Source organism: Fundulus heteroclitus, unplaced genomic scaffold (genome assembly GCF_011125445.2).
Source record: "Fundulus heteroclitus isolate FHET01 unplaced genomic scaffold, MU-UCD_Fhet_4.1 scaffold_49, whole genome shotgun sequence".
Lineage (NCBI taxonomy): Eukaryota > Metazoa > Chordata > Actinopteri > Cyprinodontiformes > Fundulidae > Fundulus > Fundulus heteroclitus.
This window is the reverse complement of record NW_023396912.1, coordinates 1171993-1244081: the sequence shown is the minus strand read 5'-3', so window position 1 is coordinate 1244081 and position 72089 is coordinate 1171993. Positions and strand designations below refer to the sequence as shown.

The 72089-nt window shown below is 42.5% G+C and overlaps 2 protein-coding genes and 1 pseudogene across 2 annotated transcripts in view; 1 reads left to right on the top strand and 2 right to left on the bottom strand.

Moving 5' to 3' along the window:
* Positions 1-19774: 19774 nt before the first annotated feature.
* LOC118560808 lies at positions 19775-23206 on the bottom strand. Its single transcript, XM_036132339.1, has 3 exons — positions 22990-23206; positions 21260-21598; positions 19775-21073 (listed from the first exon to the last, which is right to left on the bottom strand). The coding sequence occupies exons 1-3, from the start codon at positions 23099-23101 to the stop codon at positions 20751-20753; spliced, it is 774 nt and encodes a 257-aa protein (XP_035988232.1). The 5' UTR covers positions 23102-23206; the 3' UTR covers positions 19775-20750.
* A 7936-nt stretch (positions 23207-31142) lies between these two features.
* On the top strand, positions 31143-32099 carry LOC118560790 (annotated as a pseudogene).
* A 38114-nt stretch (positions 32100-70213) lies between these two features.
* The window catches only part of LOC105923553, a 3424-nt gene continuing 1548 nt past the window's right edge, over positions 70214-72089 (bottom strand). Inside the window, exons 2-3 of the mRNA XM_036132338.1 lie at positions 71699-72037; positions 70214-71512 (exon numbers count right to left, since the gene is read on the bottom strand). Coding sequence (XP_035988231.1) covers positions 71190-71512; positions 71699-72037 — 662 coding nt within the window. The 3' untranslated portion in view covers positions 70214-71189. The remainder of the gene's footprint in view (positions 71513-71698; positions 72038-72089) is intronic.

Here is a 72089-nt window from a genome sequence, read left to right as displayed (position 1 = left end):
TTAGGACACGTTAAGTCCTCCAGTTCTCCAAACACCGGGTCAGTCTCTGTTCTGGTTAGGGTGAGTTGAAGCAGGAGGCCTACCTTGGGTCTAGCTGTGTTTATGCTACAGAACCAGAACCGGTCCAGCCAGAGTCCGGTCTAATAGTGCTGATGTCTGCACGAACCCAGCAGGCTGTTTGTTGTTTCCTCTTCTTTGTAGAGTTTCAGCAACAGAAACCTTTGTGGACGCCTCTCTGAAGGGAACCTCCACTTCCTTTAGGCTGGTTTACTTTAGAAGCTGAGAGCAGTTTATGACTCTGGAAATATTGGCCATAATAAATCACTATTATCTCCAGTCCTGCAGACCAACAGGACTCTAACAGCTTCAGTCCCTGTAGATTATGGGTACATTATTATGCAGAAACCTCCTAGCTCCCTGTTCTGTCTCTGATTCACATGAATCATCAGCATAATCAGCATTTTCACTTATAAATAACTATTAAATAGATTCTACTTAAACAGAAGGAAAATATGTCCTGTCAAACCAACATATGGAAACATAAAACATTTTAGCTGCTCTGTGTGTGTGTGTGTGTGTGTGTGTGTGTGTGTGTGTGTGTGTGTGTGTGTGTGTGTGTGTGTGTGTGTGTGTGTGTGTATCTCAGGGGATTGGTACATTTATCTATGCAAAGGAACCAACATGTAAATTCATCACCACTTTCTCTGCATCGCTGCTCTCTTGTGTTTTAAGGCAGGTTATTTGCACATATTTTCCTACTGAGGATAAAACACAGAGCATTTATGCGTGAAAAACTCCTCCAACCTCCATGATATTCTTGTAGTGAAGTAAAACCTTCATTTTCTGGTCAAACCTTCATGTTGAAATGTTGCATGAAGGTTTTCAGACTGTAGCTCTAACCTGCAGCCAATCAGCAGTCAGCTGTATTATTATGTCAGCTTTCCAGCAGCTCCATGTTCCACCTGCTGTAAATGTGGATTGTTAAAAGTCCGTCCGTTTGTTTAGCACTACATTACCCAGAATGCATCTGTTCTTTTGTAGTTCTCACTTCACGGAGCTAAGCGAGCTGTTGTGTTGTTCTCCGTGCTTTGGGCGGTTCTGTGAGATAAAATTAGCCTCCACCGTTAATCCAACCCAATCCTGTGTGTATAAACCTGTGTGCGTTCTTTGTCATATAACCACACACACTCACATGCAACCATACATACAGATACATCTCCAATGTACCCATCTTCATTTCAATAATACACCTTTTGAGCTGCACCGGTGGAGTTAAGCTGTTCCTTCTGACCGAGGAAGATTCAATTGATTAACAATCGGGAATTAGCGTGTCCTGAACGCACACAGTCTGATACATGGATATTCTAAACATCTTCTGGTCAAAGCACAAATCATCTGGCCTTAATTATTGACATTTATTTCTTCTCACCAACGTTTGTTTTGATCTTTCTACACAATGAAGAGAATGTAGGTGGTTCCTGGTATGAAAAAAATTAAATATAACGTCTGACTGATAGCTAACGTAAAACACAGGGTGCGGTTAAACTGGTTTAACCTGTTACTAAGAACCTTGTTTACTGGTAATGACCCTGTAGGTAACAGAGGAGGCTTTTCTTTGTCTCTCTTCCTGCAGAGCTGCTCCCATCTGCTCTAACCAGACTGCTGTCCTCATCTTCAGCAGAGACCAGAACCAGGCAGAAAACAGAGATTACACTGAATTCATCCTGATGCTTCTGCCTCACAACAAAGTGCAGCATAAAAACTAAGAAAACATGTTCTGATCATCAGTGTTGATTTAATATGTTTGACTTTCATTGTATAACTCGTCTCATAGCCAGCGGCTGGTAAAGAAGCCGCCATGGCAGACCTGTTTTCCATCAACATTTGAAATTCAAAACACGAGGATCAAATTACAGATCCTGTAATCTGCAACTTAGGTTAGATGGTAAAATGCGGTTTTTTTACCTTGTAACACGATCTTGAGGCAGAAACTACAACCTTCTGCTTTTAGCCATTGTTACGTCCCCAAAACCGTCTAGGGGTGTTAGAGGGGGGAGGGACTGTAACAATAGATAAACCAGGAAAAAAGACAAACCAAGAGGGTAACGTTCAAAGTTTGTGCAGGACCAGTAACACATCACCATCAAGCTGCAGCACACATGCTGCCCAATTGGCGAACTCTGCTAATCAATAGGCCGAGTAAAACCAGCTGGGACTACTTAGCCTGTGGAGCTCAGCAGCAACCTGAAATTGGGGGAAATCCCACATGCAGCCACCACTGCATGTAACATCCATGATTCACACCTACATCATGGAAATGAATACTTCTGAGCTGAGTGAGTGTCTGAATGAAGTGATGTGAAGAGAATGCTGGGTATTTACACCGTCTGCTCTTAGTCAGAGTTCTTTCTTTATTCTATATAATACAATGACTAAATGGGAACTATTACTACTGGTCAGGTGGAGGGGACTAACGATCTATGTCAAACTGAGAAGTACACAATGGTTGTTTGTGTTGAACAGGAAGAGCTTTTTTCTGATCTGGTTCAGTGATTAACAATAAAGAGGAGGAAGAAAAAACTTCCCTCTTCTCCCCTCTTGGTTCTGATCCACTCAAGCAAACCAGGTTTATATTTTTGATCAGCTCAGAAAATAGTGATATTTTGTTCTTTCTTCTATAGAAATAGATTGAACAACAACCTGTAGACGCTTGTTCTTGTTTTATATAAGACTGACTCTTGGCTTCATATTTCAAACGTGCAAAGTGTGAGGGCGGGGAATTTTCCACCAGCTGCCACTGAGCCAAGAGGGATTTACTGACATCAAATAAGCAAACAGAGCAGTTAAGTCTTTGCACGCACAGGACCCACCTGTTCCTATAAACGAGGTTACTGAGGAATGAAAGCTATCTTTATTGAAGGTTGTTTGTTTGATCCTCCCCTTTGAGTTCAAAATGCAAACATCACCAAAGCTGTAAAAGCAGAGAGAAGCTGATAACCTCCATAATATTAACTCTGGCTGAGCTCTTTAGGATCCATTTCTCTGGTGTTCAGGAAGGAAAGCTGAGGTGAGACGATGAATCTAAGCCAAAGTCAGAGTCTCTGTTAGAGGAAGTAAAACTGTCTGCAGAGTCTGACTAACAACTGGAAGCTGCTGGTCACATTATTACAGCTCCTGTCCCTGAGGGACAACATGTCCTCCCCTCATCATGGAGGAGTTTGTCTCTCTGCAGAAACCACCGTTTGCTCTTCATGGGATGTTTCCTTTACTGTTGAACACAAAGCAGAAGCTCAGAGGGACTTTTATTCAGCTGTAGATGATTAAACCACCAGACTCTGTCCTTCAGACCTTCATCAGATCTCTATCTGACCCTTTTATCACCAGGATGTTTATCTTTAAATTCTCAAAGAGTTTTGCTTTCTGTTTTTCTGTTCTGAGTTACTGGGAAAGGGAGGAGTTTTCTGGCTCCTGTCGTACATTCCTCCCTCTGACTGAACATGAAACTTAATCAAAGAATCTCTGACGTTCCTTTTTTGCTAAACAAATCTGATCTTGCAGAGCCAACAGCACCACTATTTTCATAAAGTCCATGTGTGCATGTGAACCATGGGACTGTTTGGATAATAAATAAGTCATGTGCAAAGTTTCCACAAAGTTTTCATGCTGGCCCAGCACCTACACTAAAGGAGGGACAATAAGCATTTTAAACAACGACAACAACACCAAACAGGAAATTATCTTGGACTTGATTATCACTAAAGGTCTAAACATTTGCAGCATGTGACCATGTTTCTGTTTTCTTTGAAAGTATGGCGTAAGGAAGCTGTCAATCAGATGTGTGCAGATTCTAACAACTGGCATTGGTAGTTTTATGTCAGAAAGATACTGTCCACTAAATTCTGATGTCATATCGGTGAGTCTAAAAATGTTGTGGGTTAGGATTGTTTGTATCAACGTATGAACCTGAAAGCTGTGACTCCAAAGTCTCGTGAATACGACTCTAATTTCTACAAAGTCTTCACTGCTGTGGACACGAATCCCAGCAGAAAGTACCAATGTATCTGTTTCCAATTCAAACATAAAACACAGCATCTAATTTATAGAACTGGCCTGATGGGGGCAGCAGTGTGCGAGATGCTGCTAGTCTCTCTTAAATGGATTCAGCAGAAGAAGAAACACTGAGCACTAACTTTTCAATATTGGGTTACGTTCCTTACCAGCAGACAACAAAAACATATTTTTTTGAGTAAAGGGAAGAAGCTAAACTTAAACCGTGTTATTTTAAAGAGAAATATAAAAGAAGCGATGGTAAGTTTTGCAGCCTTGGTTTAAAAATGGATTAAAATATTACCACACCTGAGTTACTTCTTTTATTGTCTTGAACTGTTTTTTACAGATTAATTCAAGGATTTCCAGCTTTTTCAAATGTTTTAAATGTCTCCAAAATATTCTCTGCTCCGCTATTTGAAATCACGGCTCCCAGTCTCCACTTTTCAACTAACACAATGATATCTAAATCTTTGTGTCACATCCAGTCCTGTTAAATTAACAATTATACACCTGTATAAATGCAAATAGAACACAGCAAGAGTGAGAGTGCATTTATATCTGATGTTGATGAAAAGTGCAGAATTTATTCATTTATTGTAACCAGTGGATTTTGACAGAGAAAAATGTGTCATTCGTTCATATCTCCATCCATCCATTTTCAGACAGGCTTATCCCTCATGGGGTCATGAGGGATGCTGGTGCCTATCTTCAATTCAAGTGGTTGTGATCAAGGGCTATGAGCCTGTAATGGTTACACTAACAATTGGTTCATTAATTAGGATTCATGAACTTATTTATACCTGAAAAGTGTTTAACCAGTTGTTGAATGGTAACTGAAAACTTTAATTAAAATTGCAATTGGAGTTTTAATCTTTACTCCTTTACCGCAAGCCAATGAAAATGTCCCAGTTGATTCAGTTATTAACTCAAAAGGAGACAATTCGATAGCTCTTAGAGACCATTCAATTTCTAGACCAAAATAATCACAAACACCTACAATTTCACAAGTTATTATTTATCAAACTAACAATTATCTGTTACAGCAAATATTCTACTTAATAAAACACTAGGAAACACTTATGAAGTTAATGCTACTCAATAGAACATGCAAAAAGAAATAAATGAAAATAAATTAAATTAAAATAAATTAATTGAGAGGTAGCAATGTTTAAATCGATTCACATTTGGTAGGGAATCTCATTCACAATCAACATGTCAGCTCTTTGAGGTCGCACCATTGAAAAGACATGGGCTAAATAGCTCTGAGTTAGCAAACTGGAGCACCAAAACAGACCTGAAGCCAACATGCTTCTTGCATAACATAAATTGGGGCACAGGAGGCTTTTGTAGTCGTCTCCATGGTAACCAGATAAGATCTGGTATCGGAACGACTGTGTTGCATGCTGGGAGCTGCAGTCTGTCACCTCATAATGTAATAACAGAAGACACCAAGTTAGATGTTCAACAACCCATAATAAATAAATAAATCAAACAGAATAATTAAAACGCTTTCTTAATGTCCATTGTTGTTAGGAAAGTGATATATGTACTTTTCTAATGTTTTCAGCTGAATGATGCACAACTGTGCAGGCCTTTTAGTTTGAAGCATCTATGAAATTCCATTAGTATCAAATTATCAATAGGTTAAAAAAAGCCATTTGGATTGTTTGCGTATGTGCATCCTTCTTCAAAGACTCAAACAGGACCTACTCACTACAGAAGAAGAGTCTATGCCTAAAGGAATGAGGAATTTAAGTATACATTTACGTTATATTCTTCATTTCACTAAAATGTGAAATTTCTTTTCAACTGACCACAGGTGGAAAAAAATCTAATATCCATGGTTAGAAGTGAAAAGTGAGTGTTGAAAAGCTGAACACAGGTGGAGAAAGGCTAAACTCCAGGTTCACTATAAGATATGATAAGATAGAACTTTATTGATCTCACAATGAAGAGATTCACTTGTGACATCAGCTCTGATAAGCATCAGAGGGTGCACAAAGGAGGAAAAGATGCATAAGGTTTATACAATACATCCAGATATATACAGTGGATGGGGGAAAAAATATCTAAATATCAAATATTGCACAGGTTATTGCTCAGGTATTGCAGTGTTATTACACCAGGGTATAGTACAGTGGCATTGTAAAGTATTTGTAAAGTCTGTGAGAAGTGGCCTTCCTCACCAGCTTATTCAGCCTCTTCCTGTCCCGCTCTGCGCTGCCAGGAGCCCAGCAGACGACAGCGTAGAGGAGGGCTGAGGCCACCACAGAGTCTTAGAAGGTCTTTAGCAGAGGCCGGCTCACTCCAAAGGACCTCAGCCTCCTCAGGAGGTGGAGGCGGCTCTGGCCCTTCTTATACAGAGCATTAGTGTTATGAGTCCAGTCCAGTTTATTGTCGACGTGAACACCCAGGTATTTGAAACTCTTCACAGTTTCTATGTCCTGCCCCTGGATGTTCACAGGTGAGTGAGGTGAGGGTCTTCTCCTGAGGTCCATCACCATCTCCTTGGTCTTACTGGAGTTTAAGCACAGATGGTTCTTCTCACACCAGTGTGAGGGGAATCAAACCAGGTGAAGAACCAGTTTAACTCATCTGCAAACCAGGTGTCAGCCCTGCTGGTCCTCTGCCCAAAGCTGGATATGTTTTTGAGATCTCTCCACACATCCCTGACATTGTTCTGTGCCAGCTGCTCCTCCATCATCCTCCCATAGTCCTTCTTTGCCGCACCTGATCCCACATTGGAGTTCCCACAGAACTCTACGCTGCTCCTCTCTGTCTTCTCAGTTGAAAGCCCTCCTCTTCTGGTTCAGGAGGACTTTCAGCTAAGGAGTCATCCAGGGTTTTTTGTTTTTTTATAACTTACAACTTAAAAATGCAAGAAAATCTTTCTTCTCTGAGATCATCAGCATACATGTTAATATTACTCGTGTCTTATTTTCCACAGTCACCAGGTTAACAAATCCTCCTGTGTCCGTGGCTTCAGAACTCCACTCCACCAGGGTCTGCAATGAATTTGCTAACTTCTTTACTGAGAAAATCCTAAAAGTTAGAGGATCACTTTGTACTACCATATCAACTCCAGAACCAAAGCTGTATCCAACTAGAATTGATCTTGACAAAATGTCCCAATTCAGCTAAATTTGTTCCAAGGTAGTAGGCAATGTTAATCTATCAACCTGTTCCCTGTCTCCCCTGGTTCTTTTATTGGGTAATGTGGTTCTTTTAGACTTTTTTAGTAATAAAAATACTTCTCAAACCATAACTATATTTTACCGTATTTAATCTAAAAGGCAGAGGGATGTTTACAGTTTTAGTACTGGGTTCTCATAACAACACAATGCAACCGGTACCTGAGAACCCCGTTTTTCCTTTCAGACAGATATTTTCCACCCATTTAGATGTGAGCACAGTATCACATCAGCGTTCCGTTCATCACATTGATGGAGAAGATCATGCTGTAATACAGATGTGTCCTTGCTGACACATAACAGTCATTCTGTCCAGTATAAGTATGTCACTTTGCCTTCAGATTCTGTTTATCTGTTCCATGGTAACCAACTTGGCAGTTCAGTCTGTAATTTCATAATGTCCAACAGCAACTTATTTTTGGTGGCTATTTTATATTTTTAACTGTTAACACATGTGACATCCAGAGTGGGTGTTTTGTTTTTGTCAATATGTTCTCGATATGTCCCATATTTAGATAATTAGGCAGGTATTAAATATTGTATTATTAAATTAGTATTTCATGGTAACAAATTAATATTTCATGCACACTCCAATTTTCCCCATTTCAGTTCTCGGGCACCGTAAATAGGACATTGGTCACCAGCTAAGTTCCTCCTCCTGCTGTCTTGATGTTCTACCCACTGCTTTCTTTAAAAAAGTTCTACCTGTCATAGCGTCTGATTTGACCCAGATAATAAACACGTCCCTTCTGTCAGGTGTTTTCCCCCAGTCCCTAAAAACAGCAATTATCAAACCACTGCTGAAAAAGAACAATTTAGACAAACTACTACTCCAGAACTACAGGCCCATCTCAAACCTCCCCTTTATCAGTAAGATCATTGAAAAAGCTGAGTTTCAACAATTAAACACCTTCTTAACTACGACCAGCCGATTTGACGTTTTCCAGTCAGGTTTCCTCACCACAGTACAGAGACCGCCCTTATCAAGGTGTTTAATGACATCCATATAAATACAGACTGTGGAAGAACCACCGTGCTGGTACTATTGGACCTCAGTGCAGCATTTGATACTGTTGATCACTCCATTCTGTTAAAACGCCTGGAGAACTGGGTCGGCCTCTCTGCTATAGCTCTCCACTGGTTTAAATCCTACTTAAAGGACTTTTAGTGTCAGTAGGTAACTTTACATCAGAGACGACAAAAATGTGGGGTTCCCCAAGGGTCCATCCTGGGTTCCTCTTTTTGAATATCTACATTCTCCCCCTAGCTCAGATAATAAACAACAACATCAGCTACCATAACTATGCAGACGACACACAGCTCTACATCACCATGTCACCAGGAGACTATGAACCAGTTCAGGCACTGAGTAAATGCCTAGAAGAAATCAATGCAGGATGAGAAAACATTTTCTACACTTGCAATAAAATAAAAAACAAATCCAAATCCAATTTTCTATGAAGCACATTTAATAAGCAGAAGTTTACCCAAAGTGCTGTTCAAATATAAGATATAATAAAAGATAAAAATCAAGACATAAGACAGACATGAAAACACTTATAACACAGTTACAATAAAAAGTAAATCAGCTCTCAATGTGTTGAATGCTACTTGAAATAAATGCGTTTTTAAAAGAGACTCAAAAACAGGACGTTAAGATGTGTCTAATATTTATAGGCAATGAGTCTGGGAGCCAAACCGAAAAGACTCAATGCCCTCTAAGTTTCATCCACACTTTTGGGACAACTAAAAGCAGATGTTTGCTGATCTAAGGGCTCACAAAGTTAAATAAGACTTGAGTAATTCAGAGAGGTAATGCAGAGCAAGACCATATAGGCATTTATATGCTAACATTAAGGTTTTAAAATGATTTATTTGGTGCAGAAACATCTGTTCAGAATACCAACTGGAGACCCCCAGGTCAAAATGGGAGAATGACACAGCTGAGATCCTGTGGGACTTCCAGATACAGCAGTACCAGAAAAACTGGTAACGGCCAACTAACCAGACATTGTGATCATTGATAAGCAGCAGAGGACAGCTGATGTGATTGATGTGGCCATCAGGAGTGATGGAAACATCAGGAAAACAGAGCATGAAAAACTGGAGAAATACCAAGGGCTCAGGGAGGAACTAGAAAGAGTCTGGAAGGTGAAGACAACAGTGGTGGACGTGGTCAATGGAGCCATTTAAACTACCCCCACTCTGGAGAAGTAGCTCCAACATGTTTGGAGAAACATCAGACATCTCAGTCCAGAAGAGGCAATCATAGGAACAGCTAAGATCCATAGAAGAACCCTTTAAGCTCCCAGGTCTCTGGTAGAGGAGCCGAGATTGAGAAATGTAGAACCCTCCACCTGCTCAGGAGTACGAGGGGAGGGTGAGAGAGCAGATTTTTATATATAAAGTGTGATAATACTATGTCTGTGGTATCACAGTAACACATGGTGACAATGAAGATTCTTGATGGTATCTTTTTTTGTTAGTGTCCTGTCTGGCAATGTGACAATAACAATTGTCTTAATGCTAAAAAGAGCCCACAGATTTTACTTTCACAAGTGGAGCCTTACTGCTTTAGTGCTCTGCTTGATTTGTACACGCAAGAAGCTTTATTATCATTTATGCAGGGAATATTTCATGTTATATGGACAGTGAAACAAGAAGGTAGAAGAGCGTGGTAGGAAAGTGAAACTATAACTGACCTCCAACACTTATTGAATGAGGAAACAGTGAAGTGGTCAAGTTTCAGCACTTTATTTGAGAAACAGAGCAGAGATTACAAAGAAGGAAGTAATGACACCCATCGGTCCTGCTGCAGCTTCTTCAGACATGTGAGCTCTGGAGACACGAGAACTGCACATCTGCTCTACTATCAGCTCATTGCCAAGGTCAATGTTGACGTATTTGCTGTGGGGGATAATGAACAGGATATTACTGTCTTTGTTTGGTCTCACAGCAGTGATGTGTGGTCAGGTATTAGTGAAAGGTGAAACAGAGGAAAGACAGAGACAGGGCAGACAGGCTGCAGCCAGACCGTTGGGTGTGATTACTTTCATCTATCTAATCTCTGCTCGGTTTCTCAATTTGGTGAACTTGACCACTTCACCATTTCCCTATTCAATTAGTCTTGGAGGTCAGTTATTGTTTGACTTTCCTACCAGAAATAGGGGGGGGGGGGGAGAAAAGGTGAAAAAGAAATAGGAGAGGAAAGGGAGAGAGCTATATTGCTCTGCTTGATTTATACTTGCTGCACAACAGCCAGCTATGCCAGAGCGGACCCCCGCTGGCGCCCTGACCATGACAAGTCTTGATAGTATCAACCCTCCAGACCACTCAGGTCTTCTGGCTCCAGCCTGCTCTGCAGAACCAGAACCAGAACCAGACATGGAGAAGCAGCATTTAGTTCCTATGCTCCACTGATCTGGAACAAACTCCCAGAAAACTGTAAAAGTGCTGAAAGCCTGAGTTCCTTTAAATCAAGATTAAAACACATTTGTTTAGGATTTGCTTTTAAATGTTAATTGTGAAGTGTGTAGTCACACTTGACTTTTATCTTGACCTGCTGCTACTGTTCCTCTGTAATGTACTTCCTCTCTGATGTTTTATTTTCTTATGGTCTGTTCCTGAAAAGCACTTTGAATTGTCTTGTTACTGAAATGTGCTGCAAAGAAAGCTGACTGGCCTTTCTTTCTTACTGATGTGGAGGTGCTGAGCTCTACTTAGACCTCTGTACTTTGTCTTGTTTCCTGTCATGCAGAGAATTAAAAATGGCGGCTACCTGAAATTGGTAAGCTGGAAGTCCTTGACCTTTTTTTATTAACGCTGCAGCAAACACTGTGACATATTTGTTCGAGAAGAAGATTGAAGGTTGGTGATGGTCTTCTCTAGCCCTAAGTTGGTTGTGGCAGATTGGTTTTCTTGAATTGGTTTTCTTGAATAAAACAATGTTTTAACAATTTGCATAATGAACAGATGTTACCTTTGTTTTTATTACCCGAACAAAATTGAACCCTAACTTTAAATGTGATTTGATAGTTTATATATTTCTGTGTGTAATTTGGACCAACTGCTTGAACAAGAGATTTGTTGTGAATCTGTAAAATATAAACGAGCTAAACTGAAATGGAAATGTATTATACCTTTACCTTCTTTGCTGTTTTTACCCCCATCCAGAGTCTGAAAACAGCTCCAGTGAAACTTCCCCGTGTTGGTCTTCTTTTGTTGTCTACACAAAGCAGGAGCATCAGATACTGGTTGTCCCCTAACCTGCTGCAGGAGCAACACAAAGAGAGCTGTATGAAGAACTGCCATGTTTTAACCCAGCACAGTGTTAGTCAGTGTTTTTGTCACTGGAGGTCTCATCTTTACAACTGCAGCTCATTCTAACTCACATCATTCTTACTCACAGAGATTAGATCTCCAATGACGAGAGTTGCAGTCAGTAAGGAAGGAGGTAAAAATGACAAAAAGTTTGTTTTTGTCTAAAAATTTGGAATAGGAGCTAGGACCTGTTATTAAGGGGATTCATATGGAGTCAGAGCCTGACTTTACAGGAAAGAAGCTGATATGAAATAAAAAGCTGTTCTTTGAGTTAAAAACAGCTTCTGGTACAGACAGAGATGAAACCATAGCAGCTTCAGCTCGTCTCTATTTAAAGTTCCTCATTTTACAGTTAAGGTTTTATTCTTCTAGATTAAGGTTTAGAGAGATGGAGAGAACGTTGTGAGACTGATGAAAACATTTTCTGTCAGTCAGTTCTCTCTCATAAAGAGCAACAATAACTTAGTTTACAATCAGGCCCAGAAGTCCTGGAACAAAGGCCTCTGGCAGGGTTTCTAACCAGACTGGTTCTGATGTGTGAACGGTTGAAGGTTTCATTAAATCTACTGCAGACATGTCTGAACAAGAAACACATCAGTTAATGACTGCTGTCAGAGAAATGAAGACATGAAACCTACAGTAACCCTTTCATGTGGCCACATGTGGCTCAGTAACTTTAAACCCAAACATCTCTGAAGCTGATAAAGAAATTGGTCATAAAATATGAACTAATGTTACTTCAGGCTTTCCTTTATTGTGTAACAAGCTGAATTTAAGCCTTGTCTGCAGCACAGTCTCCTTATTATCAGATTTGCAGGCAGGAACAGCTGAATGGATCATTTATAGGCGACACAGGAGAGAAGACTCTGGTGTTTCACCTGGACCCTCTGGTCTGCAGGTAAACAACAAACCTTAGACTGTTTAAACAGCTAATAATACACAGCAGTGGAGTCCATGCTCTGCAGAAATCAGCTTCACATACTGAGGATGAAGCTGAACCATAAAAAACTCAGCGGGAAAACCAGTGCTGCCCTCATATTTCCAACACTCTGACTGAAACATCTGCATGGTGGTCACATCTGCACCCAGAAGCAAAAACAGTAGGAGAACTCAGTAGAGTGAGATAAATGGACCCTGATGTCCTCCAGCAGCCTAAGCCTATAGCAGCATAACTATAGAGGTAGCTCAGGGTAACATGAGCCACTCTGACTAGAAGCTTTATTCTTTTCCACCCAACCAGAGTCTGAAAGCAGCTGCAGGTAAACTGCCCCATTGGTACCTTCTTCCTGTGTCACTTACCCAAAGCAGGAGCATCAGATTACTGATTCCTTCTAATCAGAATCAGAAATACTTTCATAATCCCAGAGGGAAATTATGCACCACATACCCAGAGCGCCACAGGAATGGTTTCCTGTGGCGCTCTGTGGTGCATCTGGGTGAGAGGAGTCTTCTGCTGAAGGAGCTCCTCTGCTGGGTCAGTGTGTCGTGGAGAGGGTGTGAGACATTGTCTAAGATGGACTGGAGCCTGGACAGCATCCTCTCTGCCACGGTCGTCAGAGTTTCCAGCTCCCCCCCCCCCCCACAACATCACCAACCCTCCTGATCACTTTGTTCAGTCTGTTGTTGTCAGCAACCCTCAGCCCACTGCCCCAGCATGTGACAGCAAAGAAGAGCGTGCCGGCAACAACAGACTCATAAAAGACCACCGGGTCTCCAGGTGGGTGAGAGTATTTTATTTTATTCGTTGCAATCAGCAGCTCTTCTGGAACCACAGTTCCTCAGTATCCCTTCTGGCCTGGATCTTGAGGGTTCTTTGACTTCTCCAGCGCTTTCAACACCATCAGACCAGTGCTGCTGAGGGAGAAGCTGGAGGACGCTGGGGTGGACAAACATCTAGCTGACTGGACCATAGACTACCTCACTAACCATAGACTACCTAACTGACCATGGACTACCTCACTGACCATAGACTACCTAACTGACCATAGACTACCTCACTGACCATCGACTACCTAACTGACCATCAACTACCACACTGACCATGGACTACCTCACTGACCATCGACTACCTCACTGACCATGGACTACCTCACTGACCATGGACTACCTCACTAACCATAGACTACCTCACTGACCATGGACTACCTCACCGACCATGGACTACCTCACCGACCATAGACTACCTCACTGACCGTCGACTACCTCACTAACCATAGACTACCTCACCGACCATAGACTACCTCACTAACCATAGACTACCTCACTGACCATCGACTACCTCACTAACCATAGACTACCTCACTGACCATAGACTACCTCACTGACCGTCGACTACCTCACTGACCATCGACTACCTCACTAACCATAGACTACCTCACCGACCATAGACTACCTCACTGACCGTCGACTACCTCACTAACCATAGACTACCTCACTGACCGTCGACTACCTCACTAACCATAGACTACCTCACTAACCATCAACTACCTCCATCGACTACCTCACTGACAATGGACTACCTCACTGACCACCCTCAGCACGTGCAGCTGCACGGCTGTCAGTCAGAGGTGGCACTCTGCAGCACCGGGGCCCCCCAGGGCACCGTTCTGTCTCCGTTTCTCTTCACCCTCTACACCTCGGACTTTACTTACAACACGGACAGCTGCCACCTTCAGAAGTTCTCTGATGACTCGGCCATTGTGGGCTGTGTGTCTGAGGGGAACGAGCTGGAGTACCGGTCGGTCATCATGGACTTTGTGGGCTGGTGTGAGAAGAACCATCTGTGCTTAAACACCAACAAGACCAAGGAGATGGTGATGGACTTCAGGTGAAGACCCCCACCTCACTCACCTGTGAACATCCAGGGGCAGGACATAGAAACTGTGGAGAGTTTCAAATACCTGGGTGTTCACGTCAATAATAAGCTGGACTGGACTCATAACACTAATGCTCTGTACAAGAAGGGCCAGAGCCGGCTCCACCTCCTGAGGAGGCTGAGGTCCTTTGGTGTGAGCAGACCTCTGCTAAAGACCTTCTATGACTCTGTGGTGGCCTCAGCCCTCCTCTATGTTGTCGTCTGCTGGGCTCCTGGCAGCGCAGAGCGGGATAGAAAGAGGCTGAACAAGCTGGTGAGGAAGGCCACTTCTGTCCTGGGCTGCTCTCTGGACTCTGTGGAGGAAGTAGCTGAGAGGAGGGTGTTGTCCAAGCTCACATCCATCATGGACAACACCTTCCACCCCCTGCACCAGACTGTAGAGGAACTGAGCAGCTCCTTTAGTGCCAGACTTAGACATCCTGTCTGTAAAAAGGAGCGCTACCGCAGGTCATTCATTCCCGCTGCTAGCAGACTTTACAATGCTGCACTATAACCTGGTGTAATAAGACTGTAATAACTCTGCAATAACTGTTTGATATTTTGATATTATTTTTCCTCATCCACTGTATATATCTGGATGTACCGTATATACTTCATGCATCTTTTCCTCCTTTGTGAACTTTCTGTTTCTTATAAGAGCCAATGTCACAAGTAAATCTCTCCATTATGAGACCAATAACGTTCTATCTTATCTTATTTTATCTAATGAAGAGCTGCCATGTTTGCTCCCAGCAGAGTTAATTAGTTTCTTAGTCACTTTTATAACTTCAGCTCATTTTAGGCCAGCACCCAGAAGCTAGAACTGACCCAGACTCAGAGGTTCTAAGGGTCTGAGCTAAAAACAAGATTATGTTCCTGCAAACATCAGATTTCTCCTGAGACCAGCTGCAGTGACTTTCTGTGAGACTCAGAATGAAAAACAACAAGACACACAATCTATAAAACAGAACTCTTTATTTTCTGAACAGACATCAACTTTTATCTAAAATAAAGGACAACCCTTTCAGATTAAATAACCAGGCCTGGTTTTAACATTATTGTTAGCATCAATAAGAACTCAGAGTCTTAAAGCAACATCATAAATGTTTCTAACTTTAATTACACATTGATTTGTGGCTTCTAGCATCTCAACTGCACCAACCTGTGTATTTTTTTAATTGCTTTAGTCAGACCCCCATCCACTGGCTGAAGGCTCTCAGAGGAGACTCTGAACCAAAGCAGCCAGGATCTGGAGGTCCCTCAAGCCCCTCTACCACGACAAGGTAGCAATTCTCAGAGGAGTCACATGATCAGTGCAGTGGAGACCACCAGCTCTGGATCTGATGAGATCAACTAAGGAACAAGATACATAAATGATCTCCTGTTTCCTCTCTAGATGACTGATCTGATTCATTTTTCCACATCCATAGGTAAGCAAGAAGATTTTATGGCTAATAATTTCTAGTTCTTATTGAATAAGGACAATGTTGATTGACGCTCTGCTGTGGTTGATGCTTTTACAGGAACATTAAGTTCCTCTTAGGCTGACCGGGTCTTAAACCTGTTCTGGTTAGGGTGAGTTGAAGCAGGAGGCCTACCTTGGGTCTAGCTGTGTTTATGCTACAGAACCAGAACCGGGCCAGCCAGAGTGCAGTCTAACAGTGCTGATGTCTGCATGAACACAGCAGACTGAACTGTCTGTTTTTAAGTTGTTTCCTGTTTGTTTGTTTTTGCAGAGTTTGAGCAACAGAAACCTTTGTGGATGCCTCTCTGAAGGGAACTCATGGAAAACCTCCACTTGCTTTGGACCTTTTTACTTTAGAGGCTGATTGTAGTTTATGACTCAGTAATCAGATACCCCAGCAGGGTATCTGATTACTGAGAAGCGGTTGATTACCAGGACCTTGTTCTTCCCATTGAGCTGACTTGTCAGAACTTGCCTTAATCATTCCAGATATTTGGCTGATTTCCTTGTGGACTCTTCGTGGTTGTGGTACTCCAAGGTACATCTAGCTCTCTTCAACATCTACTATTCTTTCTTGTGGGAGAGCAACCCCCTCACTGTGGATTACCTTCCCTCTCTTCGTCCCCATCCGGCCACATTTCTCCAGCCAGAATGACCTTCTGATGTCCTTGCTGTAGACCCTGGTGGTGTGGATCAGAGAGTCAATGTCTCACTCTTAGCGTACAGCTTCATGTCCTCCATGTACAGGAGGAGGCTGATAGTGGCTCCATTTCTGAGTCAGTATCCATAGCCAGAAATTATCTGGCTGAGGAGTTTGGGCCTACACAGAACAGCAGGGGGTCAGAGTATCTCCTGGAAGTTGGCCTAAAGGGGGGGTTTCTACAGCCTCATGGAGTTACCAGTGAAGGCTCTCAGAGGGCTGTTGACAGCTTCATGCAGTCCAGGATCCATGCATGGCATTAAATAATCGGCTTTCAATGCAATCAATCCATGCAGTGCAATCAATCACCTTACTGCTATTGCCTATTTACACAGTCTTCTCTCAGGAATATCCAACGATACATTTCTGGAAGTGAAGCCTCATAATCACTGAAGGAAGACTAATGTAACATGTTTCATACCACTGGCTAAGGGACTGAAAGCAGAGACCACAAACAAGACAAACTGTTTTTTATTTCCATCTTCTTCATGCTCTGATGTGAAGATAAACTCTGTAACACATTGTTATTATCTGTAGTGTTTATTGCGTGTTGTGTGTACCCTTAGTCAGAGGATGTATGTAAAACAATGTCACCACAGTAACATGAGATGACAATAAATAATCTTCAATCTAGTGAAGTTAAAGCTTCATTTTCTGGTCAGACCTTCATGTTTAAATGTTGCTTAAAGGTTTTCAGACTGTAGCTCTAACCTGCAGCCAATCAGCAGTCAGCTCTATGATGATGTCAGCTTTCCAGCAGCCTCATCTTCCACCTGCTGTAAATGTAGATCTTCTTGATGTATACAGCAGAAACCTGGAGGATTAGGTCTGAATTATTGACATTTATTTCTTCTCACTTCTTCTAGAAACCTTGATGACCGGTAATGACCCCATAGGTAACAGAGGAGGCTTTTCTTTGTGTCTCTCTTCCTGCAGAGCTGCTCCCATCTGCTCTAACCAGACTGCTGTCCTCAGCTTCAGCAGAGACCAGAACCAGGCAGAAAACAGAGATTACACTGAATTCATCCTGATGCTTCTGCCTCACAACAAAGTGCAGCATAAAAACTAAGAAAACATGTTCTGTTCATTGATCACTGTTGACTCAGCATGTTTGACTTTGGTTGTATAACTTGGCTCATTGACAGCAGCTGGTAAAGAAGGCGCCATGGTGACACCCGCCCTGTTTTTATTGTATAACCTGTCACCAGACACCACCTGCTCTGTTTTCTATCTCAACATTTGAAATTCAAAGCATGAGGATATGATTACAGATCTAGATCTGCTGCAGCGCTGCAGACAGGGTGGAGATGGTAAAATATAAGTTTAGCCACCTTCAGTCAGAAATAACCTGCTTTTAGCCTGGATTCAGACCTAAATTATAGTAAAGATACACTGCTGAGATGAGAGAGTGTCTAAAGGAGGATGTAAGAACAGCATTCTGGGTATTTACACCCTCTGCTCTGTCAGAGTTCTTTCCTCTTTCTCCAGAGTATAACTGAGTCTATCTTTATAATGCAATAACTAAATAGAGACCATTATTTGAAGAATGAGGAAGGATAAATTCCCTGTATGTGTGTGTGTGTGGGGGGGGGGGGGGGTGTAGCTGCTGCAGACAGAGTCATGCATAAAGACAAACTGGGAGGAACAACCGTTGTTTGTGTTGAACAAGAAGAGCTGTGGTCTCAGTTGGCTTATCGGTTAACAATAGAGAGGAAGAAGAAGAATAAACAGTTTATGTGTTTAATTCTCTTGGTTCTGATCCACTTGACGAAGAGATGAAAAGCAGGAGGAGTTTCAGGTGAGACTGAGTCATGGGTTTGTATTCAAAACACGAACAGAAGGGAAGGGCTGGAAATGTTCCACCAGCACCTGGAACTGAGCCCAGAGCTTAATGCTCTGTTGACACACGATTCTTTGTAGAAACAGGACCTGCCTGTTTCCAGAAACTCAGAGATTACTGATAAATGAAGGCTACCTTTAGTGACGGCCGTTAACCCTTCGCTTTCAGTTCAAACTGCAAGTTTTTCTGAAGCTGTAAAAGTAGAGAGAACCTGATAACCTCCATAATTAGGGCTGGACGATATAGAAAAAAAGCTTATTGATAAAAAAAAAATGCATATTGATTGATATTGATAATTATCAAAATGATGTAAAACCGTAACAGCTTATAATGCTTATCAACAAAACAATTAGGCAAGGCAAGGCAAATTTATTTATATAGCACAATTCAGTACAAGACAATACAAAGTGCTTTACATGATTAAGATATAGCAAAATAATAAAATGTAGGTAGAAAATAGAATAAAAGCAAGTAGGGATAGAATGTAGAAACAAAAAAGAACATTAAAAACAGTAAAACTGTTTAACTAGAACAGTCAAAGGCAATTTTAAACAGATGTGTTTTTAATCTAGATTTAAAGGAACTCAGGCTTTCCGCACTTTTACAGTTTTCTGGAAGTTTGTTCCAGATAAGTGGAGCATAGGAACTAAATGCTGCTTCTCCATGTTTGGTTTGGTTCTGGTTCTAGGTATTAGACGATCATATTGTTTTTCTGACTTGCATAGCTTACATTTCACTCAAAAATACTTTGGTTTGCAGGAGATGCTGAGTCGAAACAATGTCTGCCAGGAGTGCAGGTCCTGTGGCTACAAAAAAAAAAAACTTGAACCAATAGCCATCAGCTGCTCTACTTAACAGTTAGTTTGATGCATTTGTACTGATACGTTAGGGCCTCTCCCAACATAGGGCCGTGAAGACGGCTTAAATCGGAGGAAAAGGGACTTTCGCTCGGTTTTTCTGAAAAAACACTCTAACAGCTATCCCGGAGTCTTTGTCATTTCTGGCGGTTCGCTTATGAGCAATCAATAGCTGGAGCGCTGCTGTTTTTAAGCGCATCCATCCTCCTAGGTGCATTCCAAATCAGATGCAAGTTAACGACCCACTGTCACTCGCCTGGGTCATTAGAGGCTATTGCTTGGTGCGAGTGGAGTGCTTGCTCACCTCAATCATGATGAGACTGCTTATCTAATCTCTTGGGAATTAGTTGCAGGACCCAGTTGTGAACTCTGTTCGATGTTGACTTTTCTCTTTTAACCAAGATGGCTTCCTCAACCCCTTTTTCAATCCGTCTGTTCTCTCTGTCCAAAATCTGGACATTACTGCTGTCAAAAGTGTGTCAAAAAGCAAACACAACTAGAGCAATTGATACATATTTATTGTGATAAACAATCAACATTTTGAAATTAATATCTCATATTATATGTCTTTTTATTGACCTGAACATGATTAAACTACCAGACTCTGTCCTTCAGACTTTCATCTTTTGTGTGGTAGGATGTCTAAATTCTCTCAGCATTTTACTTTCTGTCCTTGTTCCTCCTTCCTCCAGCTCCAGATGTGACTGAACTACAAACTATTTCCTCTCAGAGTCTCTGATGATCTTTTTATGCTTCACAGAACCAGCAGAACCAACCCAAGTCTTTACCAAAGTCCAGGTGTAAAACCAGACTGTCCAGATGATAAATAAGACGGGTCTAAAGTTTCCACAATGTTCTCTGCTGGTACAAAGACACAAAGAGGAAGAAGCAGAGAGGAACTCCTGCAGGAAACCATTGAACCAGTCCAAACCCAGACCTGGTCCAGACTGTGGGTCAGTACACCTGAACCGGACCTTCCTCAGACTTCATGGTCAGCCATAGCAAAGCTCTGACTGCTGCTCTATCTGGCTGTTTCTGGTTCAGAAGAAGAAGAGGAGAGAGGATGAGATGAAGATCAGGCTGAGACAACATGTGTTGCTACTTTGATCCAAGAGGTTAATGACCAGACTGCAGGAAACCGGTCCAAACGAGGACAGCAGAACCTGTTCACCAGTCCTCCTGACTCCACAGCAGATCTCCTTTCTTCTCTCCTGTTTCATGTGAAAAAGATCTGCAGAAACTCCCCTGTTCTAGTCTGGAACATCCCATGATTCTGCTGGTTCTGCTCTGGTTTAGATGAACCACAGTTACAGACCTACTGACCACCAGATTAACCCGTGAACTTATTATTCAACAGAGGTTCTTTGGTAATTTAGTGAAGTAAAATCTGTCAGAGACAAAAGTTGTTTACATGGGGAGAGTCTTTGGCTTGGAAGTGGTTCAACTCAGTAATAATGAAAGTATGATGTTATTTTATTTTTGGTGAAATAATGTTTCTGTAACTTCATTAGTTGAATGTCCTTCCTCACACATGACCCTCCCCATTTCTCCGGGCTTGGGACCGGCATCAGCAGGATGTGGGTTCCTGATGGCTGGATTACATTCATCTAAGAAAGGTGAAGAATCAGAGGTTGGTGAGCTGTCATCTTCAACATTTAGACGGACCTCAGCAGTCTCTACGGCTTCACTGTAAGAAGAAGGAGGATGAAATGAACTCTTCTTCCAGGCAAACACAGCAGCCAGAACAACCAGAACAGCCAGAGGAACACCCACTGACACTCCAAGGTGTCCTCCACCTGCAGAACAGAAGCAGGTGTTAGTCTGATCCATCAGGTAGGAGAAGACTGAAGAACATCATCTACTGATCTCAGATCAGCTGCTTCCTCCAGATTCTCATCAACATCTGCAGGAACCTCCTGATCTGAGGAGGTTCTCACATCCAGAACCAGGAAGCTGCTGGAGGTTCTCATCCAGAGACTCACCTGGAGCTACTTTCAGGTGGACGGTGCTGATTGGTTGAAGCTTGGCTCTCTTCCTGCGTCTTCCTTCTCTCAGAACATAACACTGATACGTTCCTCCATCTTCATCCCTCACGTTCTTCAGAACCAAAGACATGTCTCCTTTCCCACTGTCCTTCAGCTCTACTCGACCCTCATAGCTTTTTTTCGGGACTTCTAGATCTGGGTTTTGAGTTTTGAAAATGAGAACAAACTCTGTGTCTGTACCAGGTCTGCTCCACTCCACCACCTCCAGAGGCTGGAATCTCTGAGCATTACAGGGCAGAATAGCTTCATCTCCAACCACAGCAGAGATTGTCCTGTCTGCAGGAGAGAACACCACAGATCAGAGATGTTGAACAGAAATGTGATTCATGAGTTAACAGCAGGGGCGGTTCTAGAAAGGGGCCAACAGGGGCCTGTGCCCCTGTACTAAAAACATGATATTAAATTTCTTAGGATGATAAATGCTGACAAAGATACCGTGACTGACTGGTCATTTGGATCAGTTGTATTTTTTCCGTTTATGTTTTTACCCAATAATAAAATAACAAAATAATAAAAAAATAAATATAATAATAATAATTAAAAATTAAGCTGTTTCACGTTAAGCTCCCGCTGTATTGAGAAAAGATCAGGGGTCTGCAACCTGCAGTTCCAGAGCCACAATTGGCTCTTTGGTTTACTTAATATATTAAACGATAAAATGTTGACCTGTTAAGTTCTCCCCCCCCCCAATCTTTTGTTCTGTGCCCCTGTGAAAAAACACTGGCCCCACCCTGACCCCCCTGCTAAATTTGGTCTAGAACCACCACTGGTTAACAGTCCAGTCTGGCTGAGGACTTTAGTGTCCCTAAACTTTAAGCATCAACCTGAGGAGAGACTTAAACTGATAGACTGAACTGTCTGCAACAGAAAGAAAAGTGTCTTTGAAAAATGATTAAAGCAAAGATACATGTATTATGTATATGTATGTATATACATATGCATAATATTATCATTTAGACATATTCAAGGGGCTAAGTGAAGTATGAACTTAGATGCCCCACCTCTATACTAATGATATAATTACTTTGGTCAGTTTCCAGGTAATGATAAAAACATTTTATTAACTGAACAGTTTCTGCATATTCTACAATTTATATGTTATAGATTCACATATCAGCAACTATGCTTTTAGTGGAACTACGCAACCCATCAAGCCACAGTCACTTTTATTATAATAATTTCATTTTTGTCTAATTGACCTATTTTCAGGAATACAAGGCAGATAAATATTAGTTCTAGCTTTCACCACAGTCCGAAAACAAACCTCAACTTTTCAGTTTTAATAATTTTTCAGAAACAGCCTTTTGTTTCTGTTGGAGAGAGTTCAGTTTATCTCTAAGGTGGCTGCTCTCCACAGGATGACAACGAGCTTAATTTGCTTATATTTTATTGTTTCTTCCTGTACTGTACCATTACATATTCAAAATAAATATATACAAAAACAAACCATATATTTCATTTAAATAGCATTTATTTCTTTGGTACAGCAAATTACTGTTCCATCAAGCGGTGATCAATGATATAACAAAATGAAAAATGGTAGTGATTCATTTTCATTGCTTCCAAAACGGAAATAAATAAAACTACCAGCTTGTAAAGCAATGCTTTGATTCAGGTGCTGCAGCTCTATCGGTAATTATAGTTTTCCAGAGGAGGCTTCAGCTCACCTGCTGCAGAGGCAGAGTCAGCAGCTGCCAGCAAGAGACACCAGCTGAGGAGAAGTCCTCCATCCAGGACGATGAGGTCCAGGAAAATTACACCGAGACGGAAACTCCTCATTTTCCTCGCTGATGGTAGCTGCGGACAGGCGGTGATCCTGATGTTGTCCTGCTGTTGTCATGCTGCTGTCGTCCTGCGCAACATGTTGCGTGATAAATAGGAAAAATCTGCCGACGCCCACACAGGCCACACCTGGAATGTTCCAAGTGCGCAGTTCACCCACAGACATATATACGTAGACGCGTCGTTGGGCGCAGGTTCGCACGTCAACGTCACCGCCATATTGTATGTGGCAGAAAAAAGTTGAGTTCTGTTATTGTGAATGTGGATCAGAGAAGATGCCTCATTCCTGTGCTGCAATAAATACACACACACACACACACACGCATATATATATATATATATATATATATATATATATATATATATATATATATATATATATATATATATATATATATATATATATATGCGTGTGTGTATGTGTTATGAATATAAGGATCAATTTGTTAAATCTAAACATTGTGGTCTTCGTTATTTCATAAAACCGTGTCGCATGTGAACCTTTAGGAACAGACTTTTTGGGTGAGTATTAAAGAGATAAAATTTATAATATGAGAAAAAAAGTCCTAAAGTAAAAATAAACTAACAAACACAAAAGTGATAATGTTATGATAAAAACATCATATTATGAGAATTAAGGGGGAACCTTTCCAGAATAGTCACAGTTAGCAGAATTATTTCACTCCTGGAGTAATAGGGCCAGGTTAGATTATTTTAATTATTTTTATTCTTTAGGAGAATAAATTCAGGAGAATGAAGCTAAAGGGATACGAAAATAAACTTGTAATATTACAAAAAAATAAATACTACGAATACAAAGTATATTCAGAGATTAAAGTCCCTCTGATACTGTTTAAGTGACTGAGTAACTGCAGATTTGCCACATTTAAGATGGCGGACGCTCTGACGCATCGCAGCATAGACAGAACCCGCCCAATGACACGTCTACTCTTATATTATGTCTATGAGTTCACCTAAAGGTGTTCCTACAGGCGGGAACGATTCCAAGGTGCCCATTTTTTACCTGGTGCTCAACATTACTAGTCTCGTGAGACCATCCTGATCTCAGGCGGAGTCAGGTTACAACATTACAGCTCTGATGTAAATCTATGAAAGGCTTTCTGTAAGGAGGAAAAATGATGAAGTTTTCAGTGTTTCTACAGCAGTGACGTGCGGTAGGGTTCATAGCTGGTGAGGCACTGACGTCATCAGAGTCAGATTTACAAATACAGGACTGTCTCAGAAAATTAGAATATTGTGATAAAGTTCTTTATTTTCTGTAATGCAATTAAAAAACATGAAATGTCATACATTCTGGATTCATTACAAATCAACTGAAATATCACAAGCCTTTTATTGTTTTAATATCGCTGATTATGGCTTACAGCTGAAGAAACCCAAATATCCTATCTCAAAATATTAGAATATCATGAAAGAGTATACTAGTAGGCTATTCAACTAATCACTGGAATCGTCTAATTAACTCGAAACACTGCGTATATATATATATATATATATATATATATATATATATATATATATATATATATATATTAGGGCTGGGCAACGATTAAAATATTTAATCGCGATTAATCGCCCTGATTAATCGCGATTAATCGCGATTAATCGCATTGTATTTACAAACTCCAAGAATGAATTCAAAAGTAGTGTAAAGAGCACTTTTATTTTAATGTTCTGCTGCCATATGAACAAAAGTGTTGTAACATTTGTAGCACTTATTTTATACTGGATATTTTCAACCCATCTATTGAATTTAGTGCACTAGTTGATCTTTTCTTCATAAGAGAACAGCAAGCACTGCAGCCAAAATATGGCCTTTTTTGACCTGCTGTATATTAGCCAGTCCCTAAGCTTGATGTATCATGAAACTGTTGACCTTTTGGGTTTTGTGGTTTTTATTTTATTATTACAATTAAATAATAATAATAATAATAATAATAATAATGTTATGTTCAGTGTTTTTTTCGCTAATCCACCTCTTATATATTTCAATCCTTATGTAATTTTGTCTGTGTTGTGTGCACCTGCCTGTTGCTTTAATCCTATAAATTTCCCCGTCGTGGGATAAAAAGAGGATTAGCTAATGTTATCTTATCTTAAATAACACTTTTTAATATATGTACTGGGTTCTTTCAAGGTCTTAATTACATGTTATGTGTGGGCTCCAGTAACATCCATCCATCCATCCATCCATCCATCCATCCATCCATCCATCCATCCATCCATCCATCCATCCATCCATCCATCCATCCATCCATCCATCCATCCATCCACTGATCTACCTGGATGTTCCCTGGAGGACTGAAACGCCTCAGTCACAGACGTCTGTGGGTCTGTCGGGGCAGTGAGAGAAGTTTCGTCTCCTCTCTCCGTTTCTGGGGCTCGACGTTTTCATGTTTTTTCACGTGCTTAGATAAATTTGTTGTGTTTCCACTGAAATGAACCGGCTTTTTACAAAACATACAGCTTGATTTCATTTACGGTATTAAAATAAAGCCGAACGGTGCTACTTCCCCTGTTCATGTTTTTTCACTGCTGCGGTCTCTCTCAGCTGTTTGTGTGTTAAGTTTGTGTGAGAGCTGAGTGGGCGGGCCAGGCTGAGCCTGCGTGCTGATTGGCTGGCGCCGCTGAGCCATGTACGAGAGGGGAGGGGGAGCGGGAGAGTGCTGCCGTGACAGCGCGCTGCAGTCAGTGCGCGTGCTGACTGACACTGCCTGAAAGCATGTGAGCAACATGCGTTAATGCGCGATAAAATAAATATCGCCGTTAATAGTCTAATGAATTAACGCGAAATTAACGCGTTAACTTGCCCAGCCCTAATATATATATATATATATATATATATATATATATATATTTAATATGAATAACGTAAAATATGTCAGCACCTAATATCCTAGTAGTTGATAGTGTTAGTACATCCACTGACTGTAGAATTACCTGTGAAACGTTTTCACACAGCCAGAAAACTGCTTGTTGTTGCAACCGAATCCTATGGGATTATGTGAGAGTAGGGAGGAGCAAGATGGCGGCCAGTGACTTCAGTTTTTTGGCAAAATCAGCACTCAGTGGTAGTGACCACTGAGCTATATAATACACTGGAGTGCTGATTTTGCCGAAAAACTGAAGTCACTGGCCGCCATCTTGCTCCTCCCTACTCTCACAGAATCCCATAGGATTCCTCCCCGCCTTCAGCTCGTCCCATTTTTCAGATGACGAAAGCAGGCCCTGAGGAGCATGCGTTGCACGCCCAGGAACCTGGAGTAAGACCGCCCTCTAGGGACTGTTCTTCTGTATCTTCAGAAGACACACAACCAGCAACAGGTTTAAATCATGTTGATCTTAATAAAACAGGAACTAGATCACCAGCAGTATCGACTAATGTCAAGTTTAATAACCCACATTAATTGGAGCCTGAGGTTAATGTAAAAATGTCACTAAAATGGATTTGGCAGGAGGACGACTCCACTGATTTGTTAAATGTGCCACTGTTGGATTTCTCCTTACAGGGAGAAATGCATGCTGAAGAAGGCATGGTTGATAATAATGGGTTACATCATTCTACTGAAGAAGCAGAATTTGCCAGGAGACAGAGGCCACCAGGCACTCGTGGTGTGAGAAGAAATTTAAAGGATAGCTTTCACAGCATGCATTCAATGACAACTCGTTCTCAAGGTCCCACTAGAGTGCAGATGCCTATATTACAAAATAATATGGGCACAGAAAACTATGTCCCTTATTCATTTGGTGATGTACAAGCCCTGGTGGACAAATTGCCTAGTATTGCAGCTGGTGGCAGATTGTGGCTTGCCGAACTTGATAATCTAAATAAAGGAACTAAACTGGCTTTGGGTGATTTTAGAGCTGTTCTAGGCCGTTGTGTTGATGACATTGAATATGAAACTTTATTCTCTTCAGTTATCACTCGTTTGGGGAACATAAGAGAACATTTCCCATTATCAACTCCTGCAGCGGTTCCCAAGTTTGACTGGGATCCCTTACAGCATCCAAAGGACTACATCACTCAAGCTGAGGAGAGTTGGATCAAACACACAGGTGTAAATCCAAAAGGGGATAGATCTAACTTGGGTGAATTATTCAGGGATGCAGTCCTGAAAGGTGTGCCTCCTTTGGTGTCACAGCTGATGAAACAGAATCCTGAGATGCCTGGTTGTGAGTATGCCCGCTGGGAAAAACATCTTGTACACCATTTGCACGTTGCTCAGGATGTAGAGAAGAAGAAAAAACAAGAGAAAGAGGATATTCATGATCAATTAATCAAATTGCAATTATTAGACGCTAAACGGCAGGTGGATAAAAATAAACCAGAAAAAACTGAACATGTTATGGTCTCAGCAGTTGCATCACCTGGGGCTCCATCCCCGATGGTGACACCTCAGTTTAATCCAATGCAAGGGGGAGGGATCCCCACTCCTGTTTTCTATCCTCCATGTAACTACAGATCTGCGGGTTCTGCGCGTGGATTCAGATGGCGATTTGGTGGACAGCGTGGACGGTCAGGTTGGAGCCGTGGTCTGAGAGGACGAGGTGGATATGGCGGACCTGGGAGAGCACCTGTCGACATTTGCTTTAACTGTGGACAAGTTGGACACTGGGCAAGGGATTGTCTTGCCCCACAGGGAGGTGAGATTGTGCCACCAAATCCTAATATGGCCCCGCCTCCGCAAGGTCAGAAAGTTGGAAACCAGAAACTGCATCATGCATTCGTATGGTCTCCATCTACACCTGTCAATTTGATGGGAAGAGACTTGTTGGTTAAACTGGGAGCCGCAGTGCTTTGTGGACCTCAAGGTTTGACTGTTACCTTTCCGGACGGTTCTTCTCTAGCATGTGGTCACACTTTCCAGGATGGACAATATCTGGTTCGGCCCGGCTCTTGGTGTTCCATCTTTGGAAGCCTTGGATTCAAAGCCTAAGTTCCTACCTGACTCCACCTGATCCGCCACACGTCACTCTGTTCTATGACAGAAATCACATAGATTGGTATGAGGAATCATTTGCTGCAGAACTTGGACAGTCACATCTAAGAACATATATGTGGCCCCTGAGGGGGTGGCTGCCGCAGTGATGTTAACTCCTGAACAAAAGCAATGGTATATGATGTCAGATGAAGCATTTCCTCGTATTTCTCTTTCTCTCCATTCTGAGCGACAGGCCAGTGAATTAGGAGGGATGGTTAAGCGTTCCCTCCAGACTACTGATTGGGCACCGACCAGCATCCCAGGTTTGCTGTTTTCAAATTCCACTAACACATATCAGATTGTTGATTGATGTCACTGACAAAGTTCTTTTGAAACATGAGCTTTTGACTCGACACCATGGCAGGGAATGTACCAACCATCATAAAGCAGCTGAGATGTTGGATGCTCTTCCATCACAACTCTGGGCAACCAGTCCCACGGATGTGGGATTAGTTTCATGTGCTCCAGTTTCATATCAGGTTGCAACTGACTCTCCTATTTGGGTGAATCAGTATCCACATAAACCTCAAGCGGAGGAAGGCATTACTGACACCATCGCGGGCCTTTTGACAGCTGGAGTTTTAGAACCCTCTGTATCAGCCTGGAACACACCCATTTTGCCGGTGGAAAAGAAACAAACTGGTAAATATCGCATGGCACATGATCTTAGAGCTGTAAATTCTGTTTTGAAGACACCTACAATCCCTGTACCTAACCCATATGTGGCCATTTCCAGTTTGGAGCCCTCTCAGCAGTGGTACACATGTATCGACTTGGCGAACGCATTTTTCTGTCTTCCTTTGGCTGAAGAATGCAGAGACGTTTTTTCATTCACTTATAAAGGTCGCCAGCTGCGTTACACCAGACTGCCACAGGGATTTGCCCTATCACCAGGTATCTTTAATCAGGTTTTGAAAGATGTTTTGCAGACTCTGCCAAGAAACACCAAGAAACACCACCCTTATTCAGTACGTGGACGATCTGCTGTTGGCTTCACCAACTGCTGAGATCTGCCTTCAGGCTACAGAACTGGTTCTGAGACACCTCCATGAAGATGGGTTCAAGGTCAGTAAGGATAAACTGCAAATTGCCAGAAAACAGGTTTCTTTCCTGGGCCGTGTCATCTCCGCAGGAACAACCAGCATGTCCTCCAGTCATAAACAGAGCATTTTGTCACATCCTAAACCGCTGCGCGTGAAAGACATGCTGTCTTTTCTGGGATTGACTGGTTACAGCCGTAACTATATTCCCGGCTATGCAGACCTGATGCAGCCTTTGAGGGACCTCGTGAAGGCGCAAGGTATGAGAAAACTAAATAATGTTTTGGTTTGGACTCAGGAAGCGGAAGAAGCATTTGTTCTGCTTAAACAACGACTTGCATCTGCTGCTGAATTGACTCTTCCAGACTATTCAATTCAATTTTATTTATATAGCGCCAAATCATGAAACATGTCATCTCAAGGCACTTTACAAAATCAAGTTCAATCATATTATACAGATTGGGTCAGATTATACAGATTGGTCATAAATGTCCTATATAAGGAAACCAGTTGATTGCATCAAAGTCCCGACAAGCAGCATTCACTCCTGGGGAACCGTAGAGCCACAGGGAGAGTCATCTGCATTGTACATGGCTTTGCTGCAATCCCTCATACTGAGCAAGCATGAAGCGACAGTGGGAAGAAAAACCACCCATTAGCGGGAAGGAAAAACCTCCGGCAGAACCAGGCTCAGTATGAACGGTCATCTGCCTCGACCGACTGGGGTTACAGAAGACAGAGCAGAGACACAACAAGAGAGACAAAAAAGCACAGAAGCACACATTGATCTAGTAATCTGTTCTACATTAGATGGTAATAGCGGGTGAGCCGTCTTCTCTGGATGATGTCACACTACTCATTCCCATTTTTTCTTGATGTCTCTGCAACCAAATTTGCTTTAAATGGCATCTTGTTTCAGCAGAAGACAGGCGAGAAAAAAGTGTTATACATCAGTCATGTTGGATAACGTGGAAAAACGTCACCCCCAATGCACACAATATGCAGCAGCAATAGCCAGAATGATTCAAAAGACTGCACATTTAGTCATGGGACACAGTCTAACCATTTTGACAACTCACAGTGTTGTGGCTTATGTGAATTCACAAAGCTTCACAATGACTGCACTCAGACAACACAGGCTGTCCAAAATTTTGGAAGCACCCAACATCACATTTACACATGAAGGCGTGAACATGGCAGATGGCATGACGGATGGTGAACCACATCAATGTGAAGAATTGGTTTCCAGGATGGAGAAGGTGAGACCAGATCTAGAGGCTAGTCCTATTGAAGGCCCACAGGTGAGACAGTTGTTCACAGATGGCTGTTGTTTCAGACATTAAAGTGAAGGACTGAAAGCAGCCTATTCTGTTGTTGAACGAATAGGCTCAGGATTTGTAACAAGGAAGGCAGAAAGGTTACAAGGACCTCAGTCAGCGCAGAGAGCAGAGCTAATAGCAGTGATTGAGGCATTAAAGTTGGCAGAACAACAGGAGGTAAATGTATATTCAGATTCAGCATATGCCACAGGTGCAGTTCACGTGGAGTTATGTCAGTGGTTGAGAGCAGGATTTTTGACAGCGGGGGGAAAACCCATAAAACACGAGATGGAAATGAGAGCGCTAGCCGATGTTTTGATGTTACCGGCCAGAATTGCCGTTATAAAGTGTAAAGGACATGATAACAGTAATTCAGACATTGCATTAGGGAATCAGGCTGCAGACCAGGCTGCCAAAGCGGCCGCTGGATATGCGCCTCAGATGATGATGGTGACGGTGGAAGATGAGCTGAGAGAAGAGTTGAGCATGGGTAACATTAAACTGTTGCAGAGCAGAGCAGCTCCGGAGGAGAAGAATATGTGGAGGCTCAGAGGAGCCTCAGAGCAGGAAGGTTGCTGGAGAGGGCCAGATGGCAGACTGGTTTTTTCCTCCAGGTTTGAAACAGGAGCTTTTTTCTGAGGCACATGGTGTTGGGCATGTCGGCGTCAGACAGATCATGGACAACTTGAACCACTGGTGGCATCCATTTATGTCAGATATTGTCAAACACTTTTTAAAAAGTTGTACACTGTGTGGGCAATTTAACTCAAAGAAGACTTTGAAACCTTTGCAGGGCAGATTTCCTTTGATCACAGTTCCTGGGAAGGAAGTGATTCTTGATTATACAGACATGGTGACCCCTGCCCGAGACTTTAAGTATTTGTTGGTGTGTGTGGACGCTTTTACAGGATGGCCAGAGACCTGGCCTGCTAGAAGAGAGGACAGCAAAACTGTGATAAAATGCCTCATTAACCATTACATTCCCAGGCACGGGTTCCCTGAAAAGATCAGGACTGACAATGGAACCCACTTCAAGAACCAGGACCTGCAACGAGTGGAGTCCAGTTTAGGGCTCACACACATGTTTTGGAACAGTGTATCACCCGCAATCGCAGGGCAAAGTGGAGAGGATGAACCTGAACTTGAAAAATAAGTTGGCTAAAATCTGTGCGCAAACGAAACTATCATGGGTTGATGCCTTGCCTCTCGCTCTGATGTCAATCAGGTCTTCGGTTAATTCAACCACAGGATTTACTCCTTACGAGCTGGAGACGGGAAGAAGCTTTCCTGGGCCCCAATGTCGACCACCAGGAACTGCAGGCGACCTGCAGAGTCTGACAAGTAAGGAGTACTTTTCACAGTTGCAGGCTGTGCTGGAGGCGTACACCAAGATCCGTGGACATCCCAAGGAAGGAGAAAGAGGAACGCCACCTCCCGACGTCGACTGGGTTTGGCTCAAGGTCATCAAAAGAAAGTGGTCAGAGCCGAGGTTCACGGGACCCTTCAAGGTGACCGAGAGAACCTCACATGCGGTGAGGTTGGGAGGAAAAGGTAATACGTGGTTTCATTGGAGCCAGTGTGCACCAGCAGCAGAACCTCAGAGGTCGTTGACGGAGGTTCAGGAGGTTTAAAGGAGCGGTTCACCTGATTGGGCTCAGTCAGCTGTGCATAAGAACCAGACTCAGGGTTATAATATTATCCTCTGGTTCTTGACACCACAGGCAGTCTACCTGTGTGTTGAAGACCCAGCCTGCAGATTCATCACGTTGTATTGAGTGTCTGTGGGACGCCACCCTTCTTCTAAGAACGTCTTGAAGAAAGAAGTTGAAAATAATAATAATCAAACGAAAACCTTGTAATCATTTATGTGATTTTATATGTTTTTTATCTTTCTAGCTTTAAATATAACAAATGTTTTGATCTACTTTTTACAATATTTTTTGATCTTATATTTCTATAATATTTTGACTTGGTTGGGCTGGTACACAGTCATTAGGTTACATTTGCCGGTGAAGGACCTTCATGGTAAGTTGGTAATAGTTTTAGGATTTGTTTGATCTTAAAAGAGGGTTGTTTTTGTTTCATCTTTTGTCATAACCTCCTTTTTTAGGTGTGGGGGAAAGTGTACTCTTGGTCTACAGATTCGATTTTTTATATTTTAGAATATTCCGGTTTTTGTATGAAGTTAAACATGGGGCAGAAATTGGGTACTGGATTGGTTCAGCGGCAGCTGGCGTTGGGTTTATGGGTTTTACTTCTTATGTTGTGCATGCTTGTTTTCAGCATTGTTATTCAAGAAGCAGGTGCTGCTGATCCTATCAGGCGTCAGGAGCGGGCCATTCAGGATAAAGATGATTGTCTGACTCGACATCGTGGTATTGAACTGCATTACACTTTAGGAACAAGGGTTGTATTTGAATTCGATTTATGCTCAGTGGTAGATTGTGAGAGTGACCCATCACTATGGCAGGAATCTGATGTTTATGCTTGTGTGTTGCCGGAGGGTATTCCAAAACTTTCTCGTTGGTGTTACCACTGGGCTTATATGAGATGGCATACCGGAAATGAGGCTGTTCTGGTTCGCCATGGTGGGTTTGATAAATTATTACAAGAAGCATTAACCATTACTAGAGGTCCTCATCAGGTGGAACAAGGTGTTAATCCTATTATCCTGACCATTTCTGGGTTGGACATTAATCCTTATTTTGGGGCATACACTGGGGTTTATTCTGCATATAATAGTGGAGTTACTAAGCCCAAACCTTGTAGTATTAGTCCGTCAGGATTTTATCTTGTCCTTGGAGCAGGTTCATGGGATGACGGTCCCGTTGGTTTGATTAAAATTTCTCTACATAATGCGACTACTTCTGGTGAACTGATTCGTTCACTAGAAAAGGGGAGAGACTTATCCTCTTCAGGAGGACTTCATGTAGATTATAATAAATTGACCTCTGGTAACATTCTTGAGAGTTCTACAGGGGATAGGAGACGCAATTTGTGGGTTTCTTGGATGGCTCAGACGGCCAGACAATATACGGCTGAGAGCTGTGTAGCATGTGCTGCAGCTAGGCCAATTTTAACAACAGAACCAGCACCTTTGTTTCCTTTTGATGATCCTACAGGATATGATTGCATTTTAGGGTTGACAAAAGGCCGCTCGGAGGGGTGTGAATACTATCATGATCTTTTCCCTCCTATAAACAATGACACTATTCCTGGGCCGTTTACTCCGGGTAATCACATATGTATGTATGTTTTAATTTCACAGGGAGGGGGATAGAAGTTACGTCCAGGGTAGGAGTAATTCCACCTGAGTGGTGTCAATGGGTGTTTCCTGTGGAAGTTATAGCAACTTGGGCAAGAGCTGGTTTGTATTATTATTGTGGCGGAAAACAGTTGTTTGTCCGATTCCCTTTTGGCTCTGTGGGTGTGTGTGCCATGGTAAGGTTAGGGGCATCACTGTTGTTAATGGGACCAGGTTTAAACCAGGAACACTTGTTACATAGCGTAGTTCTGATTTTGATTTGGCAAGTAATTCTCCTACATACATAGATTCGATCGGGGTGCCCAGGGGGGTTCCCGACAGGTATAGGTTGGCAGATCAGGTTGCAGCAGGTTTTGAATCCATATTCCTTTGGATTACTCCTAATAAGAATGTTGATAGAATTAATTACATACATTGCAATGTGTTGCGTTTGTCTAATCTGACTAGAGATGCTGTTGAAGGGTTAGCTGAACAATTAGCTCCTACCTCTTTTATGGCTGTTTAGAATAGGATGGCACTAGATTTGCTTTTGGCGGAAAAAGGGGGTGTTTGCGCCATGTTTGGAGACATGTGTTGTACGTTTATTCCTAATAATGCAGCACCGGATGGGTTGGTGACTAAAGCTTTAGAAGGTTTGAGGACTCTGAATAAAACGATGCATGAACAATCAGGAATAGATAATCCTTTGGATAAATGGCTGACGCAAGCTCTGGGGAAATGGAAGAACTTAATTATTTCTATGATGCTTTGTCTGTCAGTGTTTTTGGCAATTTTGGTTACGTGCGGCTGCTGCTGTGTCCCCTGTTTGAGAACTCTCGCTGTTCGCTTTATTGTCACTACTATTGAAAAGGGCACAGTTTCCTCGTCTTCTCCCAATAATCAGATGTTACAGGTGGGGACAGAACCTCCTCTAAAGGATGTAAGATTGGAGTTGGTTCAGTATCATGGGGTGATATAATGAGATTTTTCCGGTATTATCCTGTTTGATTTTCTGTTGTTCTATGCCTATATATTGTTTTTCATGTGTTTGATTTTGTGATACTGCCTTATTAGTTACTGCAATATGGTTTGGTAGTACTTTTACGTTTTTATGCTGATTATGAGTTACTCATTTAATTTGTTTCTGATTTATTTCACTGTGTTGATTTTGATGTGTTTGACTTGCTAAGGTTAATTTTTGCATGCTTTGTTTCTGATGTTTGCCCCAGTATGTTTATCAGATTCACAGGGGTGGTTTTTCTGTGTCTCATTTTCTAAGTTTTATGCTTCTATATTCAGTACCTGCATTTTTTGTGTGGACTCTCTTTGTGAGAGTCCAAAGGGGGAATTGTTATGGAAATATAATCATATATATAATAGTGTAGCTTAAAGTAATACAGATGTTAACTTTAACCCAGTAACCTAAAGAAATGTATGTGTGTGAAAACAAAGGGTGCATTCAAACTTCAGTGAGACACGTACCAGGAACAGGATGCACCGAGGCCATATGACAGTCTTGTGAGTGATAACGCTGTTAAAAATGTTTGCATGAGGGTGACTCATGAAGCAGAGCAGATGTTAGCAGGCAGCAGCTTACTGGGAACACTGGGAGGACTGAAATGGTTTCTGGGTCCTGAGGTCATTGTGACCTGCAGACATGAACATGACGACCATCCAGCTGCTGGAAGTTATCAGCAGTAAGATCATAAAACAGGTCAAACACTTCTAGCACTGCTGGAACCACAGAGTGTGAACATTTCTGTTTAAAATGCTTCCACTAACATGAATTCATATTTTAGCTGAATTGCTGTAAAGTTTTAATCTGCAGGAGGTTTAGTTGCTGAAGGCTGGTAGAGTTGTTGCTCTGCAGGTTGAGGACATTCTGTCAACGTCTCTGTGGTCGTCCAGCTTCCTGGTCTGGATGAAAACAGCTGAAGGAGGACCTGCAGGTGTTTAGCTGTAGGTCTGCTGATGTTAAAACTAGTTAAAATGAGCAGATTTGTGCTTATTTCAGTCATTCTGTGCCCACATTGAAGTGTTACTGCTCTACAGAACAGTATTTAATCACCCTGGGTTCTGCTTAGTGCTGCATGTAGCGTGTGGATGGAGATAAACCACAACAGCTTCCTGCTGCTGATTGGTCAGAACCAAGCAGGTGTTGAACAGACAGACTCAGACCAGGCTGAAAGCAGCTCTGAGCTGCAGAGTTTCCACCTCCATGTGGTCTGATGGTGGTTATTTTTTCTCTGTTTTCTACCTTTCAGCAGCAGAGATCAGCTTTGTGGTTCATAAACCAACATAAACACATTTAGTTTGTTAGAAGCAGCAGCAGCAGAGCAGCAGCTGATGACATCAGAAGAGCATTAAATGACTCTCTGTCCTGTTAAACAACCACATCAGTGGTTTTAGTGAACTGAAGTCCTGCCTGCTGAGAACAGGCCTGCAGCTCCAGCCTCTGCAGTAATCTGAGCCTTTTCTGTTGCAGGAACTTCTACATGTGTGGTTTACTCAGCAGTGAGGACAGGAGACGTCCATCAGGGCCAGATCATCTGCAGAGCAACCAGGAGCAGAGACCCAGCTGCTCCTCTGCTGGATAAAGTTTGATGTTTTATTGATGCTCATGAAATAAATGTTCACATACTGACTGGAGTTAGAAAGAAATCCAGTTTTAGTCGGAACTGATGTGTGGCTGTCTCAGATTCTTCATCCTGGTGCATCACAGCTCCAGTGATGTTTTCCTGAAGCTCCAGGCTGAGGTGACCTTCTGTGAACATCTAGATGCTTTAAACCAGGTCATCTCCTGCAGCTCTGAGAAGATTTCCTCCTGAGACAGAGACTGTACACAGATAACATAAAACACAGAAAGGATTTACACATTTTGTTCTATGTATAAATAAATGAAATAAATCGATCACTCCAAACCAATCATCTCCTGATTATCTTAACGTGTGCAAAATAATCTTTAAGGTCCAGTAAGACTCCTACCAAAGTGAGATATCAGTCCCTTTTTTCAATGATATGAATTACTGTGCTGCATGAATTCATCACTAATCACTCCTTAAATGATGGATTCATGCCTGCAGAAAATTCTCTGCTATGATGTTAAGCCTTCATTTACAGAGGTGTGTAATCAAACACCAGCAGGTGGAGACCTTGGTCCTCCTGCAGGACAAAGAAGAACAAAGCTCAGCTTCACAGGCAGAGGGAGACAGAGAACAGGGAGGAAAATCCAGGTGAAAGTATCAGAAATGATCAACTGCTGTTCATCTCTGAGACTCCATTAAGATCCTGATAGATCAACCATGAAGGTCCACCAGGACCTCTGGGACTGTATATATAATATACAGAGACTCTAGAACTCAGTTTGAGGACATTTAGCATCAACTCTGCTGAGATTCTGTTGCTGAAGTTCATTTATGATGACTCAGCGTTTCAGACAGAGCAGCAGGTTAGATTAGAGACAGAGTTTGTAGAAGGTGGAGTCTGTGTTAATGTTTGATTCTTTTAGCATGAAACAGGATCTGAGGCTTGTTGGTCAGACCAAAGGTTTCTCTATAAACTGGTCTAAAGAGATATTCTCATGTTAAACGTCACGTTTTCATGAGCTGGAAGTAGAAAATTATGATAATAAACAGATTGTAAAAGAGAAAAGCCATCAGATAACCAAAGTTAGATTCCTTCTGATTGTAATATTTATCTTTATTAAACCTTTCTGCCAAAACGGCTATAAAGTTTATAGCTAAACTCCGTCTCTCCCAAGTCTTCTTTAAGCTAAAGCTTCAGTTTTAGACCTAATTCCTTTCAGTGTGTACAGCAGTTTACATTTTCTGATGTGTTTCTAAGCAAAGACTGCAGAGAAATTCAAATAACAACAAGAACCGACACGATAGAGTTAGAGATCTCTGTCACATAAGGCTCCTCCCTCAGTGAACCAGGGTGTGTTCATTGCTCACCTCACAATAGAGCCAGGATTCAGCAGGCAGACAGTGAGGGAGAGCCTCTGTCTCCGCCATTTTTAGTGTCACATTTGCGATACACTCCGCACATTCGTCGCTCCACCCATTCGTCACTCCGCACATTGGTCGCTCCACCCATTCGTCTCTCCACCCATTGGCGTACCAAAGCCTTCAGCCTGCTCTGATTGTCACAATCTACGGCTGTCTCTGAGTGTTTGTCCTGAGAACGGCACAAGGCCAGAGACAGCAATCCTACAGTCAACTAGTTGGTAAAAGCTCATGTATTCATTTCATTTTGCTGCTTTATTTAATAGAATCAGTCAAATAAAAACATAAACCTGGTCTGGTGGTGGTTTTATACAGTTTTATGTTGTTTTTTTAATCTCCAAGAGAATCAAAGTCTTCTCTGAGTTTTGTTCACTTTAACTGACAGATATCAGTCAGAGACTAAACACTGTTTTCTAACACGTCTTTTTCATTAATAATTTTATTTTATTAATCTGAAATAATGGAGTGGAGATGAAAATGTCTTCCTGAAAGAATGAGCTCATTATTCTGGTAGAACCTGGGTTCTACTGTAGAACATCACACAGGATTAGTGATGCTCTAGTGGCTCATTTATGATCATTAATGTTGTTTCCTGTAATCAGCTTTAGAAAATGTGTTATTTAAGTATTTTACATATTGCTCTATCAAAGTGTGAGAACACGTTCCGTCTCTTTAAGAGACGTTCTCAGGACTATCAACAGAGAACCTCATGTTTCAGCTGTGTGAAGCTTCCTGTTCCTCTGTTAAAACATGAGAACCAATGAATCTACAAAGATTTTACTCTTTATTCCTTTCATCATAACTCCTGTGAATTTGTTCATATTTGCTGTAGATTATAGAGACCTGAGTTCCTTCCTGAGAGAACCTGCAGTTATGTCACCTTAATGTAGGATTCATAACTTTATTCCCTCTAGATACGTCAGATTTTAGTTGACTTTGACAAAACAAACAATAAACAACAAAATCAACAGCAAACTAAAAGTGTTATTTTCCATTACTGATGTAAAGTTGAAGGCTGTTAATTGATTTTTAACTTGGTTCTCCAGATTAATTTAGCATGAAACCTGAGGTTTGTTGTTCAGACTAAAAGTTTCTTTAACAAATCACCTTTAAACAGGTGTTATTAAAGTTTTAATGCATTTCCAAATAAAAATGTTTTTAATGGCCTGATGTGACATTCTGACCTTAAATGAGCTGGAAGCAGAAAATCCTGATACTAGAAAGAAATAAAGGCTGGAAAACTTCAGTTAAACAAAGATTTAATATTTACACTGAAACTCTCCAGACAATCATGTTTAACATTTTTAACTAAACTCATGATCTCTCTTAACTTATTTCCTGTTTTTCATGTTAAAATTCCAGTTTTGAACCAAACTTCCTTTATTTCAATCAGCCTGTGAAAGAGATTAAATCTGCAGTCGTGTCTCCAAGCAAAGATGTAGATAATTACAGATAATACCAAGCCTAGACATGATAAACCCAGAGAACATTCCTCTGAGTGTTCATGGTTAACCTCAGCAGTAAACAGGTTCCAGCAGGCAGAGAATGAGGAAGTGAACCTTCTTCTGACATTCTCATCATAAAAACACAACTTCAAGCTGCAGCTTCCAGGACGATGTCAGGATATTTAGCTTTGAGGCTCTGAAGTTGGTATTTGTTCTGAGTCAGCTGCCTGATGTCTAAATTTAACTTTAGATTAATTTAGGACACGTTAAGTCCTCCAGTTCCTGCAAACACCCGGTCAGCCTCTGTTCTGGTTAGGGTGAGTTGAAGCAGGAGGCCTACTTTGAGTCAAGCTGTGTTTATGCTAGAGAACCCAGAACCGGTCCAGCCAGAGTCCGGTCTTATAGTGCTGATGTCTGCATGAACCCAGCAGGGCTGAACTGTTTGTTTTTTTATGTTGTTTCTTCTTCTTTGCAGAGTTTCAGCAACAGAAACCTTTGTGGTCGCCTCTCTAAAGGGAACTCATTGAAAACCTCCACTTCCTTTAGGCTGGTTTACTTTAGAAGCTGAGAGCAGTTTGTAACTTTGAAGTATTAGCCATAATAAATCACTCTTATCTGTTATCTCCAGTCCTGCAGACCAACAGAACTCTAACAGCTTTAGTTCCTGTAGATCAGGGATGGGCAACTTCCATGATAAAGAGGGCCACATTTTTTTCAGCACGACCATTGGAGGGCCACATGCAAAAAAGGAATTTAAACTCCATATCAATGCATTCAGGAGCATGGGTCATTTCAAATTTACAAGGAAAGAGGCATAAAACGGAACAGAACTTAACTCAAACAATAATGTGTCTATCCAGAAACTGTGTGGGCTTTCTTACAATACTGAATGCTCTATAATTGTATTCCTGTTACTTTTTGATTATGCACATCTGTTAGCTTTTTATTCTGAAAAATCTAATGTCCCATGCTCCTGAATGCACCATAGCTTTCTGACGCTCACGAATGCATCACTCTGGTCTGTGAACGCGGTGCTGCACGTTTGATCTTCTGCTTAAGACAAAGCTTTGCAGTTTCAAAACTCACGTCGGCTCTCACGGTGTCTGTTGTGTGTGAATGACAAGAGACCAAAAAAAAACAATTCCCCATGTCCATACTTCTTCCCATTTCCTCTGAAAAATGTGACTTTCTCGTCAAGTTTTCCCTTTATTCCACTGCTAGTGGCCAGGGCTCTTGACTTTCTTCCTCGCTGTTGCAAAGCGGCCCGTGCCGCTATTGTTTGGGTACGGCCCCCTATCGGTCAAAAGTATAATTACAAGGTTTTTTTTTTTGGTTTTTTTATCATTATTAAATTATTATTGATCTATTCGCGGGCCGCACTGAGTGAAGACGAGGGCCGTGTGCGGCCCCCGGGCCGCCAGTTGCCCATCCCTGCTGTAGATTATGGGTGTATTATTACGCAGAAACCTCCTAGTTCCCTGTTCTGTCTCTGATTCACATGAATCATCAGCATAATCAGCATTTTCACTTGTAAATAACTATAAAGTAGATTCTACTTAAACAGAAGGAAAACATGTCCTGTCAAACCAACATATGGAAACATAAAACATTTTAGCTGCTCTGTGTGTGTCTACAGGGGAGTTTATCACCTATGCAAAGCCAACATGTAATTCATCACCACTGTCTGTACATTGCTGCTCTCTTGTGTTTTAAGGCAATTAATTTGCACATATTTTCCTACTTAGGATGGATGAAACACAGGCTCATTTATGAGTGAAAAACTCCTCCAACCTCCATGATATTCTTGTAGTGAAGCAAAAGCTTAATTTTCTGGTCAAACCTTCATGTTGAAATGTTGCTGAAAGGTTTTCAAACTGTAGCTCTAACCTGCAGCCAATCAGCAGTCAGCTGTATTATGATGTCAGCTTTCCACCATCCTCATGTTCCACCTGCTGTAAATGTGGATATTCTAAACATCTTCTGGTCAAAGCAAAAACCTGAATTATCTGGCCTGAATTATTGACATTTGTTTCTTCTCACCAACATTTGTTTTGATCTTTCTACACAATGAAGAGAATGTAGGTGGTTCCTGGTATGAAAAGAGTGTAAATATAACGTCTGGCTGCGTAAAACAGGGTGCAGTTAAACTGGTTTAACCTGTTACTAAGAACCTTGTTTACTGGTAATGACCCTGTAGGTAACAGAGGAGGCTTTTCTTTGTCTCTCTTCCTGCAGAACTGCTCACAGCTGCTCTAACCAGACTGCTGTCCTCAGCAGAGACCAGAACCAGGCAGAAAACAGAGATTACACTGAATTCATCCTGATGCTTCTGCCTCACAACAAAGTGCAGCATAAAAACTAAGAAAACATGTTCTGTTCATCAGTGTTGATTTAATATGTTTGACTTTCATTGTATAACTCGTCTCATAGCCAGCGGCTGGTAAAGAAGCCGCCATGGCAGACCTGTTTTCCATCAACATTTGAAATTCAAAACACGAGGATCAAATTACGTATCCTGTAACCTGCAATTTAGGTCAGATGGTAAAATGCGGGGTTTTTTTACCTTGTAACACGATCTTGAGGCAAAAACTACAACCTTCTGCTTTTAGCCACTGTTACGTCCCCAAAACCGTCTAGGGGTGTTAGAGAGGGGAGGGACTGTAACAATAGATAAACCAGGAAAAAAAAGACAAGGTTTAAAGTTTTAGTGTTCAAACCAAATCTGAGGAAATCATAAAGGGAAAACTTGGAACCTAAAAAAAGACAAAAGGAGAGAGTAACCACCAGAGCCAAGATCTTTAGCAACCGACCAGTAGCCGTACACATCACCATAAATCTGCAACACACATGCTGCCCAATTGGCCAAGAGGCCCCCAACATAAGTTTCCCATCTAGTCTTATACTCTGCTAATCAAGAACCAGAGTGAAACCAGCTGGGCCTAATTAACCAGCCGAAACTCAGCAGCAACCTGATAAGGGGGGTAAAATCCTACATGCAGCCACCACTGCATTTAACATCCCCTCACATAAAATCCAAGCCCTAAGAGAGAAACACAAACAAAGAAAAATATCAAACAGCACCCCAACCTTCACCTTTTTAAGATCAACCATACACAGGGGATAAGGCATCTGCCACCGCATTCTCCGAACCCTTCTTTTGCTTAATTATGAGGTTAAATCGCTGGACCATCAACGGCCAGAGCATCAACCTTTGGTTGTGATTGTACATCTGTGCCAAGAACACAACAGGGTTATGATCAGTAAACACGGTCACTGGAGACGAAGAACCAACATACACCTCAAAATGCTGTAAGGCCAAGAGCATTCCAAGAGTTTCCTTTTCAATGGTGGAATAATTCACCTAGTGAGTTTTGAACTTAGTAGAAAAGTAACTTACAGGATGGCACACCCCATCCTCACCATCTTAAAGTAGTATTGCACCAGCACCTTTAGCACAGGCATCCACTTCAAGCTTGATCAATTCCAGTTCTCTACCAAGCTGAAATTCCCGTTCACAATCCTCTTTCTCCAGCTGAAGGTGAGCAAGACGAACCCTCAACCCAGGCTCCATCCTTGAACCAGCAGACGATTCTTCTGAAAAAGGTTCATATTGTGGTAATGTCACAGGTTTTTCTTCCAACCTACTAGTTTTAGGAGTCACATTACTAAAACTAGCAAAGTGACTAGATGCCTCCTTCGTTTTGACCCCTGTGTCATCAGCACCAGGATCCTCAACTTTCAAGTTACACTCATCTGTTGTTTCCAGACCAGTTAAGATGCCATTACTTGTCAAACCTCTAAGTCCCGGGAGGTTCGGGGTTCAACTCCCGCACGAGCCCCCATTTTGTTACGTCCCCAAAACCGTCTAGGGGTGTTAGAGAGGGGAGGGACTGTAACAATGGATAAACCAGGAAAAAAAAAAGACAAACCAAGAGGGTAACGTTCAAAGTTTGTGCAGGACCAGTAACACATCACCATCAAGCTGCAGCACACATGCTGCCCAATTGGCGAACTCTGCTAATCAATAGGCCGAGTAAAACCAGCTGGGACTACTTAGCCTGCTGGAACTCAGCAGCAACCTGAAATGGGGGGAAATCCCACATGCAGCCACCACTGCATGTAACATCCATGATTCACACCTACATCATGGAAATTAGTACTTTTGGGCGGAGTGTCTGAATGAAGTGATGTGAAGAGAATGCTGGGTATTTACACCGTCTGCTCTCAGTCAGAGTTCTTTCTTTATTCTATATAAAGCAATGACTAAATGGGAACTATTACTACTGGTCAGGTGGAGAGGACTTTTTTTACTTTTTGTCACACTGAGGGGGAGTCATGTATGTCAGAGAAGTACACAATGGTTGTCTGTGTTGAACAGGAAGAGCTTTTTACTGATCCGGTTTAGTGATTAACAATAAAGAGGAGGAAGAAAAAACTTCCCTCTTCTCCCCTCTTGGTTCTGATCCACTAGAGCAAACCAGGTTTATATTTTTGATCAGCTCAGAAAAAAAGTGATATTTTGTTCTTTCTTCTATAGAAATAGATTGAACAACAGCCTGTAGACGCTTGTTCTTGTTTTATATAAGACTGACTCATGGCTTCATATTTCAAACGTGCAAAGTGTGAGGGCGGGGAATTTTCCACCAGCTGCCACTGAGCCAAGAGGGATTTACTGACAATAATTACGCTCTGTTCAAACAGAGCAGTTAAATGTTTGCACGAACAGGACATGCCTGTTCCTATAAACAAGCTTACTGGGAAATGAAAGCTTTCTTTACTGAAGGTTGTTTCCTCAGTACTCCCCTTTGAGTTCAAACTGTAAAAGAAAGTGAAGCTGTAAAAGCAGAGAGAAGCTGATAACCTCCATAATATTAGCTCTGGCTGAACTCTTTAGGATCCATTTCTCTGGTGTTCAGGAAGGAAAGCTGAGGTGAGACGATGAATCTAAGCCAAAGTCAGAGTCTCTGTTAGAGGAAGTAAAACTGTCTGCAGAGTCTGACTAACAACTGGAAGCTGCTGGTCACATTATTACAGCTCCTGTCCCTGAGGGACAACATGTCCTCCCCTCATCATGGAGGAGTTTGTCTCTCTGCAGAAACCACCGTTTGCTCTTCATGGGATGTTTCCTTTACTGTTGAACACAAAGCAGAAGCTCAGAGGGACTTTTAGTGAGCTGTAGATGATTAAACCACCAGACTCTGTCCTTCAGACCTTCATCAGATCTCTATCTGACCCTTTTATCACCAGGATGTTTATCTTTAAATTCCCAAAGAGTTTTGCTTTCTGTTCTGAGTTACTGGGAAAGGGAGGAGTTTTCTGGCTCCTGTCATACATTCCTCCATCTGACTGAACATGAAACTTAATCAAAGAATCTCTGACGATCCGTTTTTGATAAACAAATCTGATCTTGCAGAGCCAACAGCACCACTATTTTCATAAAGTCCATGTGTGCATGTGAACCATGGGACTGTTTGGATAATAAATAAGTCATGTGCAAAGTTTCCACAAAGTTTTCATGCTGGACCAGCACCTACACTAAAGGAGGGCAAATAAGCATTTTAAACAACAACAACAACAGCAAACAGGAAATTATCTTGGACTTGATTATCACTAAAGGTCTAAACATTTGCAGCATGTGACCATGTTTCTGTTTTCTTTGAAAGTATGGCGTAAGGAAGCTGTCAATCAGATGTGTGCAGATTCTAACAACTGGCATTGGTAGTTTTATGTCAGAAAGATACTGTCCACTAAATTCTGATGTCATATCGGTGAGTCTAAAAACGTTGTGGGTTAGGATTGTTTGTATCAACGTATGAACCTGAAAGCTGTGAGTCCAAAGTCTCGTGAATACGACTCTAATTTCTACGACTACAAGTCTTCACTGCTGTGGACACGAATCTCTGCAGAAAGTACCAATGTATCTGTTTCCAATTAAAACAATTTAATTCCTTAAATTTTAGAACCGATCTGTTGGGGGCAGCAGCATGTGAGATGCTGCTAGTCTCTTAAATGGATTCAGCAGCAGAAGAAACACTGAGCACTAACTTACATTAGTTACGTTCCTTACCAGCAGACAACAAAAACATATTTTTTTGAGTAAAAGGAAGAAGCTAAACTTAAACCGTGTTATTTCAAAGACAAATAGAAAAGAAGCGATGGTGAGTTTCGCAGCCTTGGTTTAAAAATAAATTAAAATATTAACACCTGAGATACTTCTTATATGTCTTGAACTGTTTTTTTTACAGATTAATTCAAGGATTTCCAGCTTTTTCAAACGTTTAAAATTTCTCCAAAATGTTCTCTGGTCCGCTCTTTGATATCACGGCTCCCAGTCTCCACTTTTCAACCAACACAATGACATCTAAATCTTTGTGTCACAGTCAGTCTTGTTAAATTAACAATTATACGCCTGTATGGATGCAAATAGAACACAGCAAGAGTGAGAGTGCATTTATATCTGATGTCGATGAAAAGTGCAGAATTTATTCATTGTAACCAGTGGATTTTGACAGAGAAAAATGTGTCATTCGTTCATATCTCCATCCATCCATTTTCAGACAGGCTTATCCCTCATGGGGTCATGAGGGGTGCTGGTGCCTATGTCCATCTGTCAATGGGTGAGAGGCGGGGTATCTATCTACAAACTTCAATTCAAGTGGTTGTGATCAAGGGCTATGAGCCTGTAATGGTTACACTAACAATTGCTTCATTAATTACGATTTATGAACTTATTTATACCAGAAAAGTGTTTAACCAGTTGTTGAATGGTAACTGATAACTTTAATTAAAATTGCAACTGGAGTTTTAATCTTTACTCCTTTACCACAAGTCAATGAAAATGTCCCAGCTGATTCAGTTAATAACTCAAAAGGAGACAATTCGATAGCTCTTAGAGACCATTTAATTTCTAGACCAAAATAATCCAGACACCTACAATTTCACAAGTTATTATTTATCAAACTAATAATTATCTGTTACAGCAAATATTCTACTTAATAAAACACTAGGAAACACTTATGAAGTTAATGCTACTCAATAGAACATGCAAAAAGAAATAAATGAAAATAAATTAAATTAAAATAAATTAATTGAGAGGTAGCAATGTTTAAATCGATTCACATTTGGCAGGGAATCTCATTCACAATCAACATGTCAGCTCTTTGAGGTCGCACCATTGAAAGGACATGGGTTAAATAGCTCTGAGTTAGCAAACTGGAGTACCAAAACAGACCTGAAGCCAAGATGCTTCTTGCATAACTAGTGTCAAGGTTTGTTTATCGATGAACTCAGGACGCGCACACGGGACTAAAGTTTAAGAGTTTTTATTTAAAGGAAGTGTGCTGGATGGCGGATGATGAAGACCGGAGATTCAGGGCTGCAGAAGGTCAGGGATGTAGGTGATGGCAGGAGCTGACGGCCCGGAGAGAGAGAGAGACCACACTCGCTAGGTGCTGCTCGGCTAGCAGGCCTCATAGCAACACCAGGACTCAGGGTGGCTAGTCAGGTTAGCAGATCTCTGGAGACACCGTGGCACAGAGCTGAGCTTCACCAGGGCGGCTAGTCAGGTTAGCAGAACTTGAGAGACACCAGGGCACAGAGCAGAGCCTTTCCAGGATGGCTAGTCCAGTTAGCAGTTCTCTGGAGACACCAGGACACAGAGCAGAACTTCTCCAGGGACAAACAGTAAAGTATGAGTCTATAGAAAACTGGCAGGACTAACCTTAAACAAGAAAAACAAATCTTCCAAGGCAAAAAACGGGGACTGGCATGGAGAGGTGTGGAATGATGACGGCCCAGTGCTGAACTGAAGGCAGAGGCAGGTTAAATAGAACACTTCATAGGTGGAACCAGGGTCTGGCTAATTGACTGGTAAATGATATCAGGTGTGACTGACTGCTGAGGAGGTGAAGTGAAAATTAACAGAAAATAACTGATGACAGAAAACTAACAATAAATAAAGTCAAACCTAACCCAAAACAGATGAAAAAAATGAAAATAACAGAAAAACAAAGCCAAACCAAAACTCAACCATGACATTACTACTACCCCCCCCCCCCCCCCCCCCCCCCCCCCCCAAGGCCGGACTCCGGACGGCCTAAAATCAAACAAAACAAACTACAAAGTGACCGAACCAGGGTGGGTGGAGGGAAGGTAGGATGGTGGGCTAAAATCAAACCAAAACTACCCACTAGGGCAAACTAAAAGGGGGTTTCTAACAACCCCTGGTAAACCAAACAAAGGGCGTCTAACAGATGTTGGCAGGCGAACATCGCCACAAGGCAAAAACGGGCAGAACAGGCCAACATCGCCACAAGGCAAAACAGGCGAACATCGCCACAAGGCAAAACAGGCGAACATCGCCACAAGGCAAAACAGGCGTACGACAACGCCAGAGGGAAGAACAGGCATACGACAACGCCAGAGGGAAGAACAGGCGTACGATAACGCCAGAGGGAAGAACAGGCGTACAACAACGCCAGAGGGAAGAACAGGCGTACAACAACGCCAGAGGGAAGGAACGGGCGTACTTAGCGCCAAAGGGAAACCCGCCGGGGCTTGAGGAAAATGCCGGGGCTTGGGTAAGAGAACGTCGGGATGTGAGGGAAGCAGGAACATCTAAAACGCCTAGGAACAAGAACGGAGGGCGTACTTACATGCCGGGGAACCGAGAACAGAGGGCGCCCTAACACGCCGGGAACCGAGAACAGAGGGCGTCCTACACGCCGGGGAACCGAGAACAGAGGGCGTCCTAACACGCCGGGGAACCGAGAACAGAGGGCGTCCTAACACGCCGGGGAACCGAAAACAGAGGGCGTCCTAATACGCCGGGGAACCGAGAACAGAGGGCGTCCTAACACGCCGGGGAACCGAAAACAGAGGGCGTCCTAACACGCCGGGGAACCGAAAACAGAGGGCGTCCTAATACGCCGGGGAACCGAGAACAGAGGGCGTCCTAACACGCCGGGGAACCGAAAACAGAGGGCGTCCTAACACGCCGGGGAACCGAGAAACCTAAATACTAGGAGACAGAGGAACTAGGAGGCCAAAACAACTAAGGAGGCTCGAACTAGCCAAAGCTAATGAGCATGAAACAGCTCAGAACCAGGGGACAGAAGTCTAAATGAGCGCTAGGACCTAAGGAGCGCTGGGAGAGTGCAGGACAAAAATAAAGAATCAAACTAAGAATTAGAAAATAAAGGCAAGACTAGAACAGGGATAGCACCACAAAAGAAAAACTAAAGCTAACCCTTATATCAAAACAAAACACTAAGCAGAAAACGAAACTAAAGCTAAACTACAAATAAAAGGCAAATCAAGAAAAACTAGGACTTGAACAAGTACGCTAACATGACAACTAGAGAGCTAAAGCTAAACTGACAAGGCTAAGCAAACCTAGAAAACTAAGGCAAAATCTATAATCCCAAAACAGAGCAGGGAAAACAAAGCAAACAAAGACTAAGAACTCTAAGAAAACAAAGAACCCCCTAAATAATTCTAAACTGAGGAATACTAAACTTTAAACTAAGGCCGAGCTTTAACAAAATAAACAGAAGGCACTGGCCTTAAGGGCGCAGGCAAAAATGGCTGCTAAGCAAAAAAGAAAAAGTCTTCGTGGAGGTCGTCCTGGACGAGGCAGGCGGCGGAGCAGCATCGCCCGACTAAACCCTCGAGGAGGGCGGCCCCGACGAGGCAAAGTGGTTCTGCCGTCCTTGCCGGAAGGAGCCAGATGAGGAATCCGGGGCAGTCTTGGAGGTAGCCGCTGGCCAGCAGGGCAGAAGGTCGTCTCGGTCACCGTAGTAGAACTCCCACAGCTGGCTCTCCTTGATGCGTGGAGCTCCGCTAGGTGGAACGATGAGCCTCACTCGAGGGGCCAGCTGCGAGTCATGGAGGTGATGATCGAGACGACGAGAGGCTGAGTGGCTTCTCTTCCTGGGTTCCGGGGTAGCCGTAACAATGCCCACGTAAACCACCTGGGGAGTGGAGTCGGTCCGGACTGGTGGCGCAGGGTCCCGGACGGAAGCCATGTTGGCATACCTCTCCCTCATCTGGCGTTCGCACATCTCCACATATGCGAGGATGTCTGGGTCGTCAACTCCTGCAGGTAAGTCCCGCATGGCGCCTGAGTTCACCTTTGGACTGGGCTGTACTGTCAAGGTTTGTTTATCGATGAACTCAGGACGCGCACACGGGACTAAAGTTTAAGAGTTTTTATTTAAAGGAAGTGTGCTGGATGGCGGATGATGAAGACCGGAGGTTCAGGGCTGCAGAAGGTCAGGGATGTAGGTGATGGCAGGAGCTGACGGCCCGGAGAGAGAGAGAGACCACACTCGCTAGGTGCTGCTCGGCTAGCAGGCCTCATAGCAACACCAGGACTCAGGGTGGCTAGTCAGGTTAGCAGATCTCTGGAGACACCGTGGCACAGAGCTGAGCTTCACCAGGGCGGCTAGTCAGGTTAGCAGAACTTGAGAGACACCAGGGCACAGAGCAGAGCCTTTCCAGGATGGCTAGTCCAGTTAGCAGTTCTCTGGAGACACCAGGACACAGAGCAGAACTTCTCCAGGGACAAACAGTAAAGTATGAGTCTATAGAAAACTGGCAGGACTAACCTTAAACAAGAAAAACAAATCTTCCAAGGCAAAAAACGGGGACTGGCATGGAGAGGTGTGGAATGATGACGGCCCAGTGCTGAACTGAAGGCAGAGGCAGGTTTAAATAGAACACTTCACAGGTGGAACCAGGGTCTGGCTAATTGACTGGTAAATGATATCAGGTGTGACTGACTGCTGAGGAGGTGAAGTGAAAATTGACAGAAAATAACTGATGACAGAAAACTAACAATAAATAAAGTCAAACCTAACCCAAAAGAGATGGAAAAATGAAAATAACAGAAAAACAAAGCCAAACCAAAACTCAACCATGACAACTAGTTGCTAGCAATGTCCATGAGCAATTTAATTCTAAATCCTTCTAGTATCGGTGGCACTCGGCTAACGGCAGCTAACTAATGTTATTTCATAACAACCTAGGGCTAACCGCTACCAGCTACTTGTACCTTTTCCAAGATTTTAAATTTTAAAGTCTTGACCTCCTGATTGGATGCAGGGAGAGAAGGTGATTCACTGAGCTTGGACTGGCCGAGATTCAAATCACAGACCACGTGCGAATCTATGCGTGGAGATGAAAAGTCTTCTGAACAAGGCGGCTGCTTGAAAAAGGACGAAATTGGGGCACAGGAGGCTTTTGTAGTCGTCTCCATGGTAACCAGATAAGATCTGGTATCGGAACGACTGTGTTGCATGCTGGGAGCTGCAGTCTGTCATCTCATAATGTCATAACAGAAGACACCAAGTTGGATGTTCAACAACCCATAAAAATAAATAAATCATACTGAATAATCCAAACGCTTTCTTAGTGTCCGTTGTTGTAAGGAAAGTGATATATGTACTTTTCTAATGTTTTCATCTGAATGATACACAACTGTGCAGGCCTTATAGTTTGAAGCATCTATAAAATTCCATTAGTATCAAATTATCAATAAGTTAAAAAAGTCATTTGGATTGTTTGCGTATGTGCATCCTTCTTCAAAGACTCAGAGGACCTACTCACTACAGAAGAAGAGTCTACGCCTAAAGGAATGAGGGATTTAAGTATACATTTACGTTATATTCTTCATTTCCCTAAAATGTGAAATTTCTTTTCAACTGACCACAGGTGTAAAAAAAATCTAATATCCATGGTTAGAAGTGAAAAGGGAGTGTTGAAAAGCTGAACACAGGTGGAGAAAGACTAAACTCCAGGTTCACTATAAGATATGATGAGAACTTTATTGATCTCACAATGGAGAGATTAACTTGTGACATCAGCTCTTATAAGCATCAGAGGGTGCACAAAGGAGGAAAAGATGCATAAGGTTTATACAGTACATCCAGATATGTACAGTGGATGGGGAAAAAAATCAAAATATCAAATATTGTACAGGATTATTGCACAGGTGCAGATGAGCTCTGCGAGGTCCTCAGCTACACCTACAACCTGAGCCTCAACCTGTGGAAGACCTCCTGTGTGGTACCGGTTCCCAAAACACCACACGCCAGGGAACCCGCTGCAGTTTGCCCACCGGCCCAACATCGGAGTAGAGGATGCCATCATCTACCTGCTGCAGCGGGCGCTCACCCACCTGGAGACCACCGGGAGCACTGTGAGAGTCATGTTCTTTGACTTCTCCAGCACTTTCAACACCATCAAACCGGTGCTGCTGAGGGAGGAAGCTGGAGGACGCTGGAGTGGACAAACATCTGGCTGACTGGACCATGGGCTACCTCACTGACCATAGACTACCTCACTGACCATCCACTACCTCACTGACCATCCACTACCTCACTGACCATCCACTACCTCACTGACCATGGACTACCTCACTGACCATAGACTACCTCACTAACCATGGACTACCTCACTGATCATGGACTACCTCACTGACCATCGATTACCTCACTGACCATCAACTACCTCACTGACCATAGACTACCTCACTGATCATGGACTACCTCACTGACCATCGATTACCTCACTGACCATCAACTACCTCACTGACCATAGACTACCTCACTGACCATGGACTACCTCACTGATCATGGACTACCTCACTGACCATCGATTACCTCACTGACCATCAACTACCTCACTGACCATGGACTACCTCACTGACCATAGACTACCTCACTGACCGCCCTCAGTACGTGCGGCTGCACGGCTGTCAATCAGAGGTGGCACTCTGCAGCACCGGGGCCCCCCAGGGCACCGTTCTGTCTCCGTTTCTCTTCACCCTCTACACCTCGGACTTCCCCTACAACACGGACAGCTGCCACCTTCAGAAGTTCTCTGATGACTCGGCCATTGTGGGCTGTGTGTCTGAGGGGAACGAGCTGGAGTACCGGTCGGTCATCATGGACTTTGTGGACTGGTGTGAGAAAAACCACCTGTGCTTAAACACCAGTTGTATAGAATTGTGTATAGCTGTATAACTGTATAACTGTATATAACTGATTCTCCTTACCTACTTTGGCATTTTCCTTCTTCTGACTTTTTGACTATTGAGCCTATGGGACAAGTGAATTTCTCCAATGTGAGATCAATAAAGCTTATCTTACTGTTATTGCAGTGTTATTACACCAGGGTATAGTGCAGTGGCATTGTAAAGTATTTGTAAAGTCTGTGAGAAGTGGCCTTCCTCACCATCTTATTCAGCCTCTTCCTGTCCCGCTCTGCGCTGCCAGGAGCCCAGCAGACAACAGCGTAGAGGAGGGCTGAGGCCACCACAGAGTCATAGAAGGTCTTAAGCAGAGGCCTGCTCACTCCAAAGGACCTCAGCCTCCTCAGGAGGTGGAGGCGGCTCTGGCCCTTCTTATACAGGGCGTCGGTGTTATGAGTCCAGTCCAGTTTATTGTTGACGTGAACACCCAGGTATTTGAAACTCTCCACAGTTTCTATGTCCTGACCCTAGATGTTCACAGGTGAGTGAGGTGGGGGTCTTCTCCTGAAGTCCATCACCATCTCCTTGGTCTTATTGGTGTTTAAGCACAGATGGTTCTTCTCACACCAGTGTGAGGGGAATCAAACCAGGTGAAGAACCTGTTTAACTCATCTGCAAACCAGGTGTCAGCCCTGCTGGTCCTCTGCCCAAAGCTGGATATGTTTTTGAGACCTCTCCACACATCCCTGACATTGTTCTGTGCCAGCTGCTCCTCCATCTTCCTCCCATAGTCCTTCTTTGCCGCACCTGATCCTCCATTGGAGCTCCCACAGAACTCTACGCTGCTCCTCTCTGTCCTCTCAGTTGAAAGCCCTCCTCTTCTGGTTCAGGAGGACTTTCAGCTAAGGAGTCATCCAGGGTTTTTTGGGTTTTTTTGGAAAGCACCATAGCCCTTGTGTAAGCACAATGCTATGACATCTATAAAGAGGGACTTTACAGATATAACTTACAACTGAAAAATGCAAGAGAATCTTTCTTTTCTGAGATCATCAAGAAAAACATTAATAATGCTTGTGTCTTATTTTCCACAGTCACAAGGTTAACAAATCCTCCTGTGTCCGTGGCTTCTGAACTCCACTCCACCAGGGCCTGCAATGAATTTGCTAACTTCTTTACTGAAAAAATCCTAAAAATTAGAGGATCACTTTGTACATCCATATCAACAACAGAACCAAAGTTGTGTTCAACTAGAACTTATTTTTACAAAATGTCCCAATTCAGCTAAATTTCTTCCAAAGTAGTAGGCAATGTTAATCTATTGACATGTTCCTTGACTCCCCTGGCTCTTTTATCGGGTAATGTGGTGCTTCTGGACATATTTAGTAATAAAAATACTCCTTAAACCATAACTATATTTTACCATATTTAATCTAAAAGGCAGAGGGATGTTTACAGTTTTAGTACTGGGTTCTCATAACAACAAAACGCAACCGGTGCCTGAGTTCTGCCTGTCATAGCGTCTGATTTGATGCTATGACTGTATAAACACACGCCCCTTCTGTCAGATGTTTTCTTCCAGTCCCTAAAAACAGCAATTATCAAAGCACTGCTAAAAAAAAAACAATTTAGACAAACTTCTACTCCAGAACTACAGGCCCATCTCAAACCTCCCCTTTATCAGTAAGATTATTGAAAAAGCTGAGTTTCAACAATTAAACATCTTCTCTATCTGCCTCTCAGCCTGTTCGGACGCTTTTTTCTCTGCTCTCTGCTTGCTTGCATTTTCCTGCCTTTTACTTTTTATCTCCTTTTTATCTCTTAACCTAAACCACAGAAAGTTGGATTTAGTTTTTATTTATTCATTTTCTTTTTATTTTATTTTACTTATTTTTTGATTTGGATTTTGAAAAGATGCCTTCCTTCAACACAATGGACTTTGACAAGCTTTTACAGAAGATAGCTGTTATGGAACTGAAAATCTGTCGACTTGAAGTGAATTATGATGTAAACGCCGCGAATGAAAATGATACGACCCTGCCCGTGATTCCGAGCGGTGACCACCAGCCCAGCGACTCAGCGAACAAACAGTTCCCTGAGGAAAATGAGAATCCCTGGACCACTCTGGGTGCAAGACCAAAGGACCAACGAACCCCACGCCTAGACAAAGAAAACTGGCCGAGACTACAGAGAGATGTCCCAGGACAAGGGAAACAACAGCGAGCTGTTCTCAAAACAAATGATAGGAGTAAACCTGCTGGAAATGCTGGAATTCCGTTACTAAACAGATTTGCTCCGCTCCAAAATGTGACCCAGGAGGACAAAAACCAGAGGTATGTCAACGATTTTCGTTCTAAGACATCAGAGAAAAGACATGCCACAGGACTAAGGACCCTGATATTATGCAATGGTTCTGTAAGGGGGATTAAACATTTCTGTAACAAGAAAAACACAGAGGTGTTGATTTATAACGATATGAACAGTGGCCTGGTGTCTGATTTAACAGACATCCTTCAGCCAGACCTTCCAAGGGTCTTGAGAAAACGTCCGACCTTGGAAAACCTCATAATACAAGCTGAAGCCCTGAAGGACGTCAACCATATAAGAAAATCAGAAGTATTAAAAGAGGATACTTCGTTTGTTGAAACTTGTTGATGGCCTGAATGTCAAGGTTTTTCTTAGCGGGCCTCACGCACCCGCTAACTGCGGAGTCGAGATTTTTTCCAGAATTCTGATGCTAAACAAATGGCTGGAAAAAACATGCAAAGAAACAACTGTAACCTTCATAGACAACTTTAACATATTTTGGGAAAGAAGACATCTGTTCAACAGAGATCGTTTCTCTCTAAATAGGTCAGGTGCAAAACGGCTGATTTCAAACATCTTCTATTCTTTGAACCATACGCCATCAGCTTTGTTCCAAAACAAAGTACATCCAGTGCCAAAACAAAAGATAAGCCCAGTGCAGCCCGAACAAGCCAAGATAAAGACGGCCAGAAAGATGACACAGAATGAGGCGTTGTCAGAGCTACAGGACGATTCATCCCAGATCTCAGCAGGACAAAGAGAGGACCAAGAACTGCCATCGTCACGAACACCGATCCAGACTACACCCGCCTCGCCTTCCTCTCCACAAAGCCCAGAGGTTCCTTTTCTGGAATTTTCTCATAACATGAACAAAGTATTTAAGATTGGCCTACAGATGACATCCTCTCCACATAGCCATTCTGCTGTGAATAAACCAGGATTCTCCAAAGGCCTCAGAGCCTCAGATCCTCCTCCTCCACGTATCACAGAACACTCTGGTACTGAGGAACTCCAAATTACTTCGCTGTGATACAGATTGGGCCCTGGCCACACGTTTATCAGACATGAGAGTTCCCAGCATCAGCCGGGGCCTTTCGCCGGAGATTATGGAATATCTGTGATAATACGTGGCAGAAATAAGAAAAACAAAAGGATAAACAGGAACAAATACTTAAAAGTCATAAACTGTCAGATGCAACCTGTCACAGAGACATCATCAACCACCAAGTCATATAAACTGGGTTTATTAAATATTAGATCTCTGTCAGGAAAATCCCTTTTAATTAATGACTTCATTATTGACAATAATCTTGATGTAATGTTTTTAACAGAAACATGGCTGCATGAATTTAGTGAAGCAGCTATACTGATGGAGTCAACACCTCCAAACTACAATTTTCTTTGTGAGAGCAGACAGCAAAGGAAAGGTGGAGGAGTAGCAACATTGTTTAATGATTCACTAAAATGTAAAAAGGTGTTTTTGGGAAAATTTGACTCTTTTGAACATTTGGCTCTCCAGGTAAGGAGCCCGGTACGAACTATGTTTCTGAATGTGTACAGGCCTCCTAAGTCCACATCAAACTTTTTTAATGATTTTAGTGACCTCCTGTCTGTGATATGTGTTGATTATGACTGTTTAATTATTGTGGGAGACTTCAACTTTCACGTTGACAACCCTGAAGACAGAAGTGCAAAAGAACTGTGTGACACACTTAGAAACAAACAGGGACATATTTTAGACTTAATCATCACTAAAGGTCTAAACATTTCACAGGTCAATGTAACTGATGTTGCCCTATCTGATCACTTTTCTGTTACCTTTGAATGTATCATTACCAGTGACTCATTTAGCCAAAGGGACATCGTAAGAAAACGCACCTTTAAGGACAATGCCACAGAAACTTTTATTCAAGCTTACTCTGATACTTCAACCTTGGGCTGCAACTCAGTAGATGAGCTAGTAGATAACTTTCAGTCTAAAGTCTCAGACATCATTGACTGCATTGCTCCAGTTAAAGTGAAGTTTTTTTACGGGAAGAATAAATCTCCTTGGAGAAATGCTCCAGCAGTTAGAAGTGAAAAAAGGGAATGTCGAAAAGCTGAATGCAGGTGGAGAAAGAATAGACTCCAGGTTCACTATGACATCTATAAAGAGAGACTTTACAGATATAACTTACAACTGAAAAATGCAAGAGAATCTTTCTTCTCAGAGATCATCAAGAAAAACATTAATAATGCTCGTGTCTTATTTTCCACAGTTGACAGGTTAACAAATCCTCCTGTGTCCTTGGCTTCAGAACTCCACTCCACCAGGGCCTGCAATGAATTTGCTAACTTCTTTACTGAAAAAATCCTAAAAATTAGAGGATCACTTTGTACTACCATATCAACACCAGAACCAATGCTTTATTCAGCTGGAACTATTTCTGACAAAATGTCCCATTTCAGCGAAATAAACCACAAAAGCTTAGAGCAGATCATTCAGCAGCTAAGTTCCTCCTCCAGCTGCCTTGATGTTCTACCCACAGCTTTCTTTAAGAACGTTCTGCCTGTCATAGCGTCTGAGTTGACTCAGATAATAAACACATCCCTTCTGTCAGGTGTTTTCCCCCAGTCCCTAAAAACAGCAATTATCAAACCACTGCTGAAAAAGAATAATTTAGACAAACTTCTACTCCAGAACTACAGGCCCATCTCAAACCTCCCCTTTATCAGTAAGATTATTGAAAAAGCTGTGTTTCAACAATTAAACACCTTCTTATCAACGACCAGCCGCTTTGATGTTTTCCAGTCTGGTTTCCTCACCACAGTACAGAGACCGCCCTTATCAAGGTTTTTAATGACATCCATATAAATACAGACTGTGGAAGAACCACCGTGCTGGTACTATTGGACCTCAGTGCAGCATTTGATACTGTCGATCACTCCATTCTGTTAGAACGCCTGGAGAACTGGGTCGGCCTCTCTGCTACAGCCCTCCACTGGTTTAAATCCTACTTAAAGGACTTTTAGTGTCAGTAGGTAACTTTACATCAGAGATGACAAAAATCACATGTGGGGTTCCCCAAGGGTCCATTCTGGGTTCCCTCCTATTCAATATCTACATGCTCCCTCTAGCCCAGATAATAAAAAATAACAACATCAGCTACCATAACTATGCAGACGACACACAGCTCTACATCACTATGTCACCGGGTGACTATGAACCAGTTCAGGCACTGAGTAAATGCCTAGAAGAAATCAATGCGTGGATGTGCCAAAATTTTCTTCAATTGAATAAAAACAAAACTGAAGTAATAATATTTGGACCAATAGAGGAGAGATCAAAAGTTAGCACACAGCTTCAGTCGCTTCAGCTAAAAACCACTAATCAGGCCCGAAATCTGGGAGTAGTGATGGACTCAGACCTGAACCTTCAAAAGCATCTAAAGACAGTTACAAGGTCAGCTTTCTATCACCTGAAGAACATTTCCAGGATTAAAGGACTGATGTCTCAGCAGAATCTGGAAAAACTAATCCATGCGTTTATTTTTAGTCGAATTGATTACTGCAACAGTGTTTTCACAGGACTTCCTAAAAAGTGGGTCAGACAGCTGCAGCTGATCCAGAACGCTGCTGCCCGCGTCCTCACCAAGACTAAGAAAGTAGAGCACATAACCCCAGTTCTAAAGTCCTTACACTGGCTCCCTATAGCTCAGAGAATATACTTTAAAATACTTCTGTTAGTCTATAAATCCCTAAATGGCTTAGCACCTAAATACATCACAGACTTGTTATCGGTGTATCAACCATCCAGACCACTCAGGTCTTCTGGCTCCAGCCTTCTCTGCAGAACCAGAACCAGAACCAGACATGGAGAAGCAGCATTTAGTTCCTATGCTCCAATTATCTGGAACAAACTTCCAGAAAACTGTAAAAGTGCGGAAAGCCTGAGTTCCTTTAAATCGAGATTAAAAACACATTTGTTTAGAATTGCCTTTGAATGTTCAAGTTAAAATGTTTTACTGTTTGCAAATGTTCTTTTTTGTTTCTACACTATCCCTACTTGCTTTTATTCTGTTTTATTTTCCTATATTTTAATCATGTAAAGCACTTTGCATTGTCTCTGATTGTGCTATATAAATACATTTGCCTTGCCTTGCCTTGCCTTAACAACGAGCAGCCGCTTTGACGTTTTCCAGTCAGGTTTCCTCACCACAGTACAGAGACCGCCCTTATCAAGGTTTTTAATGACATCCATATAAATACAGACTGTGGAAGAACCACCGTGCTGGTTCTATTGGACCTCAGTGTAGCATTTGATACTGTCGATCACTCCATTCTGTTAGAACGCCTGGAGAACTGGGTCGGTCTCTCTGCTACAGCCCTCCACTGGTTTAAATCCTACTTAAAGGACTTTTTGTGTCAGCAGGTAACTTTACATGCCAGACGACAAAAATTACATGTGGGGTTCCCCAAGGGTCCATCCTGGGTTCCTCCTGTTTAATATCTACATGCTCCCTTTAGCCCAGATCATAAAAAACATCATCAGCTACCATAACTATGCAGACGACACACAGCTTTACATCACCATGTCACCAGGTGACTATGAACCAGTTCAGGCACTGAGTAAATGCCTAGAAGAAATCAATGCCTGCATGTGTCAAAACTTTCTACACTTGAATTAAACTAAAAAACAAATCCAAATCCAATTTTTCTATGAAGCACATTTAATAAGCAGAAGTTTAACCAAAGTGCTGTTCAAATATAAGATATAATAAAAGATTAAAAATCAAGACATAAGACAGACATGAAAACACTTATAACACAGTTACAATAAAAAGTAAATCAGCTCTCAATGTGTTAAACGCTACTTCAAATAAATGCGATTTTAAAAGAGACTCAAAAACAGGAAGTTAAGATGTGTCTAATATTTATAGGCAATGAGTCTGGGAGCCAAACCGAAAAGACTCAATGCCCTCTAAGTTTCATCCGCACTTTTGGGACAACTAAAAGCAGATGTTTGCTGATCTAAGGGCTCACAAAGTTAAATAAGACTTGAGTAATTCAGAGAGGTAATGCAGAGCAAGACCATATAGGCATTTATATGCTAACATTAAGGTTTTAAAATGATTTATTTGGTGCAGAAACATCTGTTCAGAATACCAACTGGAGACCCCCAGGTCAAAATGGGAGAATGACACAGCTGAGATCCTGTGGGACTTCCAGATACAGCAGTACCAGAAAAACTGGTAACGGCCAACTAACCAGACATTGTGATCATTGATAAGCAGCAGAGGACAGCTGATGTGATTGATGTGGCCATCAGGAGTGATGGAAACATCAGGAAAACAGAGCATGAAAAACTGGAGAAATACCAAGGGCTCAGGGAGGAACTAGAAAGAGTCTGGAAGGTGAAGACAACAGTGGTGGACGTGGTCAATGGAGCCATTTAAACTACCCCCACTCTGGAGAAGTGGCTCCAACATGTTTGGAGAAACATCAGACATCTCAGTCCAGAAGAGGCAATCATAGGAACAGCTAAGATCCATAGAAGAACCCTTTAAGCTCCCAGGTCTCCGGTAGAGGAGCCGAGATTGAGAAATGTAGAACCATCCACCTGCTCAGGAGTACGAGGGGAGGGTGAGAGAGCAGATTTTTATATATAAAGTGTGATAATACTATGTCTGTGGTATCACAGTAACACATGGTGACAATGAAGATTCTTGATGGTATCTTTTTTTTGTTAGTGTCCTGTCTGGCAATGTGACAATAACAATTGTCTTAATGCTAAAAAGAGCCCACAGATTTTACTTTCACAAGTGGAGCCTTACTGCTTTAGTGCTCTGCTTGATTTGTACACGCAAGAAGCTTTATTATCATTTATGCAGGGAATATTTCATGTTATATGGACAGTGAAACAAGAAGGTAGAAGAGCGTGGTAGGAAAGTGAAACTATAACTGACCTCCAACACTTATTGAATAAGGAAACAGTGAAGTGGTCAAGTTCCAGCACTTTATTTGAGAAACAGAGCAGAGATTACAAAGAAGGAAGTAATGACACCCATCGGTCCTGCTGCAGCTTCTTCAGACATGTGAGCTCTGGAGACACGAGAACTGCACATCTGCTCTACTATCTGCTCATTGCCAAGGTCAACGTTGACGTATTTGCTGTGGACGATAATGAACAGGATATTACTGTCTTTGTTTGGTCTCACAGCAAGGCCGCTGTCAGGTATTAGTGAGAGGTGAAACAGAGGAGAGACAGAGACAGGGCAGACATGCTGCAGCCAGACCGTTGGGTGTGATTACTTTCATCTATCTAATCTCTGCTCGGTTTCTCAATTTGGTGAACTTGACCACTTCACCATTTCCCTATTCAATTAGTGTTGGAGGTCAGTTATTGTTTGACTTTCCTACCAGAAATAGGGGGGGGGGAGGAGAAAAGGTGAAAAAGAAATAGGAGAGGAAAGGGAGAGAGCTATATTGCTCTGCTTGATTTATACTTGCTGCACAACAGCCAGCTATGCCAGAGCGGACCCCCGCTGGCGCCCTGACCATGACAAGTCTTGATAGTATCAACCCTCCAGACCACTCAGGTCTTCTGGCTCCAGCCTGCTCTGCAGAACCAGAACCAGAACCAGACATGGAGAAGCAGCATTTAGTTCCTATGCTCCACTGATCTGGAACAAACTCCCAGAAAACTGTAAAAGTGCTGAAAGCCTGAGTTCCTTTAAATCAAGATTAAAACACATTTGTTTAGAGTTGCTTTTAAATGTTAATTGTGAAGTGTGTAGTCACACTTGACTTTTATCTTGACCTGCTGCCACTGTTCCTCTGTAATGTACTTCCTCTCTGATGTTTTCTTTTCTTATGGTCTGTTCCTGAAAAGCACTTTGAATTGTCTTGTTACTGAAATGTGCTGCAAAGAAAGCTGACTGGCCTTTCTTTGTTACTGATGTGGAGGTGCTGAGCTCTACTTAGACCTCTGTACTTTGTCTTGTTTCCTCTCATGCAGGCCAGAAAAATAAAAATGGCGGCTACCTGAAATTGGTAAGCTGGAAGTCCTTGACCTTTTTTATTAACGCTGCAGCAAAAACTGTGACATATTTCTTCTAGAGGAAGAGTGAAGGTTGGTGATGGTCTTCTCTAGCCCTAAGTTGATTGTGGCAGATTGGTTTTCTTGAATTGGTTTTCTTGAATAAAACAATATTTTAATAATTTGCATAATAAACAGATCTTACCTTTGTTTTCATAATCGGAAACAAAATTGAACCCTAACTTTAAATGTGATTTGATAGTTTATATATTTCTGTGTGTAATTTGGACCAACTGCTTGAACAAGAGATTTGTTGTGAATCTGTAAAATATAAACGAGCTAAACTGAAATGGAAATGTATTATACCTTTACCTTCTTTGCTGTTTTTACCCCCATCCAGAGTCTGAAAACAGCTCCAGTGAAACTTCCCCGTGTTGGTCTTCTTTTGTTGTCTACACAAAGCAGGAGCATCAGATACTGGTTGTCCCCTAACCTGCTGCAGGAGCAACACAAAGAGAGCTGTATGAAGAACTGCCATGTTTTAACCCAGCACAGTGTTAGTCAGTGTTTTTGTCACTGGAGGTCTCATCTTTACAACTGCAGCTCATTCTAACTCACATCATTCTTACTCACAGAGATTAGATCTTCAATGACGAGAGTTGCAGTCAGTAAGGAAGGAGGTAAAAATGACAAAAAGTTTGTCTTTGTCTAAAAATATGGAATAGGAGCTAGGACCTGTTATTAAGGGGATTCATATGGAGTCAGAGCCTGACTTTACAGGAAAGAAGCTGATATGAAATAAAAAGCTGTTCTTTGAGTTAAAAACAGCTTCTGGTACAGACAGAGATGAAACCATAGCAGCTTCAGCTCGTCTCTATTTAAAGTTCCTCATTTTACAGTTAAGGTTTTATTCTTCTAGATTAAGGTTTAGAGAGATGGAGAGAACATTGTGAGACTGATGAAAACATTTTCTGTCAGTCAGTTCTCTCTCATAAAGAGCAACAATAACTTAGTTTACAATCAGGCCCAGAAGTCCTGGAACATTGGCCTCTGGCAGGGTTTCTAACCAGACTGGTTCTGATGTGTGAACGGTTGAAGGTTTCATTAAATCTACTGCAGACACGTCTGAACATGAAACACATCAGTTAATGACTGCTGTCAGAGAAATGAAGACATAAAACCTACAGTAACCCTTTCATGTGGCCACATGTGGCTCAGTAACTTTAAACCCAAACATCTCTGAAGCTGATAAAGAAAGTGGTCATAAAATATGAACTAATGTTACTTCAGGCTTTCCTTTATTGTGTATCAAGCTGAATTTAAGCCTTGTCAGCAGCACAGTCTCCTTATTACCAGATTTGCAGGCAGGAACAGCTGAATGGATCATTTATAGGCGACACAGGAGAGAAGACTCTGGTGTTTCACCTGGACCCTCTGGTCTGCAGGTAAACAACAAACCTTAGACTGTTTAAACAGCTAATAATACACAGCAGTGGAGTCCATGCTCTGCAGAAATCAGCTTCACATACTGAGGATGAAGCTGAACCATAAAAAACTCAGCGGGAAAACCAGTGCTGCCCTCATATTTCCAACACTCTGACTGAAACATCTGCATGGTGGTCACATCTGCAGCCAGAAGCAAAAACAGTAGGAGAACTCAGTAGAGTGAGATAAATGGACCCTGATGTCCTCCAGCAGCCTAAGCCTATAGCAGCATAACTATAGAGGTAGCTCAGGGTAACATGAGCCACTCTGACTAGAAGCTTTATTCTTTTCCACCCAACCAGAGTCTGAAAGCAGCTGCAGGTAAACTGCCCCATTGGTACCTTCTTCCTGTGTCACTTACCCAAAGCAGGAGCATCAGATTACTGATTTCTTCTAATCAGAATCAGAAATACTTTCATAATCCCAGAGGGAAATTATGCACCACATACCCAGAGCGCCACAGGAATGACTTCCTGTGGCGCTCTGTGGTGCATCTGGGTGAGAGGAGTCTTCTGCTGAAGGAGCTCCTCTGCTGGGTCAGTGTGTCATGGAGAGGGTGTGAGACATTGTCTAAGATGGACTGGAGCCTGGACAGCATCCTCTCTGCCACGGTCGTCAGAGTTTCCAGCTCCCCCCCCCCCCTCCCCCCCCCCCCCCACAACATCACCAACCCTCCTGATCACTTTGTTCAGTCTGTTGTTGTCAGCAACCCTCAGCCCACTGCCCCAGCATGTGACAGCAAAGAAGAGCGTGCCGGCAACAACAGACTCATAAAAGACCACCGGGTCTCCAGGTGGGTGAGAGTATTTTATTTTATTCGTTGCAATCAGCAGCTCTTCTGGAACCACAGTTCCTCAGTATCCCTTCTGGCCTGGATCTTGAGGGTTCTTTGACTTCTCCAGCGCTTTCAACACCATCAGACCAGTGCTGCTGAGGGAGAAGCTGGAGGACGCTGGGGTGGACAAACATCTGGCTGCCTGGACCATAGACTACCTCACTAACCATAGACTACCTCACTGACCATGGACTACCTCACTGACCATAGACTACCTCACTGACCATGGACTACCTCACTGACCATAGACTACCTCACTGACCATGGACTACCTCACTAACCATAGACTACCTCACTGACCATGGACTACCTCACTAACCATAGACTACCTCACTGACCATGGACTACCTCACTGACCGTTGACTACCTCACTGACCGTCGACTACCTCACTGACCATCGACTACCTCACTAACCATAGACTACCTCACCGACCATAGACTACCTCACTGACCGTCGACTACCTCACTAACCATAGACTACCTCACTGACCGTCGACTACCTCACTGACCATAGACTACCTCACTGACCATGGACTACCTCACTGACCATGGACTACCTCACTGACCGTCGACTACCTCACTGACCATGGACTACATCACTGACCATGGACTACCTCACTGACCGTCGACTACCTCACTAACCATAGACTACCTCACTAACCATCAACTACCTCCATCGACTACCTCACTGACCATGGACTACCTCACTGACCATGGACTACCTCACTGACCATGGACTACCTCACTGACCGCCCTCAGTACGTGCGGCTGCACGGCTGTCAGTCAGAGGTGGCACTCTGCAGCACCGGGGCCCCCCAGGGCACCGTCCTGTCTCCGTTTCTCTTCACCCTTTACACCTCGGACTTCCCCTACAACACGGACAGCTGCCACCTTCAGAAGTTCTCTGATGACTCGGCCATTGTGGGCTGTGTGTCTGAGGGGAACGAGCTGGAGTACCGGTCGGTCATCATGGACTTTGTGGGCTGGTGTGAGAAGAACCATCTGTGCTTAAACACCAACAAGACCAAGGAGATGGTGATGGACTTCAGGTGAAGACCCCCACCTCACTCACCTGTGAACATCCAGGGGCAGGAAATAGAAACTGTGGAGAGTTTCAAATACCTGGGTGTTCACGTCAATAATAAGCTGGACTGGACTCATAACACTAATGCTCTGTACAAGAAGGGCCAGAGCCGGCTCCACCTCCTGAGGAGGCTGAGGTCCTTTGGTGTGAGCAGACCTCTGCTAAAGACCTTCTATGACTCTGTGGTGGCCTCAGCCCTCCTCTATGTTGTCGTCTGCTGGGCTCCTGGCAGCGCAGAGCGGGATAGAAAGAGGCTGAACAAGCTGGTGAGGAAGGCCACTTCTGTCCTGGGCTGCACTCTGGACTCTGTGGAGGAAGTAGCTGAGAGGAGGGTGTTGTCCAAGCTCACATCCATCATGGACAACACCTTCCACCCCCTGCACCAGACTGTAGAGGAACTGAGCAGCTCCTTTAGTGCCAGACTTAGACATCCTGTCTGTAAAAAGGAGCGCTACCGCAGGTCATTCATTCCCGCTGCTAGCAGACTTTACAATGCTGCACTATAACCTGGTGTAATAAGACTGTAATAACTCTGCAATAACTGTTTGATATTTTGATATTATTTTTCCTCATCCACTGTATATATCTGGATGTACCGTATATACTTCATGCATCTTTTCCTCCTTTGTGAACTTTCTGTTGCTTATAAGAGCTGATGTCACAAGTAAATCTCTCCATTATGAGACCAATAACGTTCTATCTTATCTTATTTTATCTAATGAAGAGCTGCCATGTTTGCTCCCAGCAGAGTTAGTTAGTTTCTTAGTCACTTTTATAACTTCAGCTCATTTTAGGCCAGCACCCAGAAGCTAGAACTGACCCAGACTCAGAGGTTCTAAGGGTCTGAGCTAAAAACAAGATTATGTTCCTGCAAACATCAGATTTCTCCTGAGACCAGCTGCAGTGACTTTCTGTGAGACTCAGAATGAAAAACAACAAGACACACAATCTATAAAACAGAACTCTTTATTTTCTGAACAGACATCAACTTTTATCTAAAATAAAGGACAACCCTTTCAGATTAAATAACCAGGCCTGGTTTTAACATTATTGTTAGCATCAATAAGAACTCAGAGTCTTAAAGCAACATCATAAATGTTTCTAACTTTAATTACACATTGATTTGTGGCTTCTAGCATCTCAACTGCACCAACCTGTGTATTTTTTTAATTGCTTTAGTCAGACCCCCATCCACTGGCTGAAGGCTCTCATAGGAGACCCTGGAACAAAGCAGCCAGGATCTGGAGGTCCCTGAAGCCCCTCTACCACGACAAGGTAGCAATTCTCAGAGGAGTCACATGATCAGTGCAGTGGAGACCACCAGCTCTGAATCTGATGAGATCAGCTGAGGAACAAGATAAATAAATGATCTCCTGTTTCCTCTCTAGATGACTGATCTGATTCATTTTTCCACATCCATAGGTAAGCAAGAAGATTTTATGGCTAATAATTTCTAGTTCTTATTGAATAAGGACAATGTTGATTGACGCTCTGCTGTGGTTGATGCTTTTACAGGAACATTAAGTTCCTCTTAGGCTGACCGGGTCTTAAACCTGTTCTGGTTAGGGTGAGTTGAAGCAGGAGGCCTACATTGGGTCTAGCTGTGTTTATGCTACAGAACCAGAACCGGGCCAGCCAGAGTGCAGTCTAATAGTGCTGATGTCTGCATGAACACAGCAGACTGAACTGTCTGTTTTTAAGTTGTTTCCTGTTTGTTTGTTTTTGCAGAGTTTGAGCAACAGAAACCTTTGTGGATGCCTCTCTGAAGGGAACTCATGGAAAACCTCCACTTGCTTTGGACCTTTTTACTTTAGAGGCTGATTGTAGTTTATGACTCAGTAATCAGATACCCCAGCAGGGTATCTGATTACTGAGAAGCGGTTGATTACCAGGACCTTGTTCTTATCATTTAGCTGACTTGTCAGAACTTGCCTTAATCATTCCAGATATTTGGCTGATTTCCTTGTGGACTCTTCGTGGTTGTGGTACTCCAAGGTACATCTAGCTCTCTTCAACATCTACTATTCTTTCTTCTGGGAGAGCAACCCCCTCACTGTGGATTACCTTCCCTCTCTTCGTCCCCATCCGGCCACATTTCTCCAGCCAGAATGACCTTCTGATGTCCTTGCTGTAGACCCTGGTGGTGTGGATCAGAGAGTCAATGTCTCACTCTTAGCGTACAGCTTCATGTCCTCCATGTACAGGAGGAGGCTGATAGTGGCTCCATTTCTGAGTCAGTATCCATAGCCAGAAATTATCTGGCTGAGGAGTTTGGGCCTACACAGAACAGCAGGGGGTCAGAGTATCTCCTGGAAGTTGGCCTAAAGGGGGGGTTTCTACAGCCTCATGGAGTTACCAGTGAAGGCTCTCAGAGGGCTGTTGACAGCTTCATGCAGTCCAGGATCCATACATGGCATTAAATAATCGGCTTTCAATGCAATCAATCCATGCAGTGCAATCAATCACCTTACTGCTATTGCCTATTTACACAGTCTTCTCTCAGGAATATCCAACAATACATTTCTGGAAGTGAAGCCTCATAATCACTGAAGGAAGACTAATGTAACATGTTTCATACCACTGGCTAAGGGACTGAAAGCAGAGACCACAAACAAGACAAACTGTTTTTTATTTCCATCTTCTTCATGCTCTGATGTGAAGATAAACTCTGTATTACATTGTTATTATCTGTAGTGTTTATTGCGTGTTGTGTGTACCCTTAGTCAGAGGATGTATGTATATAAAACAATGTCACCACAGTAACATGAGATGACAATAAATAATCTTCAATCTAGTGAAGTTAAAGCTTCATTTTCTGGTCAAACCTTCATGTTGAAATGTTGCTTAAAGGTTTTCAGACTGTAGCTCTAACCTGCAGCCAATCAGCAGTCAGCTCTATGATGATGTCAGCTTTCCAGCAGCCTCATCATCCACCTGCTGTAAATGTGGATCTTCTTGATGTATACAGCAGAAACCTGGAGGATTAGGTCTGAATTTTTGACATTTATTTCTTCTCACTTCTTCTAGAAACCTTGATGACCGGTAATGACCCCATAGGTAACAGAGGAGGCTTTTCTTTGTGTCTCTCTTCCTGCAGAGCTGCTCCCATCTGCTCTAACCAGACTGCTGTCCTCATCTTCAGCAGAGACCAGAACCAGGCAGAAAACAGAGATTACACTGAATTCATCCTGATGCTTCTGCCTCACAACAAAGTGCAGCATAAAAACTAAGAAAACATGTTCTGTTCATGGATCAGTGTTGACTCAGCATGTTTGACTTTGGTTGTATAACTTGGCTCATTGACAGCAGCTGCTAAAGAAGGCGCCATGGTGACACCCGCCCTGTTTTTATTGTATAACCTGTCACCAGACACCACCTGCTCTGTTTTCTATCTCAACATTTGAAATTCAAAGCATGAGGATATGATTACAGATCTAGATCTGCTGCAGCGCTGCAGACAGGGTGGAGATGGTAAAATATAAGTTTAGCCACCTTCAGTCAGAAATAACCTGCTTTTAGCCTGGATTCAGACCTAAATTATAGTAAAGATACACTGCTGAGATGAGAGAGTGTCTAAAGGAGGATGTAAGAACAGCATTCTGGGTATTTACACCCTCTGCTCTGTCAGAGTTCTTTCCTCTTTCTCCAGAGTATAACTGAGTCTATCTTTATAATGCAATAACTAAATAGAGACCATTATTTGAAGAATGAGGAAGGATAAATTCCCTGTATGTGTGTGTGTGTGGGGGGGGGGGGGGGTGTAGCTGCTGCAGACAGAGTCATGCATAAAGACAAACTGGGAGGAACAACCGTTGTTTGTGTTGAACAAGAAGAGCTGTGGTCTCAGTTGGCTTATCGGTTAACAATAGAGAGGAAGAAGAAGAATAAACAGTTTATGTGTTTAATTCTCTTGGTTCTGATCCACTTGACGAAGAGATGAAAAGCAGGAGGAGTTTCAGGTGAGACTGAGTCATGGGTTTGTATTCAAAACACGAACAGAAGGGAAGGGCTGGAAATGTTCCACCAGCACCTGGAACTGAGCCCAGAGCTTAATGCTCTGTTGACACACGATTCTTTGTAGAAACAGGACCTGCCTGTTTCCAGAAACTCAGAGATTACTGATAAATGAAGGCTACCTTTAGTGACGGCCGTTAACCCTTCGCTTTCAGTTCAAACTGCAAGTTTTTCTGAAGCTGTAAAAGTAGAGAGAACCTGATAACCTCCATAATTAGGGCTGGACGATATAGAAAAAAAGCTTATTGATAAAAAAAAAATGCATATTGATTGATATTGATAATTATCAAAATGATGTAAAACCGTAACAGCTTATAATGCTTATCAACAAAACAATTAGGCAAGGCAAGGCAAATTTATTTATATAGCACAATTCAGTACAAGACAATACAAAGTGCTTTACATGATTAAGATATAGCAAAATAATAAAATGTAGGTAGAAAATAGAATAAAAGCAAGTAGGGATAGAATGTAGAAACAAAAAAGAACATTAAAAACAGTAAAACTGTTTAACTAGAACAGTCAAAGGCAATTTTAAACAGATGTGTTTTTAATCTAGATTTAAAGGAACTCAGGCTTTCCGCACTTTTACAGTTTTCTGGAAGTTTGTTCCAGATAAGTGGAGCATAGGAACTAAATGCTGCTTCTCCATGTTTGGTTTGGTTCTGGTTCTAGGTATTAGACGATCATATTGTTTTTCTGACTTGCATAGCTTACATTTCACTCAAAAATACTTTGGTTTGCAGGAGATGCTGAGTCGAAACAATGTCTGCCAGGAGTGCAGGTCCTGTGGCTACAAAAAAAAAAAACTTGAACCAATAGCCATCAGCTGCTCTACTTAACAGTTAGTTTGATGCATTTGTACTGATACGTTAGGGCCTCTCCCAACATAGGGCCGTGAAGACGGCTTAAATCGGAGGAAAAGGGACTTTCGCTCGGTTTTTCTGAAAAAACACTCTAACAGCTATCCCGGAGTCTTTGTCATTTCTGGCGGTTCGCTTATGAGCAATCAATAGCTGGAGCGCTGCTGTTTTTAAGCGCATCCATCCTCCTAGGTGCATTCCAAATCAGATGCAAGTTAACGACCCACTGTCACTCGCCTGGGTCATTAGAGGCTATTGCTTGGTGCGAGTGGAGTGCTTGCTCACCTCAATCATGATGAGACTGCTTATCTAATCTCTTGGGAATTAGTTGCAGGACCCAGTTGTGAACTCTGTTCGATGTTGACTTTTCTCTTTTAACCAAGATGGCTTCCTCAACCCCTTTTTCAATCCGTCTGTTCTCTCTGTCCAAAATCTGGACATTACTGCTGTCAAAAGTGTGTCAAAAAGCAAACACAACTAGAGCAATTGATACATATTTATTGTGATAAACAATCAACATTTTGAAATTAATATCTCATATTATATGTCTTTTTATTGACCTGAACATGATTAAACTACCAGACTCTGTCCTTCAGACTTTCATCTTTTGTGTGGTAGGATGTCTAAATTCTCTCAGCATTTTACTTTCTGTCCTTGTTCCTCCTTCCTCCAGCTCCAGATGTGACTGAACTACAAACTATTTCCTCTCAGAGTCTCTGATGATCTTTTTATGCTTCACAGAACCAGCAGAACCAACCCAAGTCTTTACCAAAGTCCAGGTGTAAAACCAGACTGTCCAGATGATAAATAAGACGGGTCTAAAGTTTCCACAATGTTCTCTGCTGGTACAAAGACACAAAGAGGAAGAAGCAGAGAGGAACTCCTGCAGGAAACCATTGAACCAGTCCAAACCCAGACCTGGTCCAGACTGTGGGTCAGTACACCTGAACCGGACCTTCCTCAGACTTCATGGTCAGCCATAGCAAAGCTCTGACTGCTGCTCTATCTGGCTGTTTCTGGTTCAGAAGAAGAAGAGGAGAGAGGATGAGATGAAGATCAGGCTGAGACAACATGTGTTGCTACTTTGATCCAAGAGGTTAATGACCAGACTGCAGGAAACCGGTCCAAACGAGGACAGCAGAACCTGTTCACCAGTCCTCCTGACTCCACAGCAGATCTCCTTTCTTCTCTCCTGTTTCATGTGAAAAAGATCTGCAGAAACTCCCCTGTTCTAGTCTGGAACATCCCATGATTCTGCTGGTTCTGCTCTGGTTTAGATGAACCACAGTTACAGACCTACTGACCACCAGATTAACCCGTGAACTTATTATTCAACAGAGGTTCTTTGGTAATTTAGTGAAGTAAAATCTGTCAGAGACAAAAGTTGTTTACATGGGGAGAGTCTTTGGCTTGGAAGTGGTTCAACTCAGTAATAATGAAAGTATGATGTTATTTTATTTTTGGTGAAATAATGTTTCTGTAACTTCATTAGTTGAATGTCCTTCCTCACACATGACCCTCCCCATTTCTCCGGGCTTGGGACCGGCATCAGCAGGATGTGGGTTCCTGATGGCTGGATTACATTCATCTAAGAAAGGTGAAGAATCAGAGGTTGGTGAGCTGTCATCTTCAACATTTAGACGGACCTCAGCAGTCTCTACGGCTTCACTGTAAGAAGAAGGAGGATGAAATGGTTTCTTCTTCCAGGCAAACACAGCAGCCAGAACAACCAGAACAGCCAGAGGAACACCCACTGACACTCCAAGGTGTCCTCCACCTGCAGAACAGAAGCAGGTGTTAGTCTGATCCATCAGGTAGGAGAAGACTGAAGAACATCATCTACTGATCTCAGATCAGCTGCTTCCTCCAGATTCTCATCAACATCTGCAGGAACCTCCTGATCTGAGGAGGTTCTCACATCCAGAACCAGGAAGCTGCTGGAGGTTCTCATCCAGAGACTCACCTGGAGCTACTTTCAGGTGGACGGTGCTGATTGGTTGAAGCTTGGCTCTCTTCCTGCGTCTTCCTTCTCTCAGAACATAACACTGATACGTTCCTCCATCTTCATCCCTCACGTTCTTCAGAACCAAAGACATGTCTCCTTTCCCACTGTCCTTCAGCTCTACTCGACCCTCATAGCTTTTTTTCGGGACTTCTAGATCTGGGTTTTGAGTTTTGAAAATGAGAACAAACTCTGTGTCTGTACCAGGTCTGCTCCACTCCACCACCTCCAGAGGCTGGAATCTCTGAGCATTACAGGGCAGAATAGCTTCATCTCCAACCACAGCAGAGATTGTCCTGTCTGCAGGAGAGAACACCACAGATCAGAGATGTTGAACAGAAATGTGATTCAT

Excerpts from the sequence above, each read along its gene's own strand:
- LOC118560808 (XM_036132339.1), bottom strand. The coding sequence starts at position 23,101 with ATGAGGAGTTTCCGTCTCGGTGTAATTTTCCTGGACCTCATCGTCCTG. Across the intron at positions 21,599-22,989 it reads TGACTCTGCCTCTGCAGCAG|ACAGGACAATCTCTGCTGTG; the intron begins GTGAGCTGAAGC and ends TCTCTCCTGCAG. Across the intron at positions 21,074-21,259 it reads CCACCTGAAAGTAGCTCCAG|GTGGAGGACACCTTGGAGTG; the intron begins GTGAGTCTCTGG and ends TCTGTTCTGCAG.